The sequence below is a fragment of the Nuphar pumila genome, chromosome 12, assembly GCF_984573655.1.
Source record: "Nuphar pumila chromosome 12, dmNupPumi1.hap1.1, whole genome shotgun sequence".
NCBI lineage: Eukaryota > Viridiplantae > Streptophyta > Magnoliopsida > Nymphaeales > Nymphaeaceae > Nuphar > Nuphar pumila.
Window position 1 is genome coordinate 107249204 of NC_143260.1, and position 72089 is coordinate 107321292.

The 72089-nt window shown below is 37.5% G+C and overlaps 1 protein-coding gene and 2 pseudogenes across 1 annotated transcript; 2 read left to right on the forward strand and 1 right to left on the reverse strand.

Moving 5' to 3' along the window:
• Positions 1-5957: 5957 nt before the first annotated feature.
• Positions 5958-14557, forward strand: LOC149821508 (DNA-directed RNA polymerases II, IV and V subunit 12-like; annotated as a pseudogene).
• Positions 14558-22715: 8158 nt separating this feature from the next.
• LOC149821509 (auxin transporter-like protein 2) lies at positions 22716-27073 on the reverse strand. The gene is made up of 9 exons (XM_089983886.1): positions 26507-27073; positions 26182-26371; positions 25852-26037; positions 25569-25681; positions 25229-25412; positions 25007-25104; positions 24098-24305; positions 23735-23992; positions 22716-23164 (listed from the first exon to the last, which is right to left on the reverse strand). The coding sequence occupies exons 2-9, from the start codon at positions 26350-26352 to the stop codon at positions 22937-22939; spliced, it is 1446 nt and encodes a 481-aa protein (XP_089840012.1). The 5' UTR covers positions 26353-26371; positions 26507-27073; the 3' UTR covers positions 22716-22936.
• Positions 27074-29492: 2419 nt separating this feature from the next.
• LOC149821510 (putative xyloglucan glycosyltransferase 12) lies at positions 29493-33248 on the forward strand (annotated as a pseudogene).
• The last annotated feature ends 38841 nt before the right edge of the window (positions 33249-72089 follow it).

Consider the following 72089-nt stretch of genomic DNA (forward strand, 5'->3'; position numbering starts at 1 on the left):
CAAGGGTCGATTTTGAATTCAATGTAGGAATTTGAATTTTGAATTCAGATTTGAGAAATAATATTGGCTTTTGAAAATAGAAGATGAATTTAGATTTGAAATGGAATCTTGATCTGATATCTGAGATGGAACTGGATCTGGGTTTTAAAATAGAATTTGGATATAAAATCTGAGATCCAGGATGGAATTGAATTCTGGATCCTAAAGGGAATTTGGATCTGAAGTCTAAGATCCAAAGTAGAACTGGGTTCTGGATCCTAAAATGGATTTTGGATATGGAATCTGAGATCCAAAGTAGAATTGGATTCTGGATCCTAAAATGGAACTGGATCTTAAATCTGAGATCAAATGTAGAGTTGGACTCTGGACCCTAAGATGGATTTGGATCTGAAGTCTGAGATCCAAATGTGAAATTGGATTCTGGATCTTATAAGGAAATTGGATCTGAAGTCTGAGATCCAATATGAGGGTTGAATACTGTGTTGAATATTGGATCCTAAAATGGATTTAGAGTTTATATTCAGAAGGTGAGTAAAAAACTTCCAAGTTAGATTTGAACTTGGAAAATGAATTTTGAATATACAGATGAATCCCAAAATCAATTTGGATCTTGGATTTGAAGTTTGAATTTTAAATTTAGAAAAAAATGAATCAAGAATCTCAAAGTTAAATTAAACTTTGAGTTTGATTAGAGCTTTTGAAAATGAATTTGAAATTTCAAAGTCAATTTGAACTTTGAAATCTGATTTGAATTGGAATATAAAATGAATTTGAAATCTCAAAGTTAAATTGAACTTTGAGATTTTGAAAATGAAATAGAATTTTGAAAAATGAAAGAATGAATCGGATTTGAAGATAGATTCAGGAAGATATTTACATTACTTGGAGTTTTTGAAAAAAAGGGAATTTCAGAAATATGATGCAATTCTATCCTAAATGATGAATGAATTTAAAGAATCTTTGAAATTGGATTTTGAAAAGCCATTCCATTCTTTAAATGAATTAAAACAAGATTGAAGATATAATACATCCTTGACTATGGTCATTGAATGTATTATATAATAATCTATATTTAAATTCAAGAGAAGAATGAAACACATTTGGTGCTTTTATAGAATTTAAAACAAAATTAACTCTCAATATACCCTGACTATGGCCATTGGTATATATTTTGAGTTAATTTTAAGTTAAATTCTGATAAAAGAAGAAAATATTTAAGGAAACATGATGAGTTTTGAAAATGGATCCAGTGTGGATCCAGTGTTACTTCGTAAAAGATAAAAATCCTAAGTTTTGTTCACACCCTGACTATGGCCATTGATGTGGATCATCAATTTAGGATTGATTTACCTCTTACGAAGTGATGCACGTGCCATTCGTGTTTCCATTTGTGAGAATTTGAGAAATAAAGGCAAAAATGCATGAAAAACAAGCAATTCATGATATTTACAATGCTCATTCATTCTAATCTAAGGCTGGAAATGTAAAGCTTTCATTAAGTATCTAGCTTATTACAATTCATTCTGAAATTGAAATAGAAATTATAACTTCTAGGCTAAAGAAAGGAATAACACTCTTTGCAGATTTCCCTGCAAGACAGAGTTAGCATGAGGCAACGAAATACAAAATATAAAGAAAGATTGGAGATATTGTATTTAAGGCTGGAGACATGCTTAAAAAAAAAAAGGGGGCCTATTCTAATGAGGGAGATATATCAAAATGTAATACCTAGGCTGATTGGAGAAACCAAAAGAAAAAAAACAATTGTGCATATGCTTATACTATAAGAAGAATATATTATGAGGTTTATGCTTATGTATGAGTGTTGTAAGGAATGGAGTGTACCTACTGTATGCCAAGTAGTTGCAAAAATGACTTAGTATGATGCATGATGAAACATGTGTGCAGATAGCATGGAGGTAAAAAAAAATACAAAAGGGGACTGATGACATACTCATTAAGGACCTAACAACCTGTTGTCAATACTGGATGCTAGGCAGGCACAAAGTCAGACTTACCCTGGATGATGTTAGCATATAGGTGTAGCCCTGAAGGTGACGGATACAGCAAAAGAAGGTAGTATATAGGGAAATAGGGAATGGGTGTAAGAATGTGCTAAAGTGGTGACAATACGATCAGACTGCAGGAGTCTAACACAGCTGCTTGGTAGCAGCAGTAAACAGGGTAAAAAAAAAAGTGACTGGGTGATAACAGTAGTGAATATGATGTAAAGTTGTCTACTAAATATCTGACCCAGCGTTGGCTAGATCATGAAAAGGCTATAGAACTAGCATAAAATGGTTGTGTGGCTCCTGCGGGTGAATCACTTCTTTTACAGTTTCAACACTGACTCTTCATGGTCTCTACCTACATAAAATTTAGGGCTGATCTTGGAACTATATTGACTGTTAACTAATTGACCTTGGTTCTAATTCTATATCCACCAAAAACTACTGGTAAATGTATGCTACTCATTAAAGGAAAAACAAAATCCGATTTTAGCTAATATGAGGTACTGCACATTATTCTGAAAATTAATTCTTTACCTCTTTCTCAATTCCTTACCCTTTTCTGAGATGGATCGGCCAGTTGCCTACAGTTTAAGTCATAAGGTTTATGTGCACACTAACTCTACCAAGTAAGAGGAAATAAGAACTTTTCTGCCTTTCTTTTCCAGCTGAGGGAGAACCTGGGTGATATGCTGAAATGCACAGGCGAGCTGATGACAGGTGTGCTCTAGTAAGTCTAGATTGCAGCAGATGTCCTGAACCTGACTCTCGCATGGCAAAGTTGATGCAATAACGCTTAGACCAAAGCTGCTGGTGTTGCTGTGAAGGGAGGCCATATTGTGCAACCAGTAGTGTAAGGTTGTGCGGTGTAGCAAAGCATTAGTAGAAGGGTTACAGGGGGAATGAAACAGGGAATAAAACGATGGATGAAGGTGACTATGTGTTGTGGATATTGTACTGCCGGGTGGCAGATATACATGGACCATCTAAAACATAGATTTTCTCAGAAGCTGACTTACCAATTGATGGAATTAAATGGCATACAAAGGAATTAGTCTAAATCTGAATCATACAAGGGAGTTGAAGATCCATCTACTACCTTATGAGGTAATCATTGTAGTGAATCATCATTACTCAGCGCAAATGCTTTCAGTATAGACACCATCATTCCTTCCAATCCAGGTCGCCGATCAAATGTTATACTTCCATTCTGAGCTTTTCTCCTGTGACATTGATGCGTTCTGAAATAGCAACATGTGGTTACTCACTTGCCTTAACAGGATTGAGACAAGAATATGAATCTGAAGTAAGGAGTTCAAGAATCCAAAAAGTAGTTGCTTACCATGGGAGGGGAGGGGCTCAGAAATCGGAGCTTGAACAACACCATCCTATTAATCCAGGATTAATGTCTTCTTTAATGACACTGATGAAAGAATTTAATATGATTGAAACATGCAGGGACTGGATTTTGCCCAAGCCCTTCAATTTTTTTTTTTATATCTGCAACAAAGGCTTTCCCAGTTGACAAAAGAATATATGAGGTTTAACTAACACATTGATCAAATGAGATACATTCGCCTGTAGTTTTACTAACATCCAGAAATACCAATAGCCAAATTAAGGGCATTTCTTGCTTTTTCCTTTGAAATGAATGAGCGAAAACAACTCCCATTTTTTTATATATATATATATATTTTATTTTGAAGGCCAACTTCAATTCATATGTTTCACATTTCTTTGCAACAGGAAAGCTAAATATCCCACTTGAAACAAGATGTACAGGCATAACTCATTACCCCAGTATTTTTGGTGTTATAATAATTCGACTAGGCTGAGAGAAAGTGCAGTAACCATGTGAAGAGGTGATGAACTGACGTGAATAAAATAGGGATCACACAGACGAAGTGGATGATGATGTTGTAGTGAAGCAAGCTCAGTTACTATGAGATGCCGGGACTTAGAGCAGAAATGTTGCAACGGCACAGTGCAGTGCTGAAATGCTAAGGGCTAAATGTAGATATATAGATACAGGAGATTGCAGCAATTCTTTAGCAGCCTTGCCATGAATGTGTAAGAGGATGTCGTGGCCACTACTGTATTATGAAAACTAAGAAGACCATGTATCATGAAGACACAAGAGACGGTAATAGATAATACCCCTTTAGTAAAGCAACCAGGACTGGGGGATCATCTCCGGTTTCTCTGAGATTTCCACTTTCTGAATAGTCGAACAGGGCTTTTTCAAAAATGCGTCAGGCACCATATGTCTTTCCCAGAATCTTACCGAACTTACCAGGCATCCCTTTTTTTTTTTTTTGATAATGGCTTCAGCAGATTTGAGGATAAGTGCCAGCTTGAATTAATAAAACCAACATTCTCGCCAGCAAAATATACCAAATTCAGGCAAGTAATAGCGTTGTTGTTGACAAACGACGTAATGACAGAGATCGGATTTTAATCTTTGTTTAGCAATGGGACAAGTTCCAATCAAGCTGTCCATCTTCATTTGACCCTACCAAATAACGGATCAAAGAAATCTCTGTCACCAGAGTGACGCTCCTCCAGGCCGTAGTTCTGCCTCTAGGGTAATCGACCTCCTTCATGGTTTTACAGGAACTTTGAGAGATGGAGCTGAGATTTTGTGACATTTCCCAATTGCAGTCGGTCTTCAGCTACTTGAAAGGGAAGGCTCGAGAGAAAGGAAAATTGGGAGAAAGGAGGGAAGAAGGGAAGATCGGAGGAGAAGTCGAGAGAGGTGGAATAGAATCTGTGAAGAAGGAAATGGGGAGGTGAAAACGGATCATGCATGAAGAAGGGTGCGGGGGTGAGAAGCGGTGCCCTGGGGTTTCTTCCTTTCCTGATTTTAAAGAGGAGGGTCGAAGAATCGGGAAGGCTGAGAGAGAGAGTGAGAGAGGGAGGGCGGCGCTATTTTCGCCCTCTCCCCCTTTTGCGAAGGGTTTCCAATGAGAAAACCCTAAAGGGAATTTTCAATGGGCACCCTTTACTTTTAAGATTTTTCTAAAAAGTGGCTCCTTTCAAGATTTTTCTAAAAGGTGGTTCTTCATAAAAAAAACAATTTTCAAAAGGGTTTTTTTAGAAAAAAAGGGTATTTTAACAAAGGAAGGTTTTTCTAAACTATATTTTTTTTCTTTTTATTTTATTATTTTTTTTCGTTCTTTTCTTCATTATATATGTATATATATATATTTGATATTTTTAGAATAAAAACCTTAAAATTTACAAAAACTATTTTTTTTGTATTTTTGAGAAATATTTACAAAAGTATTTTTCTGAGAATTTTCGACCATTTCAAGGAAATTTCTTTAAAAGAATGGGTTTTGACCCAGGTTTTGAGAAAATGTTCGAGTTTTAAACCTCGAATGGAGAAATACAACGCAATAGATTCAAACGGATGTCGGATGGACTATCTGAGCTATTTAAAAACTATTTTTGGTATTTTCTTAAAAATTGGACAATGAGACTCAATTTTGGATCTGGATAATGGATCCAGATCCGAAATCAATTTAAACATATAAAATGAATTTAATTTTAGTAAAACTTGAAAAATGAACTGAGATTTAGATTTAAAAATGACTCATTTGCTCAAAAAATGAATTTAGGGGCAAGAAGGGAATATTTAAAAGATTTTGAAAAATTTGGGGTGTTCACAAAAGGTTGCTTTCCCTGATGTTTTGGAAGCGCATCTCTATGAAGCACGCTTCCCCACTCCCTGTAGCACTTCTGATAACCCTAGTATGACCTTAGTTGGTGCCTAGTTATGCTTTTTTTACTACAGAATTATTAACCACCAAAATGAAAAAAATAAGTATATGCACTCTTAGTGCCGCTATTGACCAAAATCATCATTGAATGCATGGATCTATGTAAATGGACCAATGAAATGATAGTGTTTCTTGTATGTTTAGGTAAGGAATAGTCGAAAAGGAGATGGACCCGCAGTAGCCTGAACCAGTGAGCTACATCTGTGGAGGTAAGTCCAGTATAATCCTTGTGAGAGCTCTCTATGTTATTGTTCTTGGTGTCCTTTGGAATTTGTTGAATTATATTCTTGTTCTGAATTATTTTTGTTTGTAGATTGTGGGGTTGAGAATACTTTAAAGCTCGGGGATATGATTCAGTGTCGAGAATATGGGTACCACATCTTCTACAAAAAGCGCACATGCCGTTATGGTGGACCTTTTGTTTGACGGAGACCTGCGCACAGAGACAGAAAAGCAAAAGACAACATGCAGGAGCATACCTGAGGCAACCATCAATGAGCTCGGATGATGGCTGGAGCAGGGGGAGCTTCTCTTTCTCAGCAGGACTGCTGCCCTCCAATAAGCGCAGGCTACTTGTAGCAGTCAGTGAGCAGGATCACCCTTCCCTCTGAATGGGAAAATACCAAATGGAAAGGTAAAGGGTTTCGACCTCTTCACTTTCCTATTTTTCCTCTTATTTTCACTGTGTTGGGGTTGCTCATGGATACCCCTTTTACAGGCACAAAAAGGAAACGATGTGCATAATCGTTCCCCTCTGATTTTGTGCATGTATATCGGAAGGAACACCTTTTGTGGAAGGTTATCCACAACGTGGGTAACTGCCACTCACGGTGGCTTATCCCAACACCTTTTTATTATGAATACTACAATATTAACACTATAATGATCAATCGATATATGCTCCAACACAGATGTCATGATCTTGTGTTCGTTGGTGGTATAGGATGATGTTAAGGGGGTTAAAAGTTTTCTTGAAGTTCTTCAATGATTGAATAAGTCTCTAGATAATGCTCAACAATAGATTGACACCCATAGGTGGTATTTGGATTTGTGGAATCAAGTAGAATCAAATTCTAGACTCCATTCTAGATTCTACTCTTCTTGGATTCATGGTAGAATTAGAAATGAATTTTGATTCCTTCATTTCGGTTCATTTGTGAAATTTGGGATCCAATTCACTCTTATAGGTGTATATCATTGTTTTCATCTTCTTATTCATAGTCATTGACTCATTATGTTGCCATGATCAATCATTTTGTTCTTTATTTATCATGAACGATGACAAAAAGTAGTAGTTTGCCTAGATTAGATCTTAATGCACCCTGGCTCAAACCTATTGCCCAGATGTGATTGATCTAACTTTGTCAGTAATATCTCATCTTATCTCTCAACTAGTACCTTATTTTTTTAATTATCATGTTGAATCATCATCATCATCATCTTCATTGTTAACATTGATGATTAATATGTTTTTTTTTACATTATGATCATCATGGTCTTCTTCATGAGAAAAAATATCATTACTGTCACTACTAACATCACCATCATCATTGTTGTTAACAACATTTTGGTGATCATTTTTGTCTTTGTTGTCATCGTTGTCTCCTTAAAACCATACAAAGGCTAAGTTTAAGTTTTCCAAGCCATCATCTGGTTGAGAGTAGACAAAAACGGTTTGAAAGATGCTGCTAGCTTCCAACTTTTGGGCACCCATTGCTGCAGGATGGTCTTTAATGTAAATGTGAAAAAAAAGAAAAATAGTTGCAAGGCAGATTCCAACCAGCCAAGTCTGCATTGTGTGGTTCTTTCTGGTTATGTCATAGCCACACTATGGCTGGAGAACTCCAACCCAAACCTCTAGGGTTTGGCACATCCTTTTTCGTATTCATTATCTTTTACTCGGTGGCCAAAATTTTGTCAGGAAGGTGATATCCAATAAATGCTACATTCTTTCAATTTTTGGTGAACTTGTGGCCCAAGAAAGAAGTGGTGGGTGAGAGGCAAAGAAAGAGAGGGGTGCATTGTGATGAGGACAAGTACAACCATGGCCTACCGAAGTGGAACTTGATTCTTGGGAACTGAATTCTTTTTCTTAGCATTAAGAATTATATTATTGAGAAGATTATAATTGGAATATAGAGTTGGGGAATCCCCAACAAAAAAAATGGTATATATATACTCTAAATCTACTCATCAGATTCCATTATGAAATAATTGACCATATCTGATTAAGCATTATGTATATTGTCTATATGGTGTGTTTAATTGAAAACATATTTTGGATGGTCCAATTGTGTTGGTCGAGCAGGTTTCTAAAAGTTTTATTAATCAACGCTCAATAGTGCACCAAAATTCACATCATTACTTTGGCAGGGTGGAAATATAAATATTTCATCCTTTTAGATACTTTTTTCAAACCCATTATGTAGCAATCATAAAATTGTATCATCTTTTTATAATATTGTGCATTGATCAGATATATTATGGGCAATTCTTCATATTGAATTGGAACATCCACAATGAGTCTGATAAGTAAGGTTTTGAGTAAGTGTTTACGGGATCTGCCTTAAGAAATGTTTCATTGAAAATGAGCCCCACCCAATCGATTGAAATGAACACATGCGAGATCACCAAATGCTCAGGAGTTCCTCTATTCAATCCTTTTCCTTCTTGTTGCTAGATATCTCGCTTGTACACATCTTCTATTTATTTTGAGTCTCCAATGAGTTTCTAACAAAGTTAGAAAGGATCAATTCTTTGATGATTCTATTATACATGTGTTAAAATTATGTAGACTTTATGTAAATACATATATATAAAACTATATGTATGTGTATATATATATATATATATATATCATACACAATATATGAAAAGTATATCTATATATACATATAGTTAAATATATATGTATATAAGTTATATTTGTATTTTCTTTTTATTTATTTTTCTCTTTTTTTCCTTGTATTTTTTGTTTTGGTCAAAATAGGACTTTGACCAAAGGGTTGGCCAACCATTGGACTAGCCTCAACGGCTCTAATTAAAGTTGTTGGAGCTAGCCCAACGACTAGATAGCCCTTCTCTCATGTATAAATAGAGGGGACTATTCCCCTTGTAATTTAATGTGTTTGCTAAGCATTTCTTCTTCAATAAACACTATATTTTTTATGCCTTTATGCATTTGAGATAATTTGTGCTTGTGTGCACATATTTTTCATCATGATTGTTGTGGGTTAATCAAGTCATTTTTCGGACTTCATTCATTTTCAAGTTTGAAGATATTTTCACATGGTATCAGAGCAAGGTCTCTAGAAGCAAGTTTGTGTGCTGCAGTCATCATGGGTGCTACCTCAGGAAGCATGCCGACCTCATTTTTTTTGTTTTCATTGCTTTGTCTCTCTAATGCTCTTCTATGGCGGAAAAAGATTCACATTTCTCTTTTGGATTCAAGCTCAACCGCTCTAACTATCATGTTTGGGCTAGAAATATGGAAGCACATATCTAGAGAAAACAACTTTGGGATTACATCGAAGGTATATGTTTGAAACTCGAGCAAAAAATTATCATAGTTGAAAAAGGAGAAATAAAAGTTCTTGAAGGAGAGCAAAGGGTGAAAGCTTTTGAAAAATACAATAAGAATCATGAGGAATAAGAAATGAAAAATTACATAATCCTTTCTTGGATTTTCTCTACCATTAAGATTAGGATTAAATCCAATATTTTAAAATTCAAGAAGGCATCTCAAGTTTGAGAATATCTTGAGAGGATATATACCTCTAGAGATTTGTCCCACAAATACTATCTTCAAAAAAAGGCATTAACTCTTCAATAAGAAGAAATGATTACTAGAAAATATTTTGCTAAATTGTCATCTATTTGGGATGAACTTGCTATCCTTGAACTAAAATTGAGTGAAGAAGCTATTGAGCTACAACATAAATAATTAAAAGAAGATCATTTTTTCAACTTCTTGAATGGGCTTATACCCGAGTTTGAGCAAACAAGATCCTCACTTTTATCTTCTTTCACTTCTCCACCACTAGAAGATGTTCTTACTAAGCTAAGTAGGGAAGAAACTTGATTAGGAATGAACAAATCCAATCAAAGTATTTTAGCTATGTCTTCAACCAAGGATGAGAATGAAGGAGCCTATGTCGTTTCTAGATTGAAAAATAATTTTAAAACTTACAAACCTCCTCACTTCAACAAATTTCAAAATCAAAATCAAGGAGTGAGAAAAGAAGGTGGCCAAAATGGAAGATGGAACCAAGGAAGGGAATATGAAAAAATTATTTATCATTTTTGCAAAAAATCGGGACATATTAAATCGGTTTGTCCAAAGTGGAAGAAGAAGGTGGCCATGTCTACCACATTTCAACCACACACAAAAGAGAATTCATTTACTTCTAACAATGGAGCATTGTCATTAAGTCAAGTTATGAAGGCTCTTCAACCTTTATTTAAAAGATCAATTTCCAGTGCCGCCATGTCAACATTTTCTCCTTTCGGTAAGACTTATTGGCTTTTAGATTCAGGTGCCTCTTTCTATATAACTCCAAATATTTTTGCTCTTTCCAAATACACAAAAATTATATGACCTTCTTTTGTTTCAACCCTGGATGGCACTTCTTTTGAAATCAAAGGAATTGAAAATTTTGAAAAACAAGGTTTTTTTATTCCCAAAATTAGATTTATACCAAAACTAAATTTAAACTTGTTTTTGGTCTCTCAACTCTCGGACCATGGGGGTGATGTCAAGTTCTCATCAAATAAATGTTGGATACATGATCGTCGATTTGAAAAGTTGATTGGAGAAGGCTCTAGGAAAGGAGATCTATACTACATGGAATTTCTACAAGTTTCAAAACACCCTTTTTGTAATCTTGCTCAACATAAAGATATAAGCATCCTAATGTCATCAAGCTTTCCTATTTATATTTTGTTAAAAATATTTGTAAAAGTGATTTCACTTATAATGATTGTATTCTTGGGAAAATGAGAAGCTTGCGTTTTGAACAAAATTTTATGTTCACAACCAAACCGTTTGAACTTGTGCATTTGAATGTATGGAGACCGGCACCCGTTATATCTAAAGAAGAATTTGCATATTATGTCATTTTTGTTGATGACTATTCTAGATATTGTTGGATATGTTTCCTTAAACATAAACATGAGGTGTTTGCATCCTTCAAGACCTATCATATAATGATTAAAATTTAATTTAATGGTAATTTAAAAATTCTTAGAACCGACTTCATAGGTGAATAGCTTTCAAATGAATTTAAAAACTATCCTAAAATTAATGAAATTGTTTATCAAAAATCTTGTTCTAAAACACCTCAAAAAAATGATTTAGCCAAAAGAAAATATAGACACATAATTGAAACCACTAGAACTTTGCTTATTTCTCAAAATATTCCTAAAAGATTTTGAGTCAAGGCGGCTCTTGCATCCGTTTATCTTATAAATTGTCTTTCCTCAAAAAATTTAAATAAGATCTTACCTTTTAAAATTCTATACCAAAAAAAACCTGACTACAATAGGTTAAGAGTTTTTGGATGCAAATGTTTTGTTCTTACCGAGAAAAATGATAAACTTTCACCAAAAGTTATTTCTTGTGCATTCCTTGGATATTCCGAAACACAAAAAAGTTTTAGATGGTATGACATTAAAAATACTAAATTATATATTTTTTGAAATATAACCTTTTTGAAAAATGTTAGTGGTTTTGAGGAGTGTGAACCTCATGGAGATAATATGGATTATTCTTTTTTGTTTGAATTGTTATCTAGAAATGATGATGTTTCTAGTGATGATGAAATGCTATATAAAGATGATATTAATAATTAAAATATAGAAGAGAGCAACAACTCTCATTATCAATCTCTTGAACAACCTACCGAAGTGGGAACATCTATTGAACCTATTACCTATACACATAGAGATAGAGATTCTTTTAAAAGTGCGATTGAGAACTATAGTCAAATTAATGAGCCTATCTTCATAAATAACCTAAATACTCATAGGTTCGAAGGAACTAGAAGAAATCCTACTAGATTTATATTTTATAAATCTTTTTTGACCAAATATAGAGCTTGTCTTAGTGTCATTCATTCATATGTGGAACCTAAAAACTATGAAGAAGCACAAAAAATTATAGAGTGGAGAGAAGCAATGAATAATGAACTTAGAACTCTAAAAAGGCTAAAACTTGAAAAATTCAAGATCTACCTAGTGGAAAGAAGTCAATACGATGTAGGTGAGTTTTTAAGGTCAAGACCAAAATCGATGGATCCCTTGAAAGGTATAAAGCCCGTCTAGTTGCCAAGGGGTAGTAAAGAATATGAAATACACTACGATGAGACTTTCGCTCCTATTGCGTGTATGGTCACTATTAGGTGTCTTATTACCATTGCTTCTATTAAAAAATAGAATATATATCAAATGGATGTTAAAAATGTCTTTCTAAATGGTGACCTAAATAAAAAGTCTATATGAATGTTTCTCTAGGTACAGATGTTCCTAAAGGTAAAGTTTTTCGTCTGCGAAATGCTCTTTACGGTTTGAAACAAGATCCCAAGGCTTGGTATAATCAGTTTAATAGTGTAATGACAAAAAATGATTTTACTTCATGTTATACTGACATTGCCTTATTTGTCAAGAAATCCAATGCAGAAATCATGATTTTATTGTTATATGTTGATGATATGCTAATTACAGGAGACGATGCCAAAGGGGTTAAGAATATCAAGTCTATTTTAAAAGAAAAGTTCAAAATGTCAGACTTGGGATTCTTGACATACTTTTTAAGTATATAGGTTGCCTACTCTCTCTGGGGGTATTTCTTATCTGAAACTAAACTTGCAATTGAGATTATTGGCAGATCAAAAATTATAGACGATAAAATCTATGAGACTCCTGCAGTGGTAGGAACCAAATTGAAGATTGATGATAGTGTCTCTCTAAAAAAACTACTTTATACAGACAACTTGTTGGATCTTTGATGTATCTTAGCATCACTAGACTAGATATTTCACATGTTGTTCATGTTGCAATTCAATTTCAGCGTGCTCCTACATCTGTTTATATGAGTGCAATTCTTAGAATTGTCAGATACATAAAAGGAATCTTAAACAAGGGAGTATTTTTATATTTATCTTCTAAATTAAACCTAATTGCTTATATTGACTCAGATTGGGGAGATGATCTAAATAATCGTCACTCCACCACTGGTTTTTGTGTGTTTTTAGGTGAATCATTAATTTTTTAGAAGTACAAGAAGCAATAAAATGTGTCTCTATAATCTACTGAGACTGAATACAGAGCCATGACAACTACAACTATGGAGATTGTTTGGATTCACCAACTATTGGAAGATATGGGGGTTCACATTCAATGACCCACTAAGCTATGTTGTGATAACAAGAGTGCTATATATATTGCTAAGAATCAAATTTTTCATGAGCGTACAAAGCACGTTGAGATGGACTGCCACTATATGTTAGAGAAGAATATCTAAAGAAAGTCATAAATTTGCCTTATATAACATTAAAGTATCAACTGACTCACTTTTTTACTAAGGCACTCTGTTCTCCTAGATTCGATTTCCTTCTTGGCAAACTTTCAGTCATTGCACTGTAAGTTTAAAGGAGAGTTTTAAAATTATGTAGACTTTATATAAATACATATATACGCATATAAGTTATATTTGTATTTTCTTTTTATTTATTTTTCTCTTTTTCTTTTTCTTTTTCTTTTTATTGTATTTTTCTTTTTTCTTTTTGGTCAAAATAAGACTTTGACCAAAGGGTTGACCAACTATTGGACTAGCCCCAATTGCTCTATTTAGAGCAATTGGAGCTAGCCCAACGGCTAGACAACCCTCCTCTCATGTATAAATAGAGGGGATTATTCCCCTTGTAATTTAATGCTTTTCCTAAGCATTTCTTCTTCAATAAACACTATAATTTTTAAGGTCTTTGTGGATTTGAGATCATTTGTGAATGTTATTTTGTGCCTTTGTGCACATATTTTCCATGGTAATTGTTGTGGGTTAATCAAGTCATTTTTCAGACTTTCTTTTTCAAGTTTGAAGATATTTTCACAACATGGTTGAGTTATGAAAACTTTTGGACAGGTATCCTCCACCTGGACTGAATTGTTTCAGGTTAAAGAATCTCTTTCTAGTTGCTCTGGAGCAATTATTAGATTATCCAGAAGAAATAGGAAGTGGTGACAACATTCTATTGGGTGATGGTCCCACTTATCCGGTCAAATCAATTTGTTAAGAAATATTTGAATATCAATCTCATCAATATGATCTATCTCATAAGTATCATACCAAATCCCATCAATCCAATCAGTTTTTCGAGAAATAGACAAAAGTGGTTCGTCAATACCAAATAAGTCATCCGTGTTGGACGCAATAGATTTGATCAAATAAATTTTACACCTAGCTATGAGTTTCTGCTAGAAAGTGCAATACAATAGAGTAGCACGTGTATTTCCTTGAGCTGATATCATCTCGTTTTGCTTTTGTGTGCTCTTGCCTGTTTTCCATTTCCATGAAATAAATAAATTTTACTATTTCATTAGGCGTATAAATTCTATTTTTTTTCGATAATTGGTTTAATTTTTCTTTGCCTCACATATTTTACAACTGTCTATGCACATGGATGTGCGTCTCAAGTCCTAAGTTTTCCTGTTTGGATTTTTTTCTGATCTCATGTTGACTCTCTTGCAGTTGTTCAATACGAAGCACGCTAAAGATCGGACTGAAGATCAGTATATCAGTGTGAACGTAATATGCGTACAAGTGTTTTTTGAATCCTTAGAGATTGTTGTATATGCGATAGGTATAGGTATAGTGTGTACAAGAGACCCTACGAAGGATTGAATGTTTTGTTAGGCTACCTGAAGGTTTTGGAGAAATTGTTTGTGTACTGGCTGATTTGAGCAGTGGCATTTCTGGTCTCGGTGATAGTGCCTGAAATGGAAAATTTGCAGTAGAGATCGTTTCCGACTACCACCTCTCTCTTTCTCTCTCTCCCTCTCCCTCTCTCTCCATGAAGGTCAGTTGCTGTGGGTTTTTTCTTATTTGGTTTGTTTCATGAATTATTTTGATTGGGTTAATCTTCACGGGGGCCTTCGGATCCAAGTTGTTCAAGTCATTATTAGTGTTATGTACTAGTTATGAATATGTATTAGGTAAATTAAACCTTGATAGCTTGGTTTGACCCTAGAATTGAGTTGTATGAATCACTAAGGGAGCGTCTGTATTGTCAGATGAGACGCAAGAGTTGGACATTCAACAATCTGATTATTCTTGCATCTCAAAAAAAAGAAAAAGAAACAATGTAGTGGTTTTCATCACCCATTTTCTTCTCCCTTCTCATCTCCCCTCTTATGAACTACTTAAGAAGTCTGGAAAGATTAAAAAAAAGTAGGCAAATTATGCAACAAAATTTGCACAATAGTGCATAAAAATAAAGATGATGAGGATACTTTGATCTCCTCTAATTAGATAGATGGAGAAATTCAGGAAAATGAGAAATTTTGAATAGGTTCAAAAACGGACAGTCTCTTGTTAAGTGTATCGGATGAAATGCTTTCAAGAAAATAAAAAAGATTGAAGATATATATACTTGGCAAAAAAAATTTGTACCTTGGTGATGACAATGTGATGTTATATAAAATACTTATATAGATAAGGTGATTATTGAAGAGCTTAAAATTGGAGGCAGCATCAGGTGCAATCAAATTACACAAATGCAGTGTGCCGCTGCACCTGTTCACCCTCTGCCTGTTGTACAGCCTGTCAGAGTGGGGCCCAACAGCAGATGGATGGTGATCAGGAGCAGCGGTACATTGCAATTGTGCAACGTGATTGCACCTGATCCCAACACTTAAAATTTTGATGATAGAGAGCATCAGATGGATGGTGATCAGGGGCATCGGTATATCTGAATCAGACGTTGCTCTTATGGAAGCATGTCGTTTGTTTCATGAATAGGACTAACATGGATAGATTGGTGAGCATGATTTTGGTTACGAAAAAATGTGTGAAGAGAGTAAATAAACTTTCACTTCCATATCAATCTATACTTTTTTTTTTTTAAAAGCAAAACATATCAACCATTAGGCCATTAAATTCATGAATATGCCAGTGGAATGTCTTACAGGGGGCGTTTGTTACACTCTCGCTCATGGGAAGCCACTTTCATTTGACAGGACCACTTTGAAGGGAAAGTGCTGGATTTCCAAGGGGGGTGAGGCATATGTGAATGATTCTCTCTCTAAGCGTAAGCGTGAAATGATGCTGGAAATTTGGACATATGATGTACGAGAGAGAGTGAGTGAGTGAGTGAGTGAGTGAGTGAGAGAGAGAGAGAGAGAGAGAGAGAGAGAGAGAGAGAGAGAGAGAGAGAGAGAGAGTCTATAAGCTGTGGCAACTTTAGCCTTTGATGTATACATAGCGTCGGTCAAGTATCACTGTGTGAATGATATTCTTACATTTGATAGAGCTGATCCAAAGCATGTGTGAGCCGTGAACATTGAACTTTAATTACATGAATATGCCAATAATGCAGGTTCTCAAAGGTACGTCATTGTCACCATTAAACATACGATACTTTGCGAATAATAATCATGTAGCTAATATTAAGGGGGGGAAATGAGAAGCGAAAATGTTGGTTTAAGGTTCAAATGCAGTTCATGGTATGATACTGATGCCTATAAATAACCGAATGGATGCTTAGTGATAGTGAATGCAGAATTCCTTCATCAATGAACACATGTGGGGACCAAGTTATCCCTGCATATGCCTACCATCATTCCCACCCAAACATTGTAAAAAAGTTACAAGCTGTTGGTCAAATCATATATTAAATAGGGCATGGACCATTACCAAGAGTTGCCTTCACAATAACTAGCTGCCCCTTTCAATATGTTAACCACTTCTTAATATGCAACCTTTCACAACGGTAGAACAAAAATGAAACTGTGTTTTTTTTTTTCCCTCTAATTTCTGAAGTACCGTGTACCTAAAATGAACAGGTTACCCATTGAATTTTACACTTTGGACACCAACTCTAATAGGACATCCAAACAATAGCGGTTGGTTTCTTCATGTTAAATAAATAAAACTCCAAAAGGACTTTTCATTCATGAGTATGGATATCATTCACAAAGTTTGCAGCCTTTATGTTCATGATATTAAAAATGTAGGATGTTTGCTTGCTTGACCAAGATTCATATATATTTCAATCTCTACCTTAAAAATGAAATTGAGGCGTAAGAAAGTTGATATTTTTTTCCTAACATAGATTGGAATGGATAAGTGTATGGCCCATTTAACTAGTTCCTTTATGTTATTATATTCCAAAATCTTTGCTAGGCATGAATCTTGAAACCCGGAGCTGATTATTCTCCTTTCCATCATGCAACTTTCCCTCTTTTTAGATAGATAAGCATCAATTAGTGTCATACTCACAAGATTGGCAGCATCTTTTTTCAAAATTTTGAACCACTGGAGATATATTAGATGGTTTTAACCTAGCCTGTGCAAATCCTTCAGGTAAAATGCGCACCTAGCAGAAAATAAAGGGAATCAAGAGCGTAAGGATTAACAACAGCTCAAACCCGGACAAGTACTTGATTGACTCATATACTGTCCCTTTTTCTCTGCATAACAAATTAGATAATGATAATATAATAATAATAAATTAACCCATTTACGCACAAAGGGGTGATACAATCCCGGGCTAACAAAACAGAATAAAAGGAACCTAAAACAGCCCTGTCAATTAGGGGTGGCAATCGGGTCGGGTTGGCGGGTCAGCATACCTCAACCCGAACCCGACCCGTTTATTAAACGGGTCAGCTGTGGCAAACACGAACCCGACCCGTTTAATAAACGGGTAACCCGACACGACCCGCCAACCCATTTAATAAATGGGTTGGGTCGGGTAAACGGGTTTTCAGGTTGGCGGGTCAGGTTGGCGGGTCGGGTTGGCGGGTTGACGGATCGGGTTGGCAGGTTGGCGGGTCGGGTTGGCGGGTTGACGGGTCGGGCAGACGGGTTGGCGGGTTGACGGGTCGGGCAGACGGGTTGGCGAGTTGACCCACCAGCCTAACCCGTTTATTAAACGGGTCAGCCGGGTTGGCGGGTTGGCATACCCCCAACCCGAACCCGACCTGTTTAATAAACGGGTTACACGGGTCGACCCGTTTATTAAACGGGTTGGCTTAAGCCCAACCCGAACCCGCCTAAGAGGCGGGTTGGCGGGTCGTGTCAGAAATTGCCACCCCTACTGTCAATCCATCCCTCGACCCCGAGGGAATGATATACGTATGCTACAGTGTACACACATGAGAACAACCCTTTCAACACCAGTTAGTAAAACTGTTGAGGAGTACACCCAAGTTCGGCTATGCGGCAAGGGACACCGAACTCGTGACATCCCGCTAACTTGGTGAAGTTTGCAGGTCACCCTACCAAAGAAGTGGATCCCTTATGGGCTTTTTTATACACAATTTGTAAGCAGCTAAATTTCAAAATTATGGTCAAATAAAGAACTTTTCAATTGTTATACCCTCATTATTTGTTTTTATACCCTCTTTATTTAATGTTTAGAGAGCAAGATACGAGGTCAATCAGCTTTTAGCTGTTGAGGTGGCACAGCGGAAGGTCCTCAGGTGGTGGCGGCAGCAGAGAGGTTGAGGTGCGGCAGCAAAGAGTGAAGAGGGAAAAGAAAGAGCAGAGAATAGTTTAAAGCTTGGAGGTTTTTGCTTCAATTAAAGGCTTCACGGTGTGTTATATTGCATATCACCATAGGGGCCGAGTCCCGTATTTATATAGCCTTCAGATTCTCTCTCTCGGCTCAACAGACGGTTGAGAGAATATCGATGAGTCCAATGTATTTGATAAACTAGAGTTTAAATTTTAAATAAAAAGGTTGATTTGTAAAACGGACTTAGCTTATCTATGAGCAGGTCTACTCATGGATAAGCACAACGTGCAGCGCATGGCCACACGTACCAACATCTCCCACCTGGATATGAGACTGCTCAGTTTGCTCCCACTATTGTAGGCTTCCTTGAATTGATTACAAATTTTTCGTTAAGGATTTTCTTCGTAATCATATATATCTTAATCCCATTCGGGCAGTGGTAAACAAGTCTTCTGCAATACTCTTAGTTGAGGGATCCGCTACCATATCCAAGTGGACTTCAGATGTGGTATCATACTTGGTGAAGATTGGTGTCCATCATTTTCTTAGTGGTTTTATAATTTTCAAAGACTCTGATCAAATCATCGTCCATGTAGGTGAGCATGATGGTTCTTGCCATCAGATCATCTTTTTAAAATTTTTTGAATTTGATTACTTCTTCTTGAGATGATTTGTCATTCAGTTTTTCTATAGACATTCTAAGGACATATTCCAATCCTTCCAGGGTTAGAGCTAAAGGGATTCGCCTTTTCCAAATATGAAAGTTGGTGCTATTTAGCTTGTCTATTTTTGGTAATTTGGGGGCACAGACACGACTAGCCATTTTGTACTAACCAATTTTAATTTAATTTATTTATGGTAAGTTAGCACAAAAAAACAATACAAAACAAAAGGATGATCTTGTCAGATTAAACATGTTTCTTTATTTTAAATAGACCTAATTTTGGTCTTAAACAGAATTTAAACGAGTTTTTTTTTAATTTAATAGGAGCAAGGGATTTTTTGAAAATTTAAAAAACTATTCTGGGTATTAAATGGGAAATATAACTATTTCTGTTAATTTTTCAAAAATTTTAAAGTCGCAGACCCTTTTTAGCAAATACTTTTAAAAAGGTATGCGAGTTATAGAATATTTTATTTTAATCCTCTTTTTAAAATACGTAAAACATCCAGGGACAAAGGGGTCTTTTTACCCCTCAGGCTATTTAAGCCCCGAACAGGTTGAAACCGACTCAAAAGGGCATTGGGTTTTCTCTCTCTTCTTCATCAGAGCTCCAGAAAAATGGGAAACTGATTTTTCTGGCCTATCTCTGGCAGCGATAGCCCAACTCTGTGGTTGGGTTTGATGTTTTCGTTGTAGGCTCCCTCTGACACAGGTATGAGGCCTCTTTCTACGGTGGAGCTTCCTTGGAAGATGAAACGATCAGAAAATTTTTTGGCCGGTCTCCGGCGGCGATGGGCCGACTTCCTATTTGGGTTTGTTTTTCTTGACGCAGGCTTTCCATGCACTCAAACCCGAGGCCAAACCATTTTTTTCTGGTGGTTTGGGGTTTTTCCTTTCTTTGTTTTCTGTTTTTTGATTATGTGTTTGTGATTTTCTTTTCCAGTCAGGGAGCAATAGTAAAATAGGCGGGAGGCCTTTTACCTCTAATAGATCGGTGCTGCCGGAAAGAATGGCAGGTGATTGATGTCTTTCCGGCAATAGAATCTATATATTATTTTTTTTTCTTCGGTCTGTCTCTCTGTTTTTCCTCATTTTTGTTCTCTTTTGGTGTACAGAGACGAACATATAAGTATAGACTTTGTTTTCTGGTTTGATTTTTAGAGATAGACAGTATATAAAAATAGGCAGGTCTCTGTTTTCCTGGTTGGAGTTTTTAGTGGCAGGCAAAATAAACAAAGGTCGCTATTTTCCCGGTTGGGGTTTTCAGAGACAGACAAAAATAAACAGAGGTCTCTATTTTAGAGACAAAAAATGGGAAGCTTAAATACCAATAAGAAGAGCAGTAGCTCTTACCTTTCCCTTTTTTTTTGTGTTTGTTTCTTCTTTGCAGGTCGAAGGCCACAGGTGTTGATGAGCATCCTCGAACCTTAGCTCTGATACCACTGTTGAGGTGGCGCAGCGGAAGGTCCTCAGGTGGTGGCGGCAACAGAGAGGTTGAGGTGCGGCAGCAGAGAGTGAAGAGGGAAAAAAAAGAGCAGAGGATAGTTTAAAGCTTCGAGGTTTGCTTCAAAGGCTTCACAGTGTGTTGCATTGCATATCACCATAGAGGTCGAGTCTTGTGTTTATATAGCCTTCAGATTCCCTCTCTCGGCTCAGGAGGCGATTGAGAGAATATCGGTGAGTCCAATGTATTTGATAAACTAGAGTTTAAAATTTAAATAAAAAGGTTGATTTGTAAAACAGACTTAGCTTATCCATGAGCAGGCTTACTCATGGATAAGCACAATGTGCAATGCATGGCCACATGTACCAACATCTCCCACTTGGACATGAGACTGCTTAGTTTGCTCTCACTATTGTAGGCTTCCTTGAATTGATTATGGATTTTTCGTTAAGGATTTTCTTCGTAATCATATATATCTTAATCTCATTCGGGCAACATGCTTGGTAAACAAGTCTTCTGCAATGCCCTTAGTTAAGAGATATGCTACCATATCCAATGTAGGAAGGTAGTCTACAATTATTTCATTGTTTTCAATCATATCATGTATGTAGTGGTATTTCACCATTATATGCTTGCTCTTGGAGCTATCAGCTTCACTTTTTATTAGAGCAATATCAGCTTGATTATCATAGTATATATGTACATGCTCACATAATATTTCTATCTTTAAATCTTTAATGAACCTATTGATCCATATTGTAAATCTTTAATGAACCTTTAACAAACATAAGTTCAAGAACGTTAGGTTGCAGTGTTTGTTAAAAGTGTAAACTCGTTTTGGGTTGTGAGTCAAAGTCAAGTGCTGAATTTGTCATGTAATTATGAGTTGAAGGTAATTTTGTCAATGTGAGGTGTGTAGAGATTTCATGACCAAAATTAATATTTTGGAGCAGCATAGGCATGAAAAAAATATTCATGTGACTCTCAAGTCATATAATAATGGATGTAGTGGGACGTCTCAAGTGTAGAGCCATTGAGGTGACATGTTAAGAGTCTATAAAGAAGTTATATGAGTTATGAGTATCTGAGTTAAGGCATACAAGTAGTGGTGCATGTCATTAGTAGTCATTAACAGTTATTAAGTGAATTATTAAGGTAAAAAAATTATACTTAAAAGATGAAAAGAAGGCCAAAACTTATCATTTATGCATGAGAAGTGTGTAAAACTCTATATAAGTACTTATTAGCTATGTATTTTGTGTATTTTGAGTATAAGTAAAAAGTATTATTCAATAAATTGATGTTTTTTAGTTTTTCTTGTGTGAGATTGAGAGTCACCATTATAATATTTTGTCTTTTAACCCTATGATTGTTTTGTAGAAAACCTCGTAAGTGGATTCTCTTATCCTTTAGTCTTTTTTGACAATAATTTTTTTTTACAAGACATACTTCCCCTCTTATTGGAAGATTCGCAATACCACTTACCAATAAAAAAAAAGAAGGCACGTTAGAATAAACAAAAGCGCACGAGAATGCCTCCACAGTTGCTTGCTAACCTACAAAATACCCTCACTATAATTCAAGGATCCCAAAATAAAAGAAAAAAGTACAGGATGTCAACATAAACCATACACATGCAGTATTACTTTTAACCCCCCCCCCCCCCCCCCCACCACCACACACACACACAAAAAAGAAAATCCCATCTTGGCTACTAATGGAAATTGAAACGTTGAACCAAGGAAATGTAATTTGTAAACAGCATAAAGCCAATGCACATGACACCAAGTGCGGCAACATGCATGCCATGTGCGTCCATCCATTAGCAAGAACAGCACACCATTAAATTAAGAGATTAAAACGTAAAAACAATATTATATTATAACAACAATCGCCCTTAAAAATCAATTTAAAAAAAGAAAAAAGAAAAAGAGCATCCCGCAACCCCATCTTCCCATTTCTCATGTGTTGACAAAGTATCCCACCAAAGCCTACCCTAATCTTTCGCGTGCTCTTCAAGACATGATATGCTGCCACGCGAACAAAGAAAGAACCCCAAGATCAAAAGCAAGAAAAAGAAGGAAAGAAAGAAGAGAAAACATATCTACTAATCCTTTTGAAGCTAGGGCAGATAAATTCTCCATCTGCATCGCCTTTGCCAACACAGAGAGAGGAGCACACCACACCAACTAACAAACATAGAATTACTAGCTAACTTTGCCCTCTGAGAGAGTCTAGAATTTTTACATAGATTATAAAAAAAAAAGTGAGCTGTTTTGAGGCTGGAACTTTTTTCGTTGCAGAGACTAATGAGCAAGCGGGGGAGGAGAAGCAGCCACAGGATGGGTCTTGGGGGGGCATTGGTAGCACTTTGCGAACAGACCGAACGTGTCGACCTGCTTGACGAAGTTGCTCATGCTAGCCCACCCACCGAACCCGAACCCAACGATCAGGACCCAGACCACCACGAATGCGTTGATCACGTACATCGCCGTCCAGCTCGGTAGGAAGAATGGTGGTTTTTCTGCTGCGTTCTGAGCAAAAACATCAAAAGAAAAAAAGGTGTAAGCCCACGGAGTTTTATGCTATCAGGACAGCGACCATAAGTAAAGTCAATACGGCTAGGCACCTGATCTTGAGGGTGGTTTTTCCGTGTAATTATTAAAAAAAAAAAAAACTCACAAAATCGATTGGTGTGATTGAAACCCAAACAGGAGTTTGCTGGAAGATACAGACAATGACCAAGTTACCCTTTTCGCTAGGCTGACTAAAGTGAAAACAAACAAGTGTACCAAAATCCGGTGAACCCACGTACCAAAGTAATAAATAAAAATCAATAATGAACTGCATGGAGTGAATACTTTAGTCCCCAATAATTTATTCAAATCAGATCGGTTATAACTTGAAAGATTGTAATAAAAAAAGGTGGAATTTTCAAAATGAAAGACAGTTGTGGTTCACCATCCCATATTTCTCTCTAGTTAGTCCAAAGTCCAAACACAAAAAGAAATTGGTGTATGCGTAGAAAACAATTAATACAGGTAAGAATTGAGGTTTACTTTGGTGCTATGAAGGAAGGGTGGGTGACGGAAATAGACAGTTACCTGCCTAGCAGCAGCCTTCCTGAAGGTCATCATGTGGGCAAGGGAGGGGATGATGTAAACGGTAAAGCTAACCAGCAGGGCGCCGACGGCGGAGTTGATGGGGCCAAAGAATGGGAAAATAATGGCGAGGAACCAAACGGGTATGACCACAGGAAGCCTCACCAGCGCCCTCAAGCACATGCTCTTGGTGTCGTGCATGCCTAAGACCTTCTCCCACACGAAATACAGAGGAGTGCATGCAAATCCGAATGTGATAAACTGCAATGCACAAGAAGTGGTGATGTATTGTGGTTAGACAGAGGATTCAAAGAAAAGGAAAAAGGTGGGAAAAGGAGAGGAAAAAGTGATGGTGAAACTACAAACCTGGTGGATAAGCATGAGGATAACGGCAGCATCTCGGAAGCCCGACTTGGGGAGGAGAGAGAAGGCGTTGGAGTGATTGAGGAGGAGGTCCCCGAAGGCCCAGTAGACGGAGGCAGCCGATGGCAGGGTTAAAGTGAACACGTACAACGTGGCCAGCAGATAGATGTACTTGAACTTCTGAGGCTTCCACATTGCGTGCATGATTTCACTGTGCCCATAAAGACAAGAGGCTAACCAAGTTTAGCTTCATCAGTGGAATGATAGCTACCCAATGTAAACACCTATAGTCTACACTACTCCATGGACCATAATCCGTACATCCTTAATTCAATAATTAAGCACTAAAAGGTTCTCTCTCTCTCTTTGAAATATGGTGACAACCAAGAAGAAGAAACAAGCACCCAGGTGAAAACATTTTATTCAGATGATGGTGATGAAAAATACAACTGCAGTAAAGAAGCACCAAACCAGACGCCCACTTTTCAATCACTACCAAGACAAGTTCCAAGGTAAGGCAAAAGAGTTGGGCATGCGTGGCTTGCAGAGGTTTCTTTTTTAATTTGTACTTCTCCATTAAATTCAAGATGTGGGTAGATGGCCAGCGAAGGAAATGCCCACACCAAGATGATTAAACCTCATTAATGGCGAATCCGGCTAACGGGGATTTCGATGGGTATCTCAAAAGAGGAAAAGAAAACCACCCCCAATGATGTTTGTTTCCATTAATGGCGTCTGCAGAAAGTTGGGGAGCCATTTTGGTCACTTCACGGCACCGAACCGTCTGATCCCTCGAGAGACCAAATTAGGAAGCTAAAAAGCAACACACCGACCCAACGAAAAAAACCCAGAAAAGAAAAAGACAGGTATCAAAACCACCACCAAAAGACAGAAGAAGAGTAGAGGACTCACACTGTGACGGCGTGACCGCCGAAAGTATACAATATATTGGTGGCGCCGGTGAAATACAACACCAGTTTGGTGGGGCTTGTATGTTGGACGCCATCAATCTGTCATGAAATGAACCAATAAAAGCAATGAGAGAGAGAGAGAGAGAGAGTAAACCAAGACAAAAAAAAAATCACAATCAAGGACTTCTTTCTATTTTTCTTTTCTTTTTTCAAGTATTTTTACCTGGCCGTGGACGAGAGCGGCAACAGTTAAGTACCAAGCAGTGTAGGTAGTCATGCCGAGACCCAAAAATGACCAAATGCGGTAATTGTGAAACGAAGGGATGAAAACGGTGGTAGCACAACATGCGCCGAAGATGTACGTCCATGTTCTTTTGTCCAGGTGGTCATTGATATAGTAAATGTTACTGCATCAATGAAAGAACCCCCCCCCCCCCCCCCCCCCCCCGCAACCAAAAACAAAAAAATACAAAATGGGTAAGTAAATTGTATCAGAAATCCATCTCCGAACCAGAGAGAGAGAGAGAGTTATCATGGTGATGATGCCTATACTCGTTGCTCACCTAGCGCATGCGATGAGTTGAATAACCGATCCAAAAAGCAGAAAGGTGCAGTTGAATGCGAGTCCGATTGCTTTCCACTTGGGTCCGAGTAATCCGTCAAGAACTTCGAACCACTAACGATCCCCAACATAAAAAAAAAGGCAGAAAAATCAGATTTTAATTCATCAGAAACAAAACACAAGGGAAACCACCAATTGGGTTTCATCGAGATTTTCTTCAGAATGAAAGGAACAGAGAATTTGAAAAAAGACACTGTTTTTCCTTCTATCCTCTTAGAAGTCACCTGGATGACATGGTTCTTGAAGCTGACGTTCTCCTTATCCTTCCTGGCTCGGTATTCCACATAGAGAACGCTGATGAGGTAAGCTGTCCAACTTCCCATGATGCCGTAGAAGATCTGGAGGAGGATCCCGGAGAGCATCCCCATCTGGGAGAAGGAATATGGTAGCGTCAGCAACACCTGAGCTACCTGCACCCCCACCAAATTAAAAACCACAAAAAACAAGAATCACAATTAGTTAACGAAAAAGCCAGCAGTACATGAGAGAGAGAGAGAGAGAGAGAGAGAGAGAGAGAGAGAGAGAGAGATTTCTTTTCTTTTTTCCGTTCTTACCTGGTTGGAAGCGCAACTGAACCAAGCATCGTAAACGGAGCCACCATGCCAGAGGAAGCTCTTGACGCTGACCATGGAGCTCTCCTCCCTCTCTGCTTCCTCCTTCCCATCTCCCTCCGTCTCGTCGTAGTTCGCCACGATCGCCTCCTCCACCTGCTTCTGCAGCACCATCTCTCTGTCCTCTTCCTCCCTGTAAAAATAAAAATACAAATGGAAAGAGAAATAATTAATCAAAAACCTCAATGAGACAAAAAAAAACCCACAAATTCCAGAAACGAAGAGAGAGAGAGAGAGAGCTCGAAAGCGAAAGCTCCTCCAGACTCACCTGTTTCCGAGAAGGACGGAAAGCCAAAACGATAATAGATCTCAAACCAAACGAGAGAGAGGTCCGAGCTCCTTCCCTTTTTTTCCTCCTCTCTCAAGATACTCGTAACGTATCTCTAGGAATCAATGCAAAGAGTGTCATTTGCCAATTTCGGACTCGCTTATCCGCAGGTGCATCCTCCCCACCTCCCAAAGAGGGTCTGGTTGATTAAACAAATCTTCCTTTCCCAAACAAAGGAACCTATGATTCCCTTCTCCCTCTCGCTATTTGGGCTCAATACTGAAACAGCCTCTCTCTCTCTCCCTCCCTATGCTTCTGGGACAGGAGAGAGTTCGGTTCTGAGAGATGAAAAGTGGAGGAGATCTGAGGGATTGTTTCGAAGGTTTTTCTTTTGGGAAAGAAACGAGGGGAGGGTGCGCTTCAGCTTATACGGCAGCAAAAGAAAATGAACAGTTTAAGTTGGGGTCGCTCTTCTCTTTCTCCTCCCTTCTCTCCCTTCTCCTTTTTATAAATAAATGGAAAGACCGCTTTTGGATCCGTTTTCTCCCGTCCCATTCAAACAATTCCGTTTCCTTTTTTCCTTTTCTTTCATTTTATTTCTGCTGCTTTTTTTTTCTGTGTTCCGGTGCTGTATAGTGGTGGCAGTAAGTGGGACGCGCCAGATCCGCTCGTGGAGAGTAGATGCCGGCTCAAGCCACGCCGGCAAACGTTGCTATTCAACCCAAGCCGATGGCCTTCGCCGGCTCGTTATCGTGCGGGGCCCAGCGTGTTGTGGGAGCGGCGATGGATGGGGCCCGCAGTGGTCGTCCCGTCCCCACTCCCACGTCCTCGCCAAATTAATCGGTGAGAAGAATCTTTACGGGTCAGTATTCTAAAGCTATAATCTTTTGATCTAAACTCGTAATCTCATGATTGAATGTTTTTTTTTTAATTAAAACACTGTACTTAGGATGACTAACGCACTCTTAAATTCTTAGTACAAAAAATAATCACGCATATATTTCACAAAACCTTGAGAGAGAGAGAGAGAGATGGTGAAAATCCATGTTATAAATAAATGACTACAAATCGATGTAGGGAGAACTTTTTTGTAGTACTGAAAAGGAAAAAGAAGGTAAGAGAGAGAGAGGAAAAAAAGGGAGTGTTCAGTGTGTGTCACTTTAGTTCCATACAGAGTTTGCCCGTGGCAACGGGATCTGTCGGCTGGGTGCGCCCACTTCGGACCCGGCCCACCCTCCCACTCCATGCCGCACTCATCCTGCTCTAGCAAGTCCCACTCCCCATCATCTCCTTTTTTTTTTAATACTTTTTCCACTGTTTTTAGGCTTTTTCTTTTTTGACTTTTTAAATTAAGCTTTCATGTTTAGTGGGCTGCAAATCATTAATCGCCGAATTAAAAAAGATACCGCAATGGAGTTCGGCGTGAAAGCGTCTCTCTTTTATTATTAAGAGCGTCAAGATGAGCTCAACTCTCTCTCTCTCTCTCATGGGGGAGGTGTTAAAATGAGAACAATTGTTGGGTTAATATAGGGTTTATTCCTAGTTTGGGGGGTAAGAGATGGGTTGGGGTGGGGCCCACGAGCGCACGTACGGGGGACGCCTTTTGGATTGGTGGCATTCGATACTTTGATAGTTTGATTCTCTCTCTCTCTCTCTATATATATATATAAAAAGGAGTTACTAAAACACGAGAACTAAAATATAAAAACTAGGATGTGAGAAATAAAAATATGAGAATTTCCTACACTTTTTTTGCAATTCTAAACATGTGGAAGTGCTTGACATGGTGAATTTGCTAGGAATCAATCATTGGATTTGTGTATTTTCGATGAAAATGTGATTTTTGAATGATTGAATATTTATTAAGATTACGAGTCATTGATTCTAAAACCTTAAAAAACCATGTTTATGCATCAAAATCGGATTATAAGAGTGGGTTCTTATAAAACTAAACATGTAGATGACATCCATATGGTTAGATTCAAGAGAAAAGAACAAAAACCCTTGAAATCGTGGTTCACACATTAGTATCATCGGACCCCTCTAGTGTCAAATGAGGTCTGACGTGCCTCTTATTACATTTTTTCTGGTGTCGAACCTTTAATAGCAGTTTTGGATCACCGCTAAAGGTCTAGGCAGAAAAACGTTATTTAGTGGCGATCCAAGACTGCCACAAAAGGTTAAAAAACAAATTTATCATCAGTTCACTGTTACATATTATGGAAATATGAGAACTAATGTATAAACTATGATTTCACAGATTTTTTTGTTATTTTCTCTTGAATTTAACCATAGGAATGTGATCTACATACTTGATTTTATAAGAACTCGTTCTTGAATCATCTGATGTTTATAGATAAACAAGATTTTTTTAACGCTTTAAAATCAATGGCTCATAATCTTCATAATTATTGAAGCTTTCAAAAATCACATTTTTTTATCGCAAACACAATATTCAATGGTTGATTCCAAACAAATTCACCATGTCAAGCACCACTACAAGAAAAATATTAATTAGCGATTGAAATTTGCGACGGATTTTTTTCATCACAAATTTGTGACAGATTAGCTAGATAAAACAAGCTGTCGTCAAAATTGAAATTCGGGACGGAATTAGCGACAATTTTTTGTCGCAAAAACTATCATAAATTAGCAACAAATAGTTTTCGTTGCGCAATCCGTCGCAGAATAGGCACAAATTAATGACGTTTTTTTTTTCACCAATATGTTAATTAACGACGGGCTTCGAGACAAAAATTATCCATCGCGAATCCATCACAAATTTATGACGAAAATTATCCGTCGCTAATTTGCGATATAAAAAGCCCCATTTAGGATAGGATCTCTCCTCCTTTCTCCTCGCAGCTTCCACACCAAATGCATCGATGGATTAGCGACTCTCTGTGTGTGCAAGGGCTCCGCTAGAGCGACGGGTGGCAGCACCACCGCCTCCAACACCAAGACGCGGCATTCCTTCGATAGCACAATGGGTGGCGCCTCCTCCTCGTCTGCCGCTGGCCACGACGACTTTGCCGCCCCGTCGATGCCCCTCAATCACTTCTTCCACGTCCAGAGCTCCTTTACAAGGGCACTTCAATGCCCCTCGACTTCGCTTCCCTCCTTCCTTTGGGGTGCAGACCTTCCTCCATTCTCTCTACTCCTTCTAGGTTTTCGTTAGGGTAGAGTACATTGCTCCTCCCCTTCAGCTTCTCTCTAACGTCTGCATCATGTTGTTTCTGATTCAATCGTTGGATAGGTTAGTTCTGTGTCTGGGTTGCTTCTGGATCAGATTCAAGAAGATCAAGCTGGTCCCCAAGACAAAAATCGAGCCTAATGTCGATGTTGAAGGTGGACACAATGCCAATTTTCCCATGGTTCTCATTCAGATTCCCATGTGTAACGAGAAAGAGGTAAATTTGCCTACGCGTCCTTGGCATTTTGATCCCAAATTTTGAACCTCTCATGAAAAAATGACCAGCATTGCATACCTCATTGTGTTTGAATTCTCTTGAAATGTTCGATTTTCATTGATTTATGAAAATTAATGAAATTTTAGTTTAAAACTCATAAAATTTTCATGCCTGCATTGATTTATGGGGTTTTAGTTCGAACAAAAGGATGGTAGTTTCAAATTTTAATTCTAGCATGGTGGTTTTTAGTGCTTGGGTTTACATTCTCTATCACTGGGTTGCTGGGATTACTACTTCCTAATGAAGAGATGGATGTTGTCTGTTCCGACATGTTTTGTTATATCAGCTGGTTGCTGAGAATGATCTTTAATTTTTCATTTTCCAAAGGTTTATCAACAATCCATAGCTGCTGTCTGTAACCTGGATTGGGCAAAAGAGCATATCCTTGTTCAGATTTTGGATGACTCAGATGATCCAACAACTCAATTGCTTATTAATAAAGAGGTAGAGAAATGTCAACAAACTGGTGCTAATATTGTTTATAGGCACCGCGCTCTTAGGAGGGGGTACAAGGCCAAAAATCTCAAGTCCGCCATGAACTGTAGCTATGTGAAGGATTATGAATTCATTTCCATATTCGATGCTGATTTCCAGCCATATCCTGATTTTTCTGAAAAGAACAGTTTCCTATTTCAAGGTATGTAATTTGCATTTTTTATCATTTTTTTAAATCAAATTTATGTGTGCACTGTTTCGATTTTTATAGGTGTCATTTTTTTGTGATTTTAGGACAATTTGGATGTGGGTTTGGTTCAAGCAAGGTGGACCAGATTATAAAACATTAACCTTGCATTCCATTTTGAAGTGGAGCAGCAGGTGAATGGCATATTCTTGAATTTCTTTGGGTTCAATGGGACTGCTGGTGTTTGGAGAAGAAAGGCCTTGGAAGAGTCTGGTGGATGGCTCGAGAGGACCATCGTAGAAGACATGGATATTGCATTTCAAGCTCACCTCCATGGATGGAAATTCATCTTCCTCAATGATGTAGAGGTAACAAGGCCTGCTTCTTGGATGTTTACGTTTTCTCTTAGGTTCTCGTTTTTCCTGTTTTCTTAATTAATTGACCTTTGTTAAAAAAATGATAATCATGGTCCTCATATTGTTGGTGTATTGTTTTATATTACCACTACATTTCTTTTGCCTAATTACAGTGCCAATGTGAGCTCCCAGAGTCATATGAAGCATATATAAAATAGCAACACCGATGACATTCTTGTCCAATGCAGTTATTCTGGCTCTGCCTGCTCGATGTTATTCGTGCCAAGGTTTGCACTTGCAACATGTTATTTCTTATTTCCAAATGTTTTACATAACAAATAAAGCATGTCTGTGTAGTTGGTTCAACTCTACCTGGTAAATTGTTGACTGGAAATTGCCAATATGCACAACATCTTGAGCTACCAATTGTCTCAGCTGGGAAGTTGTTTGTGGCATTTTGATTGAGGCACGCCGTGACTTGAGGCGTGTACGCCTCGGCTTGAGGCGCACCTCAAGGCGTATGAGGCGCACACCTAAGGGCTCTTTTTTTTTTTAAAAAAATTGTGATAGATTAGCGACGGATATTATTCGTCGCTAATATTCAGTGATGAATTTTTGATGTTTTGCGACAGATTATATTCTGTTGCTATTATAGCGATGGAATATAATCTATCACAAAACTAAATTTGTGTCTATTTAGCGATGACCATGATTCGTCGTTAATCCATCGCTAATTAGCGATGATTTTTTTGACAGACCAGTTATGTCGTTTAACGACTAGGTTTTGCGATGAACGCTTTCCGTCGCTAAATTGTTTAGCGATGGATTAACGATGGATATCATCCGTCGCTAATCCACATTATTCTTGTAGTTCACATCCATGTGGTTGGATTTGCAAAAAAAATATTGAAAATGCCCATATTACTAATTCTCATATTTTAATGACTATATATAATATAATAGGGATGTGCTTGGCATGGTGAATTTGCTAGGAAATCAACCATTGGATCATGTATTTTTGATGAAAAATGTTATTTATGAATGCTTGGATATTTATGAAGGTTATGAGCCATTGATTGTAAATCCTTAAAAAGTATTGTTTATGCATTAAAATTGAATGATTCAAGAGCAGGTTTTGCACTAGAAATATGGGCATTTTCAATATTTTTTAGCAAATTCAAGCATATAGATGTGCTTGGCATGGTGAATTTGCTAGGAATTAACCATTGGATAATGTATTTTTTGATAAAAAAATGTGATTTTTGAATGAGTGAATATTTATGAAGATTATAAGCTATTGGTTTTAAACCTATAAAAAATCTAGTTTATGCATCAAAATCTAATGATTCAAGAGCAAGTTCTTATAAAACCAAGCATGTACATCACATTTGTACGATTAGATTCAACAGAACAGAACAAAATATCCATGAAGATCGCGGTTCACACATTAGTTATCGTATTTTTAGTTCTCATATTCTTGTGACTCATATATATATATATATATAAATCTTTTAGCAGAAAATAGTATTAACCAGAATTTGGAGAAGGAACCAATGGGGGCACCTTTTGTTTGGTAGGAGCATCTAGTGTACCTGACCTTGTGTTGGGACGTTGCAGGTTCAAAACCCAATGGTATAGTTGTATAACTGGGAGGGAGCCTGACTAACCTCAACTTGCCTTAAAAAAAAGAGACTTTGGAGAACGAAACGGGGGAATGAATGAAAAGTGAGACGGTCATACACACACCATTGCCTGCCTGTTTTCTTTTCTTCTTGCATGCTGCGTGCGTGAGTTACGGTCGTGCAGAGCAGCACAGCACCTGGGGCCTCCTGTCAGGTTACTGTACGACACATGATCCCTTGATTCCTTGACACGTGCCCTCAAGAACCAAATATTTATATATTATAAAATCAATTCCTTCACAAGAAATCTGGGTATTAGGAATTCCTTCACAAGAAAAAAAGGTCTTGTGATAGATTAAATTCTATCTTGAGAAATATCCCCAATCAAAGAATAATGAAAAAGCTTCTTCTTTTGCCCATAAGCTAATGAAAAGGTTGAGAATATAAAGAAAACCCCGTTAAAATCACTACAAATTGACACTGAAAGATGGACATGTTTTGCATTTGGTCTATTTAGCGTTTTTATCATTATAAAATTGTGATAAATTCAACCTATTGGTGTTTTTTGTGACATAGATTGTATTAATTTTGATTATGATGAGCAATACCCACATCCAAATCATCAAATCTAAGCCGCTTACAGCACTACAAGAAGCTGACAGTTATCAGTAGCATCCAGACCGTTCATCTTGGCATCTGCAGCATCGAGATCAAGAATCAATTATCCAATTGTTTGGCTTGATCCAGCTGGAACAATACCGGTTGGTGTGAAAAAGACCAGACGGACTTGCTGCAGTGTCCTAGGCTGGACCTCTCTTTGCCCTCGGCTTGAATTGCCCAAGTCGAGTTTGTGGCTAAAGATTAGCAAAATAAGGAACATTTTGCTAATATATATATATATATATATATATAACATTTGGTAATTTCGATGTGGTACAAAAGCCTTTTTTTTTGTTGTTTGTTGATGAAACTAACCTACAAATATGATCTGCATGTTTTACTTAGTGAGAATCTGCTATGGAATTGTATGTTTACAACACTTAGGCTGTTGGAATCTACAACAATATAGAAGATTTTAAGATTTGCAGTTACAACTTTTTCAAGGTTTGATAGATTAGATGAGTTTTAATTTATCATTATCTTATCTTAATTAGTTATCATATGAGTTTTCGATAGAGTTTTTTTTTAGATCTTGAACTTATATAAATATGTAACTTGAGGGATTGAATAATGAGAAAGAAAGAGGATGGGCGAGTTTTTTTCTTGTAGATGTAGGCTTTTGGCCGAACCACATAGATTTTGGTATATTATCCCTTTCTCCTTCCAATATTCTGATTTATTTTTCAACAAGGCATAAAAAATAGACAACCAACAATGTGTGCTTTCCTTGATCATAAAATTGTATTTTTTTCGTCAAAAGAAATATGATCCAAAAGTTGGTTCTCACTATTTAAAACATATTGAATCCATCTATGAGTCAGAGCGGATCAAAACAACTTCTGCATGGAGATGTAAAGGCATTTGAACATGATGGCATCATGACCAAATGTTTCTCCAATTATATATATATATATATATATATATATATATATATATATATATATATATATATGAAAAATATTTGTTACTAATTAAGGTATGAAACCAAGGGCGGATCCAGGGGAAAAGAGGGGCAAGGAGTCCCTCCTAAAGTTTTGAAAAAATTATATTGTCTTCCTTTATATTTTAGTTTTATATTTTATTTTATTATAGAAATTTTTGCCCCCTTTAAGCAAAATCCTAGATATATTTTAGTTTTATATTTTATTTTATTATAAAAAAAATTGCCCCCATTTAAGAAGCTTTTAAAAATCTCCATTATTTTATTATAAAATTTTATATTTCTCCATTTTTATATTTTAGTTTTGTATTTTATTTTATTATAAAAACTTTTTTGCCCCCCTCTAAGCAAAATCATGAATATATTTTAGTTTTATATTTTATTTTATTATAAAAATTTTTTGCCCCCTGTAAGCAAAATCCTCGATCCCCCACTATACAAAATTAATAAGCAAGAAATCATAGGTGCAAGTTGTATCGAGTCAATCTAACCGCATAGATGGGTTCAACATGGTTTGATTGCTAAGGATCATGCTTTTCGATTCTAAGAATATGACTTTTGGACCCCTTTAAAAATCTATTTACTTGTCATAATCACTTGATTCAAAACAAGTTTTTTACTAAACAAATCATGTAAATTACATCCTTAACATTTGATCTACAAAAATTATATATATATATATATATATATATATATATATATATAGAGAGAGAGAGAGAGAGAGAGAGAGAGAGAGAGAGAGAGAGAGAGAGAGAGAGAGAGTAGGGTGTATAGTAGACACCCAAAAAATCTGACGTTCAATAGGGATTAATTTGTGCAGCTGATTGCGTGCGCGATCAGCTGCACAAATGTTTTTTGTGCTTTAACAGTCTTTAGCGCAGTCAAGAACTGCCGCTAAATAAAAAAAAAACTTTTTTTTTAGCGGGAAGCAGTGCGTCCGGTATCAGTCCGACGAAAGGGGACCCATTAACCCTAGATGTTTAACTTTCTATAAGGCAGGTAGATCAGGTCATTCCCACCGCTAATATCGCTGAGAATAGGACCCATTAACCTCTTAATCAAGTTATATGTGGTATGGGGACTTAATGTAACTGCTGAGTCGATTATCAGTATGATCCGATTATGCCCTCCGTTGCATGAGGTGCTTGCTTCACACTGCAATATCCAGACCAATGTTTTCACAGTCGTATCGAATCGGTCCTTTTTCTTATTCAATTTTGGGGGGGGATCGATTCAGGCCCCCTTACTAATTCAGCTGATTAACTGTATCAGGCTGAATTATCTCATATATGTTTATTATTTATTTTCTTTTTTTTAATTAAAGATTTATTTGTTCAAATAAACCGATATAAAACGATTTGCTTTGATTATCAACCGATTCAGGCCTTTTCCTTTTATGGATGATGAGGACCTTCACTGAGAACCGGGTCACTTAATTAATGGGTTCTTAAACCCGAGTTTGGTCAGTGACACTGAAGCCCTTACCGAGCCCCCAAGTTAAAGACACCCACACACCCAGAGTGAGAATCGAATTGGAAGGGGTCAGCACCTTCTCCTCAGGCCCGCAGCCACTGGAGGCCCCCGGAAAGTTGTGATTCAGACCTTTTTTCTTGGAAAACCGATTCTGACAATATTGGACGAGATTCATCTCTCTCTCTCTCTCTCTCAATGTTATCGGTATCGGTGCCTATCGGCCTGTATCGGTTATTTTTTAATAAATGTAAAAAATACAAAAAAAATAATACTATTTTAAAATTATTTTAATGGTTTTAACAGTGTCGATTGATACATAATGATTTTTTATTGTTTTCCAGCCGATACAGACTTGAGTATCGGTATCGACCCATACAGCTGCTGAATCGGTGGCCAAAATACAGACAACATTGTTCTCTCTCTCTCTCTCTGGGTAAGTTGGGTGTCTCCAAACACCTGCTTGTCCCAAACAAAAAAAAACAAAAGTCTAGATTCCGAATGTGGAAGAAAGAAATGCAAGTGCACTGAACCGATCAACTAGGACAATGAAATGCTTGGATTTACGAGATTTGATTGGTGACAAGTAAAAATTGGCCTCTCAATGCATCGTTTTTAGTGATTTTTCGAGATCATGGCCACCGATTCTAAAAATTAATGGCGTGGATTTGCTTCAAGCAAGCAAACATCTCAGTGCATTATGACCTCACGATTTTTATCACAATAAAAGTATAATAAATAAAAAAACTCTAAACCCTAAAATTCGAAACACCGTAAATTTTCCCACACACACAAAAATAGAATAGCTAGCGGCCAGCCAGGTGGCTAGGAGGGTGCTGAGATTAAGCCACCAGATCAAACTCTGCTGTCCCACCGGTGTATCCATAGATTTTAGAGGTGGGTCAGTTATGACAGGGTGGTCATGAATAGGGGTGGTAAAATCTGACCCGACCCCCCAACCTGACCTGTCAACCCGCTTCTTAGTCGGGTTAGGGCTTGGTTTAAACGGGTTCGTGTCGTAAATGGGTCGACCGGCCGCCTAATCCGTTTATTAAACTGGTCGTGTTCGTGTTAGGAGTATGCCAACCCGTTTGACCTGTTTAATAAACGGACTAGGTGGGCGGGTCAACCCGTTTACACGAACCCGTCAACCCGCAACCCAGCAACCCATTTTATATATATTAACTTATCTAACCTTAACTCCTGTTTGACCAATAGTCCGAACCAAACCCAATCGTAAACAAAAATGTCTATGTTATCTGGTAGACCCATTTAATAAATGGGTCACCATGTCGTGTAATTGTGTTGTGTCGATCCGACTCATTTATTAAACGGGTTAACCGTGTCGTGTCGGGTTACTCGTTTAATAAATGGATCGTGTTTGTCACATCCGACCCGTTTAATAAACATGTAGTGTTTGTATTGAGGTATTCTGACCCACCAACCCGACCCGCCAACCCCCTGACCCGACCAGATTGCCACCCCCTAGTCGTGAAGCTCCACCCTAGGTTTTCCTTCGCTAAGGCGAGGGTTCCTCGTCATAAAGAAAAAATAGCATAGCATGCCTTTTTCGTCATTGCATTGCTTGAAATGGCCAACTAATGCCTACAATTGTTTGTGCTCAGAAAAATTCAATAAAGTTAAAACCCCCACTCACTCCAACAGATAAATTCAGCACTTAGTTATCAAGATGTATATTGTGTTGTTCTTTTTTTCGTTTGGATCCTCCAAAAATCATAGTTTTATATGTTTTATACTAGGTCTGAATCATCATTGTTTATTCAATAGAAAACATGTATTTGATTTGGTCAAAAAACAATTTATTTAACTAAAATTTGATGATAAAATATTCATATTTTGACATCAAATTAATTCAAAACAAAATTTATCACTTGATAAATAAGCAATGATAAACACATCTAATGGCTCACATCCAGCATGAAAGGCCTAAAACTATGATTTTTATAGGGTCTTAATGGTGACCTAACAAAAAAAAAAAGGTTTTCACAATCCTCATTTTCATATATATATATATATATATATATATATATATATATATATATATATATATATATATATATATATATATATATCAACCACGTTGGGGTCATTGACCATAGAATTAAGCACTTTTTAGTAAATATGCTAAAGACACCATAGTATCTGACATTGCTGTGACGATGAGGACAAGTGAAGTGTTTTTTTTTTAAGGTAGGATGAGAAGTGTAATGGGGGCGAATGTAAACAAGAAATGAACAGGCCTTGTCACCCCCACTTAATCCTATTAGCCACCGCCAGCTTTTCAGTAGTCTTCCTGTCTCCCTTAATCAAGATAGACACCACCATCAGCACCACCACCACCAGTAATTTCAATTTTTACAGTCGTCATTGAGTTTTAAATCGCCAAAAAAATCCTTTGCAGAGGTTAGATCCTGGCGATTCAAATGATGATGTTCACTAAATGAAGTATATATGTAGATCACACCTATAAGGTCAGATTTGATCAAAACAACTTGCAATAATAAGATCTCAATTGAAGACACTGATCAAACCCAGCTGGTGCATGGGTGTGTCCGTTGCTTTCAGAGGTGGATCACGTAAGGCAGGGTGGTCATGGGACCCCACCCGGGATTTTCCTCGCTTCAGAAAGGGTTCCTTTTCATTAAAAAAAAGGATCTCAATATGGGGTATGATTCGTATGAAGATAAGGATGACATAGGAGATGAGTTGAATGGAATTGCAACCTTACTCCTTCCTCACGTTACCAACCAGCTATCTCAACTTATCTCTAACCATGTTCTCAAACCCAGCCCAAACTTCTAGGCTATATCAAACCCCTTATTCTTCCCCAAACCCACCAAGAGAGAGAGAGAGAGAGAGAGAGAGAGAGAGAGAGAGAGAGAGAGAGAGAGAAGTTCAACAATTACAAGCTTACGATGACTTCAGTTGATTAAATTAAAAGTTAAAACATAAATAAAATTGTTTTTCTCTCCCCAGAAATTAAAAGTTAAACCTCATATAAGTTGACTCTTCACACACAGAGAGTGAAAGAAAAAGGGGGTAAGTTCTACAATTACAAGCTTACTATTTGAGTTGATTAAGTTGAAACACAAATAACATTGTTTTGATCTCCCCAGAAACCTCATATATGTTGACTTTTCACACACACACACACACACACAGAGAGAGAGAGAGAGAGAGAGAGAGAGAGAGAAGAGAGAGAGAGAGAGAGAGAGTTCTACAGTTACAAGCTTAGGATGACTTGAGTTGATTAAGTTGAAAGCTAAGGACACCAATAGCATTGTTTTAATCTCCCCATAAACCTCCAGTAAGTTGACTTACCATCTCCTTTCTTTTCACATTTTCACACAGTGCTAGGGGATCCGAACCGCAGATCCCGATATCGATACATCTCCCTTCCCGAGTCCCTCCCCCTCTCGCTTTCAACGGCTATCAATTATGATTGTGATTTAACCGCATAATCCTCCAACCATATCGTTTAAAAATTACCTAAGATGATCACTCTGCCCAATCCTCGTTCAGTACAGCACATGACTCTGTTTACTTTAATGACACAACCACATGCATTGAAAGAGAGAGAAATATGGTGTAATATAAACTAAACCTGACTAGGAATCTACAGACCTACGACCAATTTGGTCCTTTAGTTTCAGATTTGTTTTTGCACTAATGGCAACGTGAATGGAAATGCGGACATTGTCAGTAATGTAAACATTTTGCATTTAGTTTCAGATTTGTTCTGCACTAGTGGCAATGAGAATGGAAATGTATGGAAATATCATCATCTTTTTCAGCAATCTAAGCAATTGCAGTTACTTTTTTTAATGGGGGTTTGATGAAGAATCATGTGGTTATGCAAAACCATGAGTAAAATAGATGATGGTGCTGTCAGATGCCTGGCTTTATGAAAACATGTCATGTGAAGATGATGATAGTAATCTTTTTGTCGATTTTGAGCGTGGTAGAGACAAGTATCAACCACGGCACTGCAAATTCCGGCAACCTTTCAGTTCTTATGTTTGTAAGAGACATAGGTTTATGCCCCCATTTGGCCAGGTCTTTCTCATTTGGCTGCATCCCCAAAGTGGTCCTAGCCCCTAAAACTCCATAGCCAACAAACAGTATATCCCTGACCCTATGCCTAGAGTGAAGATGGTCCTAGTCCTACTATAGTTTAAGGCCTCACAAACGACCCCAAATGATAGTTACTAGTATCCAGACACCACTGGCCAAGTTCTAGTTCTTATTACTACTCATTCTATAACTAGAGACATAAAGAAGCCCTTTGGTAAAGTCCCACACTATAGGAAGTCTTATGATTGGAATGGTAATGCGAAAAAAAAAACTGTATGGTGAAGACAATAGAAAATAATCATGTTAAGTTTTTTAATATGATTAACGCATGATGCATGTTGCTTGGTGTTAAAGAAAGCATCCTGATCATATATAGTCCTTTGTGTGTTTATACAAGCATGTGTTTCCTGCACATGAAGATAACGTGCTGCTTGATGCTGGTTTAACCGTTTAAGACTGGTTTTCTGAGCACCATGAATTTAACCAAGGGGGGCAGGACATGGAGGAAATTAAATAAGGTGATCATAAACTATTTATTTTTTCAAAAATTTTACATTTCCGTACTCCAAGTCCTCGATGAAGACCAGATTTCTAAAGTTGAAACTTCTGATGAATAGGGGTAAAAAAGTCTCACGCATTCAATGTGTTCGTGGCAGAGTTAGGATCCCATAACAATAATTTATAACCAGTGGCTTAGGTCACATAAGACTGCATTTTGACCAGTTGCAACTGCATGCCTAATGAGAAAAGAGCTGCAATATCTAATTTGTCACCAACGTTTATTTAGGGCTTGTTTGATGGCTCGTCTAAGATTGGACAGAACGAACCAATATAACAGTCAGAACTCCTGTATCAACTGTATTGTTTTGATTGTACAAGTAGCTGTACTCCTTGTGTCCAAAGTCTGTTTTACGCTGTGTGCGAACAGCATGAATACACACGGATAATGGGTCGGATAACTTCGTCTTGGATCGTTACCACTCGATCCGCCCAATCATATGAGTATTTTACCAAACACATTATGGATTTTAGCCACGGGATCTCGAATTGGATATAAAAACTAAAAAATATTTAAAATTTGAGTAATTTGAGAAAAACTAACAGTTGATATTGTTTTGATATATAAATGATTTAATCAATGTTATATGAAAGTTTATCATAAAAATATCAAACCCTAAAATCAAATTAACTATAAAAATAAAATTATCAAACCGTATTAAAACATAAAACCTTAAAATGCAAGAAAATAAAGCATAAAACAACAAAAACCTTAAACTATAAGAAAAATAAACTATAAAATTAATTAAATAAAAAAAGTCATAATTCAAATCCTAATAAAATTAACTATAAAAATCCTTAATTAAAAAAAATTTGATTCAAAGCCCTAATCATAGAAAATCAAGAAAAAATCTTAATGAAATCACACTACAAGAAACATGTGGATTAGCGACGACTAAATCTGTCACTAAACAGCTTAGCGACAGATTAGAAACGGATAGCATCTATCATGAATTTTTCGACGCTAATTCACGACAGAATATATATGTCACCCATTTCGTCGCTGAGTAGCGACATAATGTATCTATCACCATTTCCGTCGCTAAGTTGCGATGGAATAATGAATGCCAACATCCGTCGCAAGGCCGTCGTTACTATACGACGACTTTGGTGTTGCGACGAATTTATAATCGTCGTTAATCCGTCACTATATTCAACACTAATAGTAATTAGCGACAAATATATTTGTCGCTAAATAATCCGTCCCAAACAAGGAAAAGCTTTTTTTTAAAAAATATTTGAAAATTAAATATCGAGAAAAAATTTCTCGTGATATAATTTATATTTACTATACAATTTATATTTCCTGTGAATAAAAAATAAAGTACACATCAAAATACATATAAAAGGAAACTAAAACAATTAATCGATCCACTGTAAAATTCGCAAGTTTTAATTATTTATAATTCAACATTTACATTTTTGAAACAAAATGAAGGTAGAACAAATTCAACACATGAATCTAATCATCGCCAAGATTTTGTGCGCCCTCTTGTTCATTATCTTGATCTGTCCCTTCAGCTCCACTACGTTGATTATCGCCAACAACCTACACGAGAAAAGACAGGTCAGTATTGATAAACAAAATATACTGAAATAAATTATACTCTATATGTGATTCTATCATGCTCATATGTGTTCTAAGGCAGTAAAAAAACTGTATATGTGATTCTATCATGCTCATATGTGTTCTAAGGCAGTAAAAAAACTATATATGTGATTCTATCATGCTCATATGTGTTCTTAAGGCAATAAAAAAAATTTATATGTGATTCAATCATGCTCATATGTGCTCTAAGGCAGTCAAAAAAATATATATGTGATTCTACCATGCTCATATGTGTTCTAAGGCAGTAAAAAAACTTTATATGTGATTCAATCATGCTCATATGTGTTCTAAAGATAGTAAAAAAAATGTTTTTGTGATTCTATCATACTCATATATATGTACTCTAAGGCAGTAAAAAAAATGTATATGTGATTCTATCATGCTCATATGTGTTCTAAGGCAGGTAAAAAACTGTATATGTGATTATATCATGCTCATATGTGTTCTAAGGCAGTTAAAAAACTTTATATGTGATTCAATTATACTCATATGTGTTCTTAAGGTAGTAAAAAAACTTTATATGTGATTCTACCATGCTCATATGTGCTCTAAGCCAGTAAAAAAACTGTATATGTGATTCTACCATACTCATATGTGTTCTAAAGCAGTAAAAAAAACTGTATATATGATTCTACCATGCTCATATGTGCTCTAAGGCAGTCAAAAAACTGTATATGTGATTCTATCATACTCATATATCTTCTAAGGCAGGCAAAAAACTGTATATGTGATTATATCATGCTCATATGTGTTCTAAGGCAGTCAAAAAAACTTTATATGTGATTCTATCATGCTCATATGTGCTCTAAGGCAGTCAAAAAACTTTATATGTGATTCTATCATGCTCATATGTATTCTAAGGAAGGCAAAAAACTGTATATGTAATTATATCATACTCATATGTGTTCTAATGTAGTCAAAAAAACTGTATATGTGATTCTATAATGCTTATATGTGCTCTAAGGCAGTCAAAAAATTGTATATGTGATGCTATCATGCTCATATGTGTTCTAAGGCACGCAAAAAACTGTATATGTGAGTATATCATGCTCATATGTATTCTAAGGCAATCAAAAAATTTGTATACGTGATTCTATCATGCTCAAATGTGTTCTAAGGCAGTCAAAAAACTGTATATGTGATTCTATCATGCTCATATATGTCCTAAGGCAGTCAAAAAAACTTTATATGTGATTGTATCATGCTCATATGTGCTCTAAGGCAGTCAAAAACTTTATATGTGATTCTATCATGCTCGTATGTGTTCTAAGGCAGACAAAAAATTGTATATGTGATTATATCATGCTCATATGTGTTCTAAGCCAATAAAAAAATTTGTATATATGATTCTATCATGCTCATATGTGCTCTAAGGCAGGCAAAAAACTGTATATGTGATTATATCAAGCTCATATGTGTTTTAAGGCAATCAAAAAAACTGTATATGTGATTCTACCATGCTCACATGTGCTCTAAGGCAGTAAAAAAACTTTATATGTGATTCTATCATTCTCATATATGTTCTAAGACAGGCAAAAAACTATATATGTGATTATATCATGCTCATATGTGCTCTAAGACAGTAAAAAAAACTGTATATGTGATTCTACCATGCTCATATGTGCTCTAAGGCAGTCAAAAAACTGTATATGCGATTCTATCATGCTCATATGTGTTCTAAGACAGTAAAAAAATTGTATATGTGATTCTATCGTGCTCATATATGTTCAAAGGCAGTAAAAAAACTGTATATGTGATTCTATCATGCTCATATGTGTTCTAAGGTAGTAAAAATATTATATAAAAGGTCAGTATTGATAAACAAAATATACTGAAATAAATTATATGCAATGCACCTAAGTTAAGGCAATCAAAGTTATATGAAATCTAACGACATGCAATACATCACATGAAACTTTCATACTTGAGAGGCACTTCCAAACGAAGCTCCCCTGTTCTGCAAAAAATTGTTGAACTCATCCCAGAGAACGTCCGCTATTATTTCATGAAAGTAGTCACGCATTGTGTCTTTAACGATCTGACATACATCTTTCCAAGAATCAGTCGGATGCTTGAAGCTGATGTTGATGGGAGAATTCTCTGAGCTGTGACTGGAGGAAGCAACGACTGGTAAGGTGTTCATATTACTCTCAAACCTGAACACACGACCCTTTTTGGGTTCACCTGCTATAGTCTCCCATGCTATAGGATCAAAAGGCGGATGCTGAGTAGAGTCATCGCCATATCGCTCTATCATTTGTTGCTCGTATGACTCCTACAAAATAATGCTTATAATATGAATTAATAATTAAGAATTACAATGTTTAATATAACTTATATATTATAATGATTATTAATACAATAAATACATATCATTGTCATTCTCGCATTCTCCGATACGAACTCTCCCATGGTCTTACGTTAATGTGTATGAACAAACGCATCCTTGTATGACACAATGCCTCCTTTTTTTGCTTCCTGCGAAGTGAAATGATAAAAGATTTAGTTAACAGGTTTGCAACATTACTTATAAAATTGATTTGTTTATATATTGATGAGTTACCATTTTCATCAGGTGGCTCCCAAAAATCCTAGATCTACTTGTGTGTAGATGAGCTTCAGGCATTTTCGCTGGATTTTGTGCAGCCTTCGCTGAGTGGTTTCAAAATGTATCACCACCCCACTTGTCACACATTGCATCTCAAACATCTGATCTGATAGTAGGAGGTTCATGACCCTTCCACTGCAGTGGATCATCTATCCCACCAGATGCTTTTCTTGCTGCAGTCTTCATACTGTGCAACATGTTTACAAATTGATTGACAACCACCTTCTGCCATAACTTTCTTGCATCATGTTCCTCCATCGTAGTCACAAAGCGATTCGAAGCCTACAAATATTTTCAGAAAGTTAGTAGACATAACTATAACAAATAATTAAATATGAAACACATTAACTATGACAAACAACTATATACCGTGAATGAGAACCACAATCCGTCTATCACCTTTTTTGGATACTCTTTCTATTGAGCGATCGGTCCTGGTAGATGTTGAAGTAGTGAATTCCTAATATCGCGTACTACTTGTGGCTCGAACCTCGTGCTGCACATGAAATGGTACACAGTAAATATCAATATATAATATTTATAAGATATGCAATAAGTGAAAATGAAATGCTTACGGTCAATTATCGATATACACTATTCGAATGAGTCTTCTTGTGTCAAACTGAGAAGACCCTGCATCCTGTTTTGGCTCTTGACTTGTATGATCAACTGGTGCAGGTGGGTCATGTACAGGTGAAACATCATCAGTAAAAAAGTATGTTAGAAATTCTCAGAATGCGCATTTCAACTAATCAAGCATCCAATTAGTTAAATGATATACCTATCAAAGGAACCCGTGAAGATAAAGGCTGAGACTGACTACTACTGGATGAACGACCACTGTGAGCTCCACGAACCATATTCTAACAAATAAAAAATGTCATGCAATACATTCAAATTGTTTCAAATCATTCACATCAAATATTTCAATACATTCAAATAATTCAAATCAAGTATTGCAATACATTCAAATCATTGGAATACCTACAAATCATTCAAATCATTGCAATACATTTCAATATATTAAAAAATAATTCAAATCAAGTATTGCAATACATTTAAATCATTCAAATCATTAGAATATCTACAAATCATTCAAATCATTGTAATACATTTCAATACATTCAAATAATTCAAATCAAGTATTACAATACATTCAAATCATTGGAATATCTGTAAATCATTCAAATCATTGCAATACATTTCAATGCATTCAAATAATTCAAATCAAGTATTGCAATACATTCAAATCATTCAAATCATTGGAATACCTACAAATCATTCAAATCATTGCAATACATTCAAATCATTCACATTAAGTATTGCAATACATTCAAATCATTCACATCAAGTATTGCAATACATTTAAATAATTCAAATCATTTACATCAAGTATTGCAATACATTCAAATCATTCAAATCAATGTCACACATTTCTATATATTCAAATAATTTAAACATATACATGCAACAAATACACTCCAATATCCCGCTAACTACTACCATGCCTAGCATGAAATTTATACTAAAAAAATAAGAACACTTTTATTCTCATACATTAAAATCATGCTCAACATGATCTCCAAACTCCAACAAAGTAGTCCTAGATATCAACAACTAAGTGAGTGTGTGAACAATACATTGTTGCATCCAATAAATTAAATAACATGTGATGCACTTGCATCACTTACTCACCACGGGTATTTACCCGATTTGCATTATTTTTATCACTTACTTACCACGGGTTGGGGGCACAAGCAGAATCCATTGAGAAATCTGCAAGAGACACTGTGTTAAAATAAAGTCACCATCTGCCGAAAAGAAAAAATTTAGAATAAATATCGAAGTCAGATGAGATTCTGGCGAGGCAGAACGCCTCCCAGACGTCGATCACCTCTCTGTTCGACCCAACAAGTTTTTGAGTTCGGCCAGCCAATCAGTAGGCCAACAATGTACGACAGTGGCATGAGGTCTCCAGAGGCAGTGATCGTCCTCCGGAGCGGTAGGCACGGAGTGATGTCGTGGTTTAGGAACCCCACGATCGTCGGGCGCCCTCGACTCGTCGCCCCCCCTGCCGAAAAATAAAAACAAGGTAGGGGGTCACCCCCTGCTCGAAAAAAATTAGGCAGGGGGGGTGACCCTCTGCCGAAAAAGCAGGGGGGCGACCCCCTACCCAAATAAAAAATGAAGCAAGGGGGGCGACCCCCTGCTGGAAAAAAAGAGGCAGGGGGTCGCCCCCCACCTACTGGAAAAAAAGAGGCAGGGGGGCGAACCCCCACGTCGAAAATAAAAAAAAGGCAGGGCGCGACCCCCTGCCGAAAAAAAAAATGAGGCAGGCGCCCTCCCTGCCAGAAAAAAAGAATCAGGCAGGGGGGCGATCACCTGCCGAAAAAAATGAGGCAGAGGGTCGCCTCTTTGCCCAAAAAAACAAGAGGCAGAGGGTCGCCCCCCCGCCCCCCACCTGCCAGAAAAAAAGAGGCAGGGGGCGACCCCCCCCAGCCGGAAAAGCAGCAAGCGACCCCCCCTACCGAAAATGAAAAACGAGGCAGAAGCCGACCCCCTGCCGAAAAAAAAATGAGGCACGCACCCCCTGCTAGAAAAAAAGAACGAGGCAGGGGGGCGACCAACAGGGTGTCGCCCCCCTGCCCGAAAAAAAAAGAGGCAGGGGGTCGACCCTCTGCCTGAATAAAAAATTGAGGCAAGGGGGGCGACTCTGCCAGAAAAAAAGGCAGTGATCGTCCTCCGGAGCGATAGGCACGGGGTGATGTCGTGGTTGAGGAACCCGACGATCGTCGGGCGCCCCCGGCCAGTTGCCCCTCCTGCCAAAAAATAAAAACAAGGTAGGGGGTCACCCCCTGCCCGAAAAAAAATGAGGCAGGGGGGGTGACCCTCTGCCGAAAAAGCAGAGAGGTGACCCCCTACCCAAATAAAAAAATGAAGCAAGGGGGGCGACCCCCTGCTGAAAAAAAAAGAGGCAGAGGGTCGCCCCCCACCTGCTGGAAAAAAAGAGGCAGGGGGACGACCCCCCCATCGAAAATAAAAAAAGAGGCAGGGCGTGACCCCCTGCCGAAAAAAAAATGAGGCAGGCGCCCTCCCTGCCAGAAAAAAAGAATCCGGCAGGAGGGCGATCACCTGCCGAAAAAAAAAAATGAGGCAGGGGGTCGCCCCCCCCGCCTCCCACCTGCCAGAAAAAAAGAGGTAGGGGGGCGACCCCCCCTGCCAAAAAAGCAGCAGGTGACCCCCCCTACCGAAAATAAAAAATGAGACAGGGGGGCGACCCCCTGCCGGAAAAAAAATGAGGCACGCACCCTCTGCTAGAAAAAAAGAACGAGGCAGGGGGGCGACACCTTGTCGGAAAAAAAAATGAGACAGGGGGTCGCCCCCCTGCCCGAAAAAAAAAAGAGGCAGGGGGTCGACCCTCTACCCGAATAAAAAAATGAGGCAAGGGGGCCGACCCCCTGCCAGAAAAAAAGGCAGGGGGTTGCCCCCCCCCCCTCCCCCCTACCGAAAAAAAAAGAGGCAGCGGGGCGACCCCCTGCCTGAAAAAAAATGGCCCACTTACCTGGGAGACACTGGGCGGTGGGCAACAAGCGACAATGGGCCGAGGGAGGGACGGGCGTTGATGGGCTGCAGAACGGGGGGCGATGGGCCGGGGGAGGGACAAGCGACGGGCCGGGGAGTTCATTGGGCAGGAGAGGGTGGCGGTCGGGGGAATGCGTCGGGTGGGAGAGACGAAACAAGAAAGAGAAAGAAGGGTTCTGATTAGGGATTTCGGGGAAACTTAGCGAGATTTGGCGATGGCCGACTTCCGACGCAAATTTAAATGACTAGTTAGCGACAAAATATTTTTGTCTCTAATGTCGTCGCTACGTAGCGACGAAAAAACTTTCGTCGTCAAATCCGTCGCTAAATGTCGCGGGTATTGTGGCAAAAACCTAACGTCGATAAGCCGTCGCTAATTAGCGATGAAGTTGGCGACGAAAAAAATCCGTCACAAACTTCTGTCGCTAATGGCCATTTTTCTTGTAGTTTCAAAGAAAATCTTAATCAAATTGACTATAAAAAGGCCTAATTTTAAAATTTTGATTTAAATCCCTAATCAAAGAAAATCAAATAAAAAAACCTTAATCAAAATAACTATAAAAATTCCTAATTTAAATTTTTTTATTCAAAGCTATAAATAAACAAAATCTAATCAAATCAAATAAAACCCTAATCAAATTAACTATAAAAAATCCTAATTTAAATTTTTTGATTTAAAGTCCTAAATATGAAAAAATCTAATAAAATCAAAGAAAACCCTAATCAAATTAACTATAAAAAGCCATAATTTTAAAAATGTGATTTAAAACCTTAATCAAAGAAATAAAAAAAAAACTAATCAAATTAACTACAAAAACTCTTAATTTAAGAAATTTGATTCAAATCCTAAGAAGAAGATGAACGAAAAAAGAAAAGTAAAAGAAGAGGAAGAACAAAGAACAAAGAACGAAGAAGAAGAGGGAGAGACAGAGAGTGAAACGAAGAATGAAAAAGAGAGGAAAGAAAAAAAAAGAGAAGAGAAGAACGAAGAAGAAGTGGAAGAGGCCTCATCAGTGGTCTCACCACCAGTGCCGCCTCACGCCGTCAGCCTCACCACCGCATCGCCTGGCTGCAAGAGAGAGAGAGAGAGAGAGAGAGAGAGAGAGAGAGAGAGAGAGAGTCTGACTTTTTTTTAAACGTTCCTCCGGTCCTCATTTTAACCGTAACAGGGGGTGAAACAAAAATTACTAGGTAAAGAACATGTTCCATGCGCCGCATCCTTAATTTGTTATATCCCTCGTTTCTAGAATGATTTTTACAACGGGGATCAAACAACCCCTAAGAATATGCTCTCTCAGCCTTAACAGTAGAAAAGCAATTGTTAGGAAAAGGCAATACAAAAGCTGTGTTAGTGTGAGATGATCATGATGGTCAACTGTATTTATCTTTGTGGATGTACAATAGTAAAAAATGTCATTACATACATCTTTCCAATCTTTCACTGTCGCTTTCATATAACTGTAGTCCCTACATGACACTTAACACTGAAAACCACGTCTTTCACATTGAGTTCCAACCTAGGGTATCCAATCCAGCCCGACCCGATCCGATTTTTCAGGTATGGGCATGGAAAGTGCCAACCCCAGTAATATTCAGTCGACCGGAACCCAAACCAACCAATATGATGACTGGATTTGGGCCATGATTTTTGCCAGGTAACCAACCCAACCCGGCTTTTTTTACTGGGTACCCATCCCAACCCGCGTATTTTACATATAGTTTTAATAAAATTAAATTTATAAAATATGTGGGTCTGGGTCAACCCAGACCCGACCCATTGTCAGCCCTCTCTCTCTCTCTCTCTCTCTCTCTCTCTCTATATATATATATATATATATATATATATATATATATATATATATATATATATATATATATATATATATAGTTACATGATTTGTCTTCCACCGGTCTGCTACAACCGATTAAATGCAGAGCATTTTTCCAACTTTTGTCAGCTAAATATCGTTTTCAAGAACCAGGATAAGGCTTTAGCACTAAGGCTTTCCCCCTAGTGGGGGTTGGGAGTGGGAGGTGAGGTCTAGTCATGGGAAGGTCCCAAATAGAGAAAGATAGATACGTTGGGATTGTTCAACCTTTTATGTTTGGTCAAAGATGAAGCAGGTAGGTGAACCACTGATGAAAGAAGTGGGCCTTTTATAAGGACCTTAGAGGAGGTGGGGGCTATCAACAATTCATGCTCACTGGCAGCAGCACTGCCGCCCCCAACATGAAGGGCCCCCTCCCTACTAGAATGCCAGGTAAAGGAGGGAGGTCTTTAATGCTGCCCTGGCTTTTTACAATTGTGTGAGCCTTGCATTCGTCCCCCCCACTTTAGGCTGAGCTGTGCTGGATCGAGACAACCCTCTCGCATCGTTGTTTTCAGGGCCAACATTTTGTTTGTGAACCCCAATATAGGAAAGCAAATCTAGGTGGGTTTTCCACGGGGAGAGAGAGACTTTAATGGGTCTGGGTGCCCAAAAAAGTCTCGCAAGCTTTTAGGATTCCCTTGTAAGTGGCATGACACGACACTTGACACGTTATCTACTTGTGTGACATTATTTTTTAAGAATAATTATGGATAGTTAATATGATTCATATATAAAAAATAACAAAATACATCTTTATCAATTAAATTTTTTAAAATAAAGTGGTGTCATCGTGTCCTAGTTTTCAAGAAAATAATTTCGGTGTTATTTCGCATCGAAGTCATCATTGTATGGTGGTACACGTCTGTAAGTGTGGGTGTGAGCGCAGACAACCCCCTCCAGCTTGTCAAGATAGGAGTCTCAAGGCCTGCACCAATTGAAGAGTCCAAGATTAAGATAGAGTCCAATGGTCAAGAAGCTCATCAAGACTCACATGACTTCTAGTGTGAGTCAGAACTCTCACAAGAAGAAAAAGGTGCCAAATGCTGGGAGCTCTCCTACAAGGACTCTTCCTAAATGTAACTCTAATGTAGAATTGGAAATTGTGGTCATGATCATGGTCATGGTTGTCGTAGTGGTAGAGGAAGAAGGGGTGATTATTTTAACCCTTTCTTCCAGATTTTTTGAATTTTTAGTGCAAGAGACAAGCAGGGGCAATCATGGTTACTCCAACATGATAGCAATAAAAAAGATGGACAGGTGAGTTCTGTAATCAGAAAAATCATACAATATACATATGATATAATATTTCAAAAGCATTTGCAGTCATGGCACTTAATGGTATGCAAGACTTTGCATGGTACCCAGACACTGGAGCCACTCATCATGTTACGGATGATAATCAAAGCATGACAAGCAAAAGTGAATATCGTGGATCAAATAAAGTTATGGTTGGGAATGGTCACAATTACCTATTTCTAGTTCAGGTAATATATCTTTATAGCATGGACATAAGGTTTTTAAATTAACAGATGTTCTTCATGTGCTTTTCATTCAGCACAATCTTTTGTCAATAGCTAAGTTTTCTCGAGATAATCAATATTTATTTTAGTTTGATGTTAATGAATTTTGTATTAAGGATTTACAATGTGGGACTACCCTCCTAAGAGGACAGAGTGAGGGAGGACTTTACCCATGGCCAGGGCACCATGATCAAGAAAATTGGTCTCCTAAAGTTAGTTTTACTAAAGTTAGTCATAATAAATTTAAATGTTACGATGAAGTTTGCCATTGTAGGTTAAGACATCCTAGTTCTAAGATTTTATAAAAGTTAGAAACAATAAAATAATTTTACTTTTGAGTAATAAGATTGGGATCTATTCTACTTGTGCAATTAGTAAAATTCATAAATTATTATTTTCTAAGGCAGTATTTACTATGCAAGCTCCTTTGGAGTTGATCCATGCGGATATGTGGGGTCTTTCATTGATGCCATCTCGTGAGAGATTTCGGTTTTACATATTACTTGTTGATGACTTTTCAAAATTTTCATGATTATTTTCATTAGTCAAAAAGACTAACACACTTTCATGTTTTATAAAATTTAAAAACACTATGGGAAAACAAATTAGTGGTCAAATTAAGATATTTCATAGTGATGGGAGAGGAGAGTTTGTTAGTAACAACTTTACAAGTTTCTTAAATACATGTGGCATCAAACGGTGGTTGTCATGTCTGCACACCTCTGAGCAGAATGATATGGTAGAGAGAAAACACAGACATGCGGTTGAAACAGGATTAGTCATATTATTTCATGCCTCTTTGGACCAAAAAAATTGGGTTGATGCTTTTAAGACTGCAATATACCTTATTAATTGGCTTTCTTCTACAAACCTTAACCAGAAGTCACCATATGAGTTCTTCCTAAAACATGTACCTAGTTATGAGCACCTAAACATCTTTGGGTCCACATGTTATTCTTATTTGGTTTTTTATATTAAGTCCAAGCTCAATCTAAAATCCAAACCTTGTATTTTTGTTAGATATGGTTCCAACTACAAATGATACATTTGTTATGATCCAATTACCAAACAATTGTTTATTTGGAGACATGTTATTTTTTATGAAGATTTTTTTTTTATGTTGGAAAGAAAGAGCCTATTACATTTTAAGATGTGTCAAATTGGATCCAAAGTCAAAGTCCCTGTTTTGCCTAAAACCACTAAACAAAGTGCTCTCATAAAACCAATAATCTTTCCTAACCCAATAAATGTTTTCTCTATTCATCGTTCTGAACAGTTCTAAGAATCTTCTGCTGAGTCGTCCTATGATTCTTCACCTAAGATGTCATATGATGAGCATAAAAATGGTCTAGGCACTCCAACACCTAGCCAATCTAAACAACCAAGTGAGCTCAATGAACATAACATGTCCATATCCTCGTCCTCATGTTTAAACCTCATTATTGATCTGTCCAATCAAACTCCTACAATAATACGTCATATGGTTACCAAATCCTATGATGGAACATTAAAACCAAGACTATTCTTTGAGTCTAAATATCTCATTGTTCTCCTTAGTCAATTGAGTCAAAAAGAACAAGAACCACTTTCATTTAACCAAGTTGTCTCTGATCTGAAATTGGGTCAAGCTATGAAAGAAAAAGTCAAGGCGCTTTACCAAAACTAAACTTGGACCCTTGTCTCTCTTAATAAAGTCACCAATCTCATTGGGTGTAAATGGATATATAAGATTAAGAAGCATGCATATGGAACCGTAACCAGATATAAAGTTTTTTTTTGTTGCTAAAAATTATAGCCAGCAGGAAGGAGTTGACTATTTTGAAACTTTTTGTCCTATCATCAAACCCACGTCTGTTAAAACAGTGTTGTCTATTGTCGTGAGCTTGGGTTGGTCAGTTCATTAGTTAGATATAAATAATGTCTTCCTTCATGGTAATTTACAAGAAGTTTATATGAGTCAACCGCCAAGCTTTCAAGACAAGAGTCATCCTAAGTTTGTGTGTAAACTTAATCGTGTACTCTACAGTTTAAAATAGGCTCCTCATATGTGGTTCAAGAGACTTTGTATTTATCTAAAAAAGTTGTGTATTAGTAAGTTCAAGCCTAATCCATCTCTATTTATCTGTTATATGTTGATGATATTATTGTTACAAGTAATCCATAAGATGACATTATGAATATTATTCAAAATTTTGGTTGTAAATTTTTCATCAAAGATTTGGGGCCTCTACATTGTTTTCTTGGAGTTGAAGTAATCCATGACTCATCATAAATTGTGTTGTGTAAAAGGAAGTATATTTTAGACCTCTTACTTAGACATGTATGACAAATTATAAATTGGTGGTTACACCTATTGCACCAAATGTTACTCTATCTAGACATGGTGGAACACCCTTAGAAGGCGTCACACAATACATGAGCATAGTTGCGGCATTACAACACATCATGTTCACTAGACCTGACATTTTCTATTCAGTTAACAAGTCTTGTCAATTTATGCATGAACCTAGTCAATACCATTGGGTCCATATAAAGAATTATGCATTATCTAAAGGGAACCATTAACTTGGGGCTACACGTCAAGCGGTATCTTTCTTTTAGGTTATTTTCTTTTTTCGTTGCTATGATCAAAAGTCTAGAGGAAGTTATCTAGCTTATAAAGGAACCATCTTGATATCCTGGAGCTCAACTAAACAACACATTGTTGTTAAGTCCAATACAAAAGCATAATATAAGGTTATCGCAGAAGCCACCTCTAAGCTTGTTTGGCTCAAACAATTATTGATTAAATTGGACACTCTCTTATAAAATCCCTGCTCTGTAGTGCAATAAATTGGGTGCCACATACCTTGTAGCAAATTCTGTGTTTCATGCACACACTAAACATATTGAGATTGACTATCATTTTGATTAGGAAAATGTTTTTAAAAGTGATATTGATATACAGTTCATCTCCACCCCAAAATAGGTTGTTGATATTTTAACCAATCCCTTACCAGGACCCAAGTTCACTTACTTCATAGACAAACTCAATCTCATGAAGATAGTTTGAGGAGGCATGTCAATATAGGGGTCTCATGGCATGTGCCTGCGCCAATTGAAGAGTCTAATGTCAAGAATCCCATGAAGACTCACAAGACTCCCAATGTGAGTCTAACCCTCTAGGACTCTCACAAGAAGGAAACTCCTAATGTGAAGGTGTCAAACATTGGGAACTCTCCTAGAAAAGGGATTATTCCTAAATGTAACTCTAACTTAGAAATCTAAGTTAACAAGGACCCAAAGGTGATTGAAAATTGTAGAGTCCTACTCAGATATGGATGTTTATATAAATGAACAAGTCTCCACTCCTCCTCTCTGTGTCAATTAGAGAGAGAGAGAGAGAGGTTAATTGTGGATGTAGGTCACACCTTGAGTGGTTGTGTTTTCTTTACATGGCTATGTCACAAAGATATGGGTATTTAAGGTTGAGAAACTAGATGAGCCATTCATTGTTGGGGTCGGGGTTCAACTTGTAAAGGGCTCATTTTGAACTCGTAAATAGTTTCATCGAGCAAAACACGAACAACAAGCATTCGACTTGGCTAAACTCGTATAAGCTTCTCAACTAATAATAAATATATTTGCAACCAACAGGGACTTTGTGTTGTTGGTAGGAGTCGTCAGTGCATGTCTCCCTATGGTGAGACATTGCAGGTTCAAACCCCCAGTGTTACATTGAATAATAAGTGGTGGGGGTCTGCCTAACCCCAGCTTGCCTTTAAAAAAAAATTAATAAATATATTTTATTATATTTTATATGATAGAGTTCAAATGTGGGGATGCAAAAGGTAATATCTGGATCGACTAAATATATAGAAAAATTGGATCTAAACCAAGTTCGAATGGCCAAAACCATAAAATGTCCATACTAGGTCCAGTGAATTTGCATCCCTATTTAGATGGTTGAAGTGTTTGATGTGTAATAGGGCTGAAAGCAAGTCAGGTTTTGGATCCAAAATACATTGAGGAGTCAGGTCTGTTCGGATCGAGGACAACCAAATTTTGCAAATTTCTCTTCTTGGATTCGACCCATTTGCAACCCTAGTCTACAAGCAATAATTTTAGAGTTAAAATCCTTTTTTTTAAGGACTAAAATAGATTTTATTTATGAATTGGGCACAAGGACTAGGGCAATGAGAGATCGACCCCAGCCTTGCTAGAACAGATAGACAATCAATAAAAATGGGACGAGTCCAAGAGACGTCCATCCCTAACAATTTTAGTTTGAACATAATGAATACATCAGAGAGAATATGCATAGTCACCACCCTCGTTGGTCTAGCCCGACATTCAAAAATCCTATAGTTGCTCTCCTTCCAAGCCACCCACCAAGTCGTGAACAACCAACATCGCTAAACAAAGAACCATTTGTTGTTTCTAGGCAGAAACCCCGAACTCAAAAGCAGGTCATGTGTAAAGTACTCCTCACAAACTTGAAGACATAGGTTACATCGAGACCAAAAAATTATTGATTGGAATTAGGAACAGAACCATATAAGATGCGGACAGTCTATATATGCTCACCATACAAAAGCCCCTCCTTGCTAAATTTTCATAGGAAAGACCCCATCCATAATGACCAACTATCCAAACATGTGTGATCTCGATGAAGGCTTGCGTTCCCAAACCAAATCCCTTGGCAAGGGATTTGAACCCACATCACTAAATGCTAGTAAAAAAGAGGCAACTAAGAATGGGACCAAACACACTCAGTCGAACCATCTGTTGAGGGCCCTAGACCTATCCTGAATTTTGGCCAAACACAACACCACAAAGTCCAAACCTCTGAAGAAGATCGAGAACCCCTGCAAGGCGACCACTCCCAAGGCGGGCCCTTCAAAGAATACTTACTTCTGAGGCACAGGGCAAGGTCCCCTTCATTCCTTTTAATAGACCACCACCACTCGGAGATAAGTGCCTTATTTTTCAAAGAAAGCTTTGTGACACCCAAACCGCCCCTAGCAACAGGCAAAGCCATACATTTTTTATTACCTGTGTCTTCCCACAAAAAATTATTGCATAATTCCAATAATGTGCTTTTCAATCTTGGTTGGTATTTTAAACACTGACATAAAGTGAGAGGGGATGAAAGTCAGGACCAGAGTTACCGAAAGCTTCTTAGATAGGTGAGAAGATCTTTTCCCGAAAACTCACTTCAGAAGCATGATACTCCTCGCTTTCGAAACTTGATGAGAACCTCAATTCCCCCACGCTTCTCTTATGCTTTTCACACGCTTCATTTATTCTTATTATATGTTCTCTTACTCAACTTTTCATGCTTTTTATGTGTTTTCTCTAACTCTTCTCACTCACTTCCTTGTGCTTTCGCTAAATTGGTAGTTATCATTTTTAGATTTTGTTAGAAATTTAATCCTTACACTAAAAAATCATGAAATTTAGTATTAGTCACTTTTATTTTAGTTTTTATTTGTGTTTTATTTTTTAATATCATTCAATTCTTATATATATATATATATATATTTTATTCCTCGCGTCCCGCTTCCGCTTCCTAGTCTGGCAACCTTGGTTAGGACTGATTTAATGATACGAGAGATATCATCCATGCCCGATTGCAGGCGAGCCTCCACTCACTCAAGAATCCGTGAACTCCACTCGAACCAACAGGTGATGTAGAGGCAAACCTAGATGAGAGGGCGGAAGTTTACCAATCTTACAACCAAAGAGGTGAGATGCATCAATAATGGTGACACGGTCCACGTTGAAAAGAAAAATCACACTCTTTAGTCTCATTCATGTGCATCCCTGATAATAACCTGAAAGCTTTGAGGATGCATGGGACTCTGAACATTTGTTCAATAGTAGCCTCACCAAAAAGGATGAATTCATCAGTAAAATTAGAGCAAAGTAAAATCAAATCCTAAAAAAAGATGTCGGATTAATGAAGCCAATGTTTGCTGCCCTCTAAAACAAAGATGCCAAACCCTCTGCCAGCACATCAAAAAGAAGAGAAAATAAGGGGCAGCCTCGTCTTAGTCCCCGGTGCAAGTCAAAAACCTGTTTGATTTCCCCATTCAAGCTGACATAGGTTGTCGCAGTTTGGACCAATTCCTGCACCCAACCACACCATCGAGCTCCAAAGCCCATATTTGCCAGGGATTGCATGAGGAAAGGCCATGAAACAGAATCAAATGCTTTAGTAATGTTCAATCTAAGCATGAAATAAGACTTACTCGATGTAGAGACGTGATGAATGGCCTCTGAAACGAGCACAATGCAGTCTTGCACTGAACGGCCTATGATGAAATTAAGCCCTATGTGATTTGATGAAATTAAGCCCTATGTGATTTACTTATAACGCTCGAGATAACCAATTGCATCCTAGCTTCCAATACCTTAGCCAGGATACGACTAAGGTGCCTCCATGATGGAAATAGGTAGGGATGACAATGGCCTGGGGCGGGGGACAGGGTATCCACCGCCGCCCCGTCTCAAGATTAGAACCTCCATCCCTGCATGGGGATGGATTTTAACCTCCACCCCCGCCTTCATCCCCGTTTCATGTCCTCCATACCCCGTTCAAACAGGGATGAGGCTGGGCAGAGCCCCGTTTCCCCCTAGTCTATTGCCATCCTTTAGAAGGACTGGGGATGGGGCGGGGTGGGGAAAAGTGTAAGTCCATCCCCGCCTCCATCCCTGAATGGGGATGGATTTTAACCTTCGTCTCCACCTCCATCCCCGTTTCATACCCTTCATTCCCGGTCCAAACGGGGTGAGGCACAGCAGGCCCCCGCTTTCCCCTGTAGAAATGGTCTGAATGATGAGATGTCAATAGCACCAACTGCCTTGGGCAAAAGAATAATTTTCAAGCGACCAACACTTTGAGCAGGTTTGAGTAGTGAAAAAATTCGACGAACATAAAGTATAAATCTGATTTAACGGCTTCTCAGGACCAAAGAAAAAAAATACACAGGGTACCCGACCCTTAATAGGCTCCTGCCAGCGTCATGGATCTCCTCAAGCCTAATATAACGCTCGGCTCGTTTTACTCGTGTTTGACTTGAGTTGGAGCTTAGCTCAGCTTAACACAAGAACAGGAAGCTTAAACACCCTTCTTCTTTTTGGTTGGTTTGTTCAGCTCATTTACCAGCCATACAAGTGTGTCCCGACCCTTGACTCGAGTACAACGTGCGAATTCAATTTTTTTTTTTGAAAAAATATGGCATGATGATGCCAGCTTTTTAATTTTTCAATTTGATATTTCAATATAAAAGTATATTATCATTAAAATTTATGTAAAAAATATTAAAATATTATCCTATGTCGGGGCCGTGAGACGCATCACGAAAATGGGGTGTCCCTGTGATACAGTCCTTCCGGCACTAGCCCAAGACAGACATTCGGTAGGGGCCTCGATCCCGTCACTTGTGCCCTAGACTGGTAATGTGGCAGGCACGTGCAAGGCCCCACATGCCACACGTGTGGGGAAACCTGCCTCCTTTGAGTGGAGGATCATCTGGTGTTCCCTTTTGGGATGATCTTCAGATATCCGATTAGGATTGTTGCAAGTTTCTTTCTCATTGTGTTTTTCCCATTTTCTCTATCTACCTTTTTAGAGAGAGAAGTTAAAAAGGGAAATTATTGGTAGAGCCACTCTGTGTGACAGCCCACAGACTTTTTTTTTTTTTTTTGCTTTTTTATTTTCTTCTTGGGCAATTCACTCAGAAGCTAGAGGGGGTGTGAGAAGGGACCAGCTAGAGTGTGGGACCCACGGGCCCACCGTACCCAGACTGAGACTTTACCTTGCACAGAAGGAGAAAATCTTTGCCAACCCCAGCCTCAGAAAGTATGGCATCACATTTGGCTTTGTTCTTAGCGGATCCAGTGATTGGGCCCATGTACTTTATGGCTATTTTCTGTGTTTTCTGTGTTTTATGTTTTACACAAAAAGTAATCCAAAAATAGTCTTATTGTATGGTAAAATAAAAACCTCACAATTTGCGATCTTCTCCCCCCCTTTACAAAATTGCAAATGGATGTCTCTTTTACCCTTCACATGTACGGAACTGATGAAGTTCGCGTGATATATCACTTTGTTTCTAGAGTACCGCATACACCAACTTAAAATAAAGTTTGCACATTTTTTTTAGAGTTCCTATTAAACTTAAACAAAATAAGAAAGTCTGCATATACTTTCTGAATATGCGAACTTCCTCGAGTCTGCATAAAATATACAAAGACTTTCTTATATTGTTCAAGTTTAAAAGAAAGTTGCCATATAATTTTATGCAAGCTTCGTATAGTCTGCAAAAAAAAAAAAATGTGTGGACATCATTTCATTTTAAGTAGGTGTATGCACCACGGGAAGAGCAAAGAGATATATTGCATGAACTTCATCACTTTTGTGCATGTGAAGGGTAAAAAAGCAATTCAATACTAGTGTTTTGCTAAACAAATTATAAGGTTTTTAAGAAAAACACTCATTAATAATTTTTCTAAAAGTAATTACACATGTTAACAATTTGTTGTGTTTTGTGTGGTTTGAGTACTTCTAAAGTACTTGGACCAAGGACAATGGTCAAGTCCATTGACAAGACACGTCTATTTTTCATCTCAAAGATGCATAAAAATCTGTGTTACATTACTCCTACTTACAAATAACGAAGGAAAGCCAGAAAACACTAAATAAATTAGAGAAAATAATAAGTTTACACGCACACATAACAAGTATTTATAGCAATTTAAAACCCTAATCTAATTTTTTTTATTTTGGATAGGTCCAATATCCTAATGAAACTCCAAAACCAATAAAAATAAAAATCATAATGATTTGGATCCAATTGGATCCCGAACCATCAGGAGGACTTAAACTTCTTCTTGCCCTTCTTCTTTTTGGCGGATCATCCTAGATCTGGTGCATCACCATCTACCAACAAAATATGCGAGTCTTGAGATCTTAGCTCCTTGATCAGTAAGTCGATGCATCCGAGACGCTTGTGGACTCAGTTTGAGCTCAATGTCAGACAGTTCCACGCCAACTGCACCTGACAAGGCTCAATAAGGCCAAATCACAGAAAGACTTGGCTGCACTTTCCTGAGCTCTCCTTACTATTTACTTACTGATTGTGTGTGTCTTTTTTTCATGATTGAATCTGTCATCAGAAAGGGATTGATTGAAACTGACGAGATGTGTCCTACTTGGTCAAGCGGATAGAGTCCAACTATGTGCACAAACTAGAGTTTAAAAGGACTTTGCAACTGTCTCTATGACTTCAGCCATAGGACTGATCTCAAACTTTGGCATTCCTACAGTAATCTCAGTTGAAGTCATGCATCACATTGGCGTAACTGTTTGGTACGACCTAGCTGCTACTGGACCAAGTGGGCATAGACATGGGCCAAACGGCTGAGTGAATAGCTTTATTTAACTATGACTGGACCCAGTTCCTTGGGAAACATACCAAGCCAGAGTCGAGTATAATATATTTCAAGTTCTTACACTAAAAACAAAATGGAGAAACAGCAAACTGAGAGTCACTCCTATAAAAATAAGAAAATAAATAAAGATTCCGGCCGTTGGGTTTCTATGAATTGAAATTACACTAACTGAGCTTGTAGCTCCATTGAGAGGACAGAGAGATCTGTAAAATATGTGGCTATTTACTGTTTTACAGCCTCCAAGGGGACACGGGCATGACATAATGTCAGGCAACCGAAAGAAAGAGACACAGAGAAAGTACTTATAATGGTTAAATAATTCAATAAAAGAGAGAGAGTATGTGTTTTGTATTTTATCTATTTATAATACAAAGGATACAAAGATGGAATCTTCTCTCCCCTCATATACTTTATATCACTATTTATTAGAAATCTAATTTACAATAGAACAATATCAGTTTTGCATTATACCCTTGGTTCGGACCAAAGAAGTAATGATGACACTCTATCAATATCAAACTGCATTTTGTCCACGTCCACGAGTCATAGGTCATGTACTAGATCCTAATTATTCTCAATTATCCCATAAAAGGTGATTTTGAGTGACCACTACAAGAAAAATGCTAATTAGCGATGACAATTTGTGATAAAAAAACTCATCACAAATTAGCGACGAATTAGCGAAAAAAAGATATTTGTCGCTAACATTTCGCTTATTTGCAAAATTCGTGACGAAAAATATTATGTCGGTAATTCGTCACTAATTAGCGATGGAATTTATTCGGTCTAAATATCCATCGCAACTTAGCGACGGATCAGTGACAGAACTTTTCCGTCGCTGCCCCTCGTCAAGTAGCGACGACCTAGCAACATAATTTGTTCATTGTGAATTCGTCACTAATTTCCCCGTAAATCCCTAATTTGAACCCCTTTTTTTCTCTTTTCTGTTTTGTCTCTGTCGCTCAATGCGTTCTGTCTCCGGCGCCTCCCGGTCCGTCGCCCGTCTTCGCCGACCTCCCCCCCCTTGCTTTATGCCGACCTCCCCCTTCGCCGATGCCTGATGCTCAGGCCGGTCATTACCCTTTCACCAGGGAGGGGCCGAGCCTCCCTGTCTCCCTGTCTTACGGGATGTGAGGTAGGGGCTCAGCCCCCTCCCTATGCTTTTTTCGCCATGGAGGAGTCGAGCCCCCTTCCTGTCTTACGGGAGTCGCGGGAGGGGCTCAGCCCCCTCCCTATGCTTTTTTCGCCATGGAGGAGTCGAGCCCCCTTCCTGTCTTACGGGAGTCGCGGGAGGGGCTCGACCCCCTCCCCCCTTTTTTTTTTGCCAGGGAGGGGTCAAGCCCCTTCCTAGTCTTACGGGATGCCCGAAAGAGGCTCGACCCCCTCCCATTTTTTTTGCCAGGGAGGGGCCGAGCCCCATCCCTGTCTTACGGGATGCCCAAAAAGGGCTCGACCCCTTCTCCTTTTTTTGTTTTTCGCCAGAGAGGGGACAAGCCCTCTCTCTGTCTTACAAGATGAGAGGGAGGGGCTGAGCCCCCAACCTTTTTTTTTGCCAGGGAGGGCGCGAGCCCCCTCCTTGTCTCCCCGTCTTACAGGATGAGAGGAAGGGGCCGAGCCCCATCCTTTTTTTCCCGCCAGGGAGAGGTCAAGCCACCTCTCTGAATTATTTTGTATACATGTGCTTCGTAGGTACGTTGTTGAGCTAATTGCGCGATGCTTAGTGATGAGCATTGTATGTGGCTAAAAATGCAATGCAAAAAGAAATAAAAAAAAATGCAAAGCCAAAAGCAATTCAAATCGAGTAAATACCCGTGGTAAGTGATGCAAGCGCATCACATGTTATTTAATTTATTTGATGCAACACTTTTCTATTGACACACTCACTTAGTTGTGGATATCTAGGACTGCTTTGATGAAGTTTGGAGATCATGCTGAGTATAATTTTAATGTATGAGAATAGAAGTGTTCTTATTTTTAAAGTACGGATTTCATGCTAGGCATGTTAGTAGTTAGTGAGATATTGAAGTATGTTTGCTGCAGGTACATGTTTGATATTATTTTTATATGAATGATTTGAATGTATTGTAATGTTTGATGTGTCTGTATCCATGCTTACATGAAGTTATTTTTCATTTGATTATACATTTCATGTGAAATTGTATCATAAATTTTTTGTTCAAATGAATATATCGTTTTATGTAATGTGATTTCATATTTTTAAATATCCTCGTGATGTGTATAAATATGATGTGATGGTGTTATACACAAAAATCTATGCATTAATTTAAACAAAAAATTACTCACAAACAATCACCAAACAAGAATTAATAGATAAATTAGATATTTATTTCATCATAACACTATTAAGATTCTCTTTTAACTAGTGATAATATCTGTAACACTATAAGACAAAATGGCTACAAACCGTGAATGAATGTACCGTAGGATAGTTGATAATGAGGGGTCGCATGAATATATGGATGGTGTTGACAGTTTTATTGAATTCGCAACGGCAAGTGTCAGTATAGTGGATCCCATCGGTCGGATCAGATGCATCTGCACGATATATAAGAACAATCGATTTATAGAACCTCATGGCGTTAGACATCACCTATACAAAAAGAGTTTTGTTATTGGTTATCAGAATTGGATGCTTCATGGTGAAGAATTTTAAAATAATTTTGACACACGGGTAGATGTGGTGCACGATAATCCATATATGGATTTGATATTTGATGTTGTAGGACTAGAAATGGGTTCTGCTATGGGACATAGTGATGCACCAACTCTGGCAGAGGAAGAAGCAACAAACGATGCAGCTAGTAGATTTTATGACTTTCTTAAAGATGCTGATGAGCCACTGTGGAATGGTTGTGAGAGTCACACTATCTTGTCTGCAGTTCTTCAACTACTGAGTTTGAAGTCAGAGTATAATTTGAGTCAATCATATTTTGACCATTTGTGCTCTATTGTGAAAAGTATGTTGCCCAAAGATGAAAATTTGCCATAAAATCTCTACCGTGCGAAGGTTATGGTCAATGCTCTAGGTATGAGGTATCTAAAGATAGATGCTTGTCCAAATCACTACATGTTGATAAATTTATTGTAATCTGAGATATATATTATTGACAGATGTATGTTTGACCTCAAAAAAAAGGTTCAGAATAAAGCAAGAGTAGAGAGCTCTATTTGTGAAGTGTACACTTCAGAAGAAATTTTAAATTTTGCATTTACGTACTTTGAACCTCACATTCCAACACGTTACACATGCCCACCTCGTAATGATGATGGAGAACAATCTACTGTAATTGACAAATTATTAATATTTCAACCATTTAGGCATGCATTTGGCAGTTGTCGATCAAGACTCTTGGAAGATCGAGAGCAAGATGCAGTACAAATCTATATCCTTTTTAATTGCTCAACAATCGATCCATACATTGAGTAAGTATACTTAATATGTAATACTAAGTTCTATACGTGTGTACATGGTTCAGTAATATAAGTATTTGTTAAGTGCAAATAATTTGGTATGGAGTTGCGAAGAAAACTTTCACAACTCACTGATACAGAAGTACAAAAAGAACGTGAAAATAAATTTGTAGCATAGTTGAAAGAGTTGGTAAGGACGATTGTATACATTCTTTCCCTTTATACAACAATAAGATACTTAATTTGTCGTGATCATAGTCCTTGTTTATGCTTGTAGGTCCGCCTTGGTGATGTTAAAGATCAAGGAATATGTGATTTACAAAATGGTCCGACCAAAGTTGTGCAATGTTACAACGGGTACATCGTAAACGGTTATTGATTTCATACAAAAGACTACGGTGTCAACAAGTCAACAATGAATAATGACGTGTGCCTCAAGGGTAGCAGCTACGGTGAAAATAAACATGACTACTACGGTGTTATAGAAGAAATAATGAAGTTGACTTACTTAGGCATAAATAATAGTGTAACTTTATTCAAGTGTCATTGGTTTGATCCCACAACAACAAGAGTCGACAAAGCCTCAGGCATTGTGGCAGTGAATCATAAATCACGGTTTGAAACATATGAACCATTCATATTAGCCTCATAAGCTCAATAAGTTTACTATACTTCATATACGAGTACAAGGAATTCAAATAGAAATGAATGGTGGGCAGTTTGTAAGGTGAAGTCTAAACTATATCACGAGTATGATCAGTTACAAAAAGACAAGATTTTTGAAGAGGGTGATTACTATCAATCAAATGATATGTATGACTTCTCTTATGGTCACGATGTCGCACATGGTACGCATGTCATATCTCTATTGTCCGATAGCACATGCATGGAAGAATGTGATCCAAATGATATACCAAGTGGATGCAGGCTCAATGAAGAAGAAGAAAAAGAAGAAGAAGAAGAAGAAGAAGAAGAAGAAGAAGAAGATGACGAAGAGAAGGAGGAGGAAAAAGAAGAATATGAAAGTCAAACAAGTGATGAGGAAGCATTCTCGAGCTAGTGAAATACATCTTGTAATACATAATGTTATTTGATGTGAATGTTTTGCACGAAGTTTTTTTCAATTTGAATATATATCCATGCAGATATAGAGTTGTGTAACTGATCCAATTGTATTGGAAGTTAAGGATAAGTTATTCATGATTAGCAAGTGATGTCATATCTTATGTTTTAATGTATTGCAATATTTGATGTGAATGATTTGAATGTATTGAAATGTTTGAATGTATTGCATAACATTTTTTATTTGTTAGAATATGATTCATGGAGGTCACAGTCATCGAGTACCCAGTGGTAGCCAGTCTGAGCCTTTATCTTCACAGGCTGCTTCGATAGGTATATCATTTAAATAATTGTATACTTGATTAGTTTAAATGTGCATTATGTGAAATTCTAACTCATTGTTCTGTAGGTGTTATTTTGCCTACACATGACCCACCTACGCCGGATGCACGGTCTTCTCAGTGTGACCCACGACAAGTAATTCAAATAGTGTATATCGATGGTTGACTATAAGTATTTCATTGTCACTTCTTCAATATTTAACTTATAAAAATATATATTGACGGTTGATTGTTAATGTGCATCTTTTCATGTGCAGTGCAAGGTTTAAGCAGCAAGAAGTAATATGAGAAATTACGAAGTCATTACTGCATCATCTTTCAGGACCGGTATCACAATGAAAAGAGTACCCGAGAGAGGTGTTAGACAAATTAATGTCCTTATTCATGGTAAGCAATCGTTTATCATAACAAGAAGTGTTTTATAGTTATGTGTGCTAACTTTTTGAAACTATTGCTAGGCTTTCCATCGCTTCACGACTGCAAATGAGGAGAAATATGCGAGGGTAGTGTGACAGAAGGCTGCCAATTGATTTATCGACATGCTGCATAATATGAAGACTGCAACAAAAAAAACAGCTGGTGGGATAAATGATCCACTGCAGTGGAAGGTCCATGGGCCGTCTACTGTTAGGAAAGATTATTGGGAGGGCATGCGTGACAAGTGGGGGAGCAATGGATTTTGAAACCGCTCAGCAAAGGCTGCACAAAACCGAGCAAAGATGCCCGATGTCCATCTGCACACAGGTAGATCTAGGACTTTTGGGAGCCACCAAAAAAAATGGTAACTCATCAATATATATATTATCAAATTTTTAAGTATTTCTGCATACTTATTAATCGATTTTTTTATCATTTAACATTATAGGAAGCAAAAAAAAAAGACATTGTACCTTACAAGGATGTGTTTGTTGAAACACATAAATGTAAGAGTACGAAAGATTTTGTATCAGAGAAGGAGAGAGCGACATCGGTATGTATTTATTGTATTAATAAACATTGTAATATACAAGTTACTATGAATTACATTATCATAAATATTGTAATTCTTAATTATTAATTTATATTCTAATTATTACTTTGTAGGAGTCATACGAGCAGTAAATGGTACAATGATATGGCTATGACTCCACTCAGCATCTGCCTTTTGATCCTAGAGCATGGGTGACTGCTACCGGTGAACCCAAAAATGGTCATGTATTCGGGTTTGGGAGTAACATGAACACCATAGTAGTCGTTGCCTCCTGTAGCCATTGCTCTCAGAGTTCTCCCGCTAGCATCAACTTCCAACGTCCGATTGACCCTGCTATGTCTTGGGATGGTGTCTGTCAATGTCTTGAGGATAAAATGCAGTACTTTTTAAATGAAGTCATTCTCAACATTGTCCGTAATGAATTGAGCAACTTTTTTCAGGACAGGAGAACTTCATTTGCATTCAACATGAGCTCCGGTGTGTGTCAGGTATAAAGATTCATGTCATTTATTTCATGTCATTAGATTTCAAGCTAGTATATGCATGATTGAATACATATATGCATAATTGTTTCACTATAAAAAATTTTAATGCCTTATAACACATATATGCATGATTGAATCACTATAATATTTTTTGATTGCCTTAGAGCATGATACGCATGATTGAATCACATATAAAGTTTTTTTACTGCCTTAGAAAATATATGAACATGATTGAATCACTATATAATTTTTTGACTGCTTTAAAACATGATACGCATGATTGAATCATATATAAAGTTTTTTTACTGCCTTACAACACATATGAGCATGATTGAATCACTATGATAATTTTTTGACTGCCTTATAACACATATGTGCATGATATTAACATATATGAAAGTTGTTTGACTGCTTTATAACACATATATGCATGATTGAATCAATATGAAAGTTGTTTGACAACCTTAGAACACATATATGCATGATTGAATCAATATGCAAGTTTTTTTAATACCTTAGAACACATATATGCATGATTGAATCACTATGAAAGTTTTTTTACAACCTTACAACACATACAAGCATGCTTTCATCACTATGAAATTCTTTTACTGCCTTAGAACACACATATGCATGATTAAATTACTATAAAATTTTCCTTAGAACACATTTATCCATGATTGAATCAATATGAAAGTTTTTTAACTGATTTAGAACACATATGAGCATGATTGAATCACTATGAAAGTTTTTTGACAGCATTAAAATACAAATAAGCATGATTTCATCACTATGGAAGTTTTTTTACTGTCTTGTAACACATATATGCATGATTGTGATACATAATACATTTATTTGACAACATTATAAACCATATATGCATGAGTGAATCACTGTGACATTTTTTGACAACCTTAGAACACATATCTGCATGATTGAATCAGTATAAATTTTTTTTCAGTCTTAGAACACATATTTGAATTATGTTAATGTCCTTCAGTTTATTGTTAGTTTATGTGTCATTCAACCATTTACTTTGTTGCATTAGATTAGGTGCATTGCATATAATTTATTTTATTATATTTTGTTTATAAATACTAACATTTTGGTTCTTTTTTGTAGGATGCTGGAGATGATCAGCGTAGAGGAGCTGATGGAGGCATGGAGGGAGGAGCAGATCGAGAAAATGAAGAGAATGATGCCCAAAATCTTGGCGAGGATTAGATTTGTTTGTTTAATTTATTTGACAAACTTGTAACTAATTATAAATTGGCAAGGACTGTATTTGGTTGTTAAAGTTTGCTTAACTTAGAACTTGTATTAAATTTGGTTCACCTGTATATGTATATTTTATGTGTATTGTTTTTATAAGCAGGTTATATGAATTGTATCACGAGAAATTTTTCTTGAGTTTCAAAATATTTCAATATTTTTAAAAAAAAATTATTAAACATTAGTGACGAATAATATCCATCGCTAATCCGTCACCATTTGAAAGCAGTCGTCGATTTGCGATGGAATTCAAATTATCGCGAATGGCCGTCGCCAAATTGGCGATGGACATTAGCGACGGGTACGTGTCCCTCGTTAAATGGTAATGATGGATTAAATTCTGTCGCATAACCAAATCAGTCTCTAATTAGCGACAAACATGATTCATCGCTAATTAGCGACGGATTGACGATAGATAAATTTTGTCGCGGTTTAACGACTAAGGTTATGCGACGGACGCTATCCGTCGCTAATCCATCACAAAATCCGTCGCTAACGTATTTAGCGACGACTTATGCATTTTTCTTGTAGTGGACTGATCCAGCAAAACAACGCAAAAGATGTCTTGATTACAAGCAACCTATTTGAAGAACCGATTCAAATGCTTTAAGAGTGCATTTGTCACCCCCATCCGGTTCATGTTCAAATTATTTCACCACGGGTAGAAGTTTAACCTGTGGGCCCAAGCCAGCGTTGCAGAGGACTCAGTTTTGTGTTGGGTCATACTAGCGCTAGCTCGTACATCAATCTAACCACGTAAAATCCAGACTATTTTTTTTTTTTTTTGAAAGGCAAGCTGGGGTTAGGCAGCCCCCCACCGATTATTAATTATTCAATGTAGCACTGGGGTTTGAACCTGCAACGTCCCACCACAAGGAGACGTGGACTGACAGATCATACCAACCAGGCGGAGCCCCCCCCCCCCCCCCCCCCTCTTGGTAAATCCAGACTAAATTTGGTTAGGCCTAAACATTGACTTGATTAACAGTGGCACAATTAACTCAACCTAGATCGGTTGTTGTTGGCCAAACAATTTGACTGGGACGTGCAGCTATCCAAAAGGATCCCATCCTTTGACATAGGACGAGTTCCTTGCCATCCAGCTGAAGCATCTGGACTGCTAATATCAGTTCACATTCAGATGAGAATGCAGACCAATCCTGGTTGTTGATTGGACGGCTAGGATTTAATGCAGGATGGAACCAATCTTATGTCAAATGTTGGGATCTGTACTCTGCAGCGATCAAGTAGCACCAAGTGAATAGAAGGTTGACTTAATTTTCAATATATCACCAACTCCAATGTTGGCCCAACTCATAGACGCTGCCACAAAACTTGCTGCTGCTTAGGCTACTGATTCCTTAGTTGGTCCATGTGTCCACCTTGTTGGACACAAATCTTGCAATTCGAGACTTTCTATAGATCAACATGTCCAGACCATCATTTTCAAGTCAGATCTGAGGGTTTGAATCACTGGACAAACGCTGCCAGGACCTGTGAGTCGTACCCACGGGTTCTACCATCGCCTGATGAAAACAAGCACGCAGGGCATTGTTTGTCCTGTGTGGGATGAATCCTGCACTGCACTTCAAACACGGGGCATGGTCTAGGCAGAGACCGGTATGTCCCTGTCCAGGTGTGTGGATCCTGCCATTCAAACACTCCCTAAGAGTTTTGAGTGATGGCAGAACGTGCTTCAAATCACATTCTTACAGGAGAGGAAAGCTGATAGAATTTGCCTCATTGCGCTCGGGCAATTTTATTTTTTATATCAAAACGTTCGGAACTCTTCAATATGGGTTGCATGTGGTGAAATCAGGTGCAATGTGATTGCGCACTTTAAGTGTGCTGCCTTACCTGATCACTCACCACCTGCTATTGGGCCCCACAGCTGACGGGGTTATATCTGAAAGATGTAAGTGATCAGGTGCAGCAGCACACTAAATGTGTGCAATTGATCCTCCCTCGGATTGGTCCTAAAATGCCAATGAGTCTGGAGCCGAATGCTAAAGCTGAAAGATGTAACCGCTGATCTTTTCTCATGTTGGCAAATTGACAAACCAGCCTGTCACAGCACCAGTTTTACCGCCAAATCATCTCTTCATGCTCGCATTCTTTCACCACTTACAAAACGCAACCCACCTTTTTTAACACATACTTCATTGCTTGAAAAGAGCTACAGTTCCTAGTGAAATTAGTTCATATATATAAAAGAGCCGACACCAACCTCTTAGTTCTCAGTTCTCTGCTTGTTTCAGCATTCCTTGTTTCTGGACACCAAAGTCTCTCTCTCTCTCTCTCTCTCTCTCTCTCTCTGAAAGAAGTGACTGGTTTGTACTTGTTTGATGGCATGTCTAGGATTGGACAAAACAATACAAACAGATCACATGTTCTGTCTGTAACAACGACCAACATTTGTTTTGACCGGATAAGAAGTTGTATTCCTTGTGTCCAACACTTGATTTTTAAGCTGTGAGAAAAACTCAAACAAATAAATAATGGGTTGGATAACTTTGTTTTGGATCGTACTACTTGACCCACCCAACCATGTTTTAATATGTTTATTATGGATTTTAGTTTCGAATATAGATCTCAGATTGAATTTAAAATCTATTTTTTTTTAATTTTAGGTAATTTAAATAAATAAGAATTGATATTTTTTATATATAGAATTATAAATGCTTTGATCGGTGTCATATTTAATCTCATTATAAAATTTTATCAAAATTTTATATATTTTAATTAGCCCTGAATATAGATCTCAAATTGGATCTAAGTACAAAAAAATATTTAAATTTAAGTAATTTGAAAAAAATAAAAATTCATATTTTTCTATATATAAATGCAAAACCCATAAATAAATCATAAAACCATAAAATACAAGAAAATAAATCATAAATAAACAAAAAAAAACATAAAATCAAACAAACCACAAACAAATTAGAAAATTAAATATAAAAAACTCTAATGAAAGAAGACCAAAGAAAAACAATCCTAATCAAATACAAGAACAACCCTAATGAAATTAAGTATAAGAAGCCCTAATTAAAGATATTTGATCCAAAACCAAAGAAAAAATTCTAATCAAATTAAATATCTAAAACCCTAATTAAAGATATTTGATTCAAAGCCTTAATCAAAGAAAAAATCCTAATCAAAACAAAAGAAAGTCTTAATAAAATTAAATAACAAAAAGTCTAATTAAAGATATTTGATTCAAAACCCTTATCAATGGAAAAAACCATAATCAAAGAAAAAAAACTAAAGAGAAGAAAGAAGGGAAAAAGGGGGAAAGAGAGAGGAACTAAAGGGAAGAAAGAAGATAATAGAGAGAGAGTGGGGGGTGGGGGGGGGGAAGGAACGAACAAGGGAAAGAAAGAAAAAAAGTGAAAGAAAGGAACAAAGAAGAAGGGGGAAGAGAGAGAGAGTTCACCGCTGGCCTCTGCCCGACTGTTACTCAGGTGAGAGAGGATTGGGGTCAGACCCTCCACCCATTTTTTTTTAAAGTTGTGTTCTCTCCATCCTGTTCTCAATGTAACAGAGGGGGAGGTGGAATAGTGTATAACCATTCCACAGACACATGCTCCACGCATCCAACAT

Excerpts from the sequence above, each read along its gene's own strand:
- LOC149821509 (XM_089983886.1), bottom strand. The coding sequence starts at position 26,352 with ATGGTGCTGCAGAAGCAGGTGGAGGAGGCGATCGTGGCGAACTACGAC. Across the intron at positions 25,682-25,851 it reads TCAAGAACCATGTCATCCAG|TGGTTCGAAGTTCTTGACGG; the intron begins GTGACTTCTAAG and ends GGGGATCGTTAG. Across the intron at positions 25,413-25,568 it reads CAACTCATCGCATGCGCTAG|TAACATTTACTATATCAATG; the intron begins GTGAGCAACGAG and ends TCATTGATGCAG.